The 50,768-nt window shown below is 40.4% G+C and overlaps 1 protein-coding gene, 1 long non-coding RNA gene and 1 other non-coding gene across 3 annotated transcripts; all 3 read left to right on the forward strand.

Moving 5' to 3' along the window:
• The first annotated feature begins 2,572 nt into the window (after positions 1 to 2,572).
• Positions 2,573 to 2,645, forward strand: trnar-ucg (transfer RNA arginine (anticodon UCG)). The gene has a single exon. It is a non-coding gene; the product is annotated as a tRNA-Arg (tRNA).
• A 15,656-nt stretch (positions 2,646 to 18,301) lies between these two features.
• On the forward strand, positions 18,302 to 21,603 carry LOC146490178 (uncharacterized). The gene is made up of 2 exons (XR_014872982.1): positions 18,302 to 20,806; positions 20,843 to 21,603. It is a non-coding gene; the product is annotated as an uncharacterized LOC146490178 (long non-coding RNA).
• A 157-nt stretch (positions 21,604 to 21,760) lies between these two features.
• Positions 21,761 to 33,722, forward strand: LOC146490179 (uncharacterized). Its single transcript, XM_085153425.1, has 4 exons — positions 21,761 to 30,562; positions 30,744 to 30,880; positions 30,961 to 31,183; positions 31,274 to 33,722. Exon 1 carries the CDS (start codon positions 21,870 to 21,872, stop codon positions 29,232 to 29,234), a length of 7,365 nt encoding a protein of 2,454 aa, XP_085009551.1. The 5' UTR covers positions 21,761 to 21,869; the 3' UTR covers positions 29,235 to 30,562; positions 30,744 to 30,880; positions 30,961 to 31,183; positions 31,274 to 33,722.
• The last annotated feature ends 17,046 nt before the right edge of the window (positions 33,723 to 50,768 follow it).

Consider the following 50,768-nt stretch of genomic DNA (forward strand, 5'->3'; position numbering starts at 1 on the left):
GTCATTTTAAAATTAGCTAGTAAATAACAATTAGCTAATGTTGTTCATGAGACTAAAGTAATATCACTTTGGTAATGTAAATATAATGTGGCCAATATTATAGTTATTATATTAATCATTATTAGCTATTACAGCAGTGAACATGAACTCTGTGTCAAATACTGAGCTTCAGTACAGATTCAAGTTGGAGTTATTTATGTCTTATCACGTTAAATCGTCACTCAAAGAGAAGTATCTTTGACAGTGTATATATAGGTGTATCATATATAAGAGACAAATGTTGTTCCTTCAGTATGTTTGCATAACTAAATTTGGCTCAATGCTTACATATATGTGTAAAAAGAAAATGTACGAGCTGTGAAAACTGTTTCTGATATATTAAATATTTGTTTATTGGGTAAGAAAATCATACCATGTCATAACTGCTTTAAGTCATACAGAATAAATATCAGAGCCTTAAACTGGCTGACTTCTGCTAAATGGGTCAAACTGGGCAGAAAGTATACAAACACATATCATCCTTATAGAATATTATGTAACACTATAGATCAACTTACCTCAGAATATATAAAGAATATAAACAATTACAGCATTATGATGCAACAAACACAGCAGTACTACTAATCCAAAATACTCAGCTTCATAGAACTGAAACAAACATTTATTTTTAGCTCCATTCTGCTGCTGATACATACTTTAGGTTTCTGAATATTAAACTTGTTGCTGCCTTTCATAGTGTGTAACTTGAAGGCCCTGAGTACTTTCTCCCACACTGAAAACACTGGAATGATAAAACTATTTGAACATTACCTAATAAGACTGATTCAGGACAGACAAATAGTTATGCTAAACTTTTATAGCAGTCCTTCACAAACAGGGAACAGTCTGTCTATTCTCTCCGTCTGTCAGCTGCTGCTGGCTCTTCCTCCTCCTCTTCCTCACACACTGCTGAGTTTGTCCTGGTGGATCATCAGGGGTGCAAAGCCTCACAGATGATGTGCAGCAGTGGGTCCCTCAGTCTGTCCTCACTCTGGACACTTGCAGTTGTCACACATGGAAATCAAATGTGTGATAAGCTGCAGGATTCAAACACAAGTGTAACTTATAAACACATGTTCATACTTTTATTACACAATCAGAGAGAAAGAAACAGAGAGAGAGTGCAGGACAGACAGACAGGTGACAGTCTCAGGTGTTTACACTGCTACAAAACAGCACAAAAGAAGGAGGATTTAGTGTTTGTGTTATTACGAGTGCTAAACAAGAAGAGTTCCCAGATGGTACAGTGGACACATGTGTGACTCCTGTGATTAAAGCATCTTTCTTTCAGCGTAACGAGTGAACCGTCAGCTCGTTCAAACACACATTGAAGTCCGTTTGGCTCGACACCACCGAACAGAGGCAGCAATTTAACATAGCTAACATTAACAGTGCAGTGAATCCTGCTTGTGCCGTGATATTCAGGACTGCAAACCGAGCAGCATCACTGACTTTCAGCTTGTTGTGTTTGTGGATATATGACTGACTTTAATTATCCATAAAATCATCACATTCTTTGTAAGATTAAGGCCGACTATTGAACGGCGTATATTTTGAAGTAAAGGCTTTAAAACCAAGTTAGTACAAACATCGCTAATGTCACATAGCTTTCCCGACATGTGGCCAACAGTAATGTTTTAATGTTCTTCATTATTAAACATTTGCACATAAATAAGTGACATAACATTCATTACTTACTTTTGAAAGTTTACTCTTTGGCCGCTCCATTTTTTTCAGAAAAATTATCTACACCACCGCCGCGCTATGAAGTCTGGGATATGTTGGGCCATAACAGCTACAGCGACCCATCCTTAAAATTCAGGGAAATGAGGGACGCATTTGACGGCCGCATTTCGAGCAGCCTTTGAATTGGGACAGCCTTCTTCGCGTCGCTGTGACGTAATCGGTCTTGAAATGCAGCCTTTAAGGCTGCAGACCCTGGCTGTGTCCTTCAAAAGAGACTCTACACCAGGGGTGTCAAACTCCAGGCCTCGAGGGCCGGTGTCCTGCAGGTTTTAGATCTCACCCTGGGTCAACACACCTGAATCAAGTGATCAGTTCATTACCAGGCCTTTGGAGAACTTCAAGACATGTTGAGGAGGTCATTTAGCCATTTAAATCAGCTGTGTTGGATCAAGGACACATCTAAAACCTGCAGGACACCGGCCCTCGAGGCCCGGAGTCCGACACCTGTGCTCTACGCGTTCTCAAACGAGGCTCAAAAGGCAAGGTTAGGGAAGCCCTGAACTTGGCCTTATCAGTGAGAGATCGGGCCACGTAAGCTTTATGACCTCCATTGGCAGATGATACTCTGGCTTAGTGGGTGGATCCACTGTGCATGTGGAAGGTAGGACTACGTTTTTAAGAGCTTGATACATGGGAGAAATGCTGTGGCATGCACTTATTTCAAGCAACAATCAATTATTTCAAGCAACAATCAAGCAATATCCACCAGCCACGTGACCAACCCAACACCAGCAGTTGGCTCAAACATACTCAAACGAACGTTCATGAAAAGTGGGAACTTCTGCCAAACCACGTGGCCTAACGGACAAGGCGTCTGACTTCGGATCAGAAGATTGAGGGTTCGAGTCCCTTCGTGGTTGGTTGTGAGTCCTTGATGAGCAGGCATGCGTTCCCAGTTTATTCGCAGCAGGCCGACCTCGCATCCTTTATGTCATCCAAAATTGCTACGCTGTTGTCAATTTCATGTCCTTCAACAGAGACTCTACGAGTTCTCAAACGAGGCTCGAAGCCATGAACTTGGCCTTATCAGTGCCAGGCTCGAGTCATCTTGGCTTAGAAGCAACCATAGAAAGTCAATAACATGCCATGACCTCAAGCGACACGGGTGAAAAAATCACGACTTGGAAGCATGCTGTTGGTGGAACTCCACCTGGAAAAGATCCAGTGTGCTCTGTTTCACTCCCCGTTGAAGGCATGTGTTGGACTTTGTTCAAAAGACAGCCATGCCGCTATACTTGAAGCATTTTCATTAGGAAACACAGTGCTTTCGACTGTTTTCATATTTTAGTCTACTAAAGTATGACTTTGTTAGTTTCTCCAGCCACATTGTTCATCAGCTGAACTGCATAGGTGGCTTCTGATCAGTAGGAGCTTCCAAGAGTTGACTTTTATTGGTACAGCTTGAAGTAATTTCTTGTAAACACACATTTCTCTTGTGTTCTTAACAGTTCTTCCACCCTCTTTTTTGGTATATTAGTCAACAAAAGGATCGGTTCACACACATGTTGTAGGCCGGTTAGCTCAGCTGGTCAGAGTGTGGTGCTAATAACGCCAAGGTCATAGGTTCAATCCTACGGTGGCCCCTAGAGACAAAGCACGTGCAAACTCCAAAACACATGCAAACCCGAAAATACATGCAAATTCCAAAACACAACGGAAGTGCTCCAGGACGCTAGGGGCAGTGTTGAGCTTTTGTTACCTAGTAACTACACAAGCCAGGAAGTACCAATGACCGGATTTGGACTTTATCCCAATTCAGTGTCTGCAGCCTAAAAGGCTGCATTTTAAGGCCTATTACGTCACAGCGACATCACGAAGGCTGTCCCAATTCAAAGGCTGCTCGAAATGCGGCCCTCAAATGCGTCCTTCATTTCCCTGAATTTTAAGGATGGGTCGGTGTAGCCTTCATGGCCCAACATATCCCAGATTTCATAGCGCGGTGGTGGTGTGGAAAAAAAACGGCGGAAGCAGAGCCGCCAAAGAGTAAACTTTCAGAAGTAAGTACTGAATATTATGTCACTTATTTATGCGCGAATGTTTTTATAATGAAGAACATTAAAACATTACTGTTGGCCTCATGTCGGGAAAGTTATGTGACATTAGTGATGTTTGTACTAACTTGGTTTTAAAGCCTTTACTTCAAAATATATGCCGTTCAATAGTTGACTTTACTCTTACAGAGAATCTGATGATTTTATGGATAATTAAAGTCAGTCATATATCCACAAACACAACAAGCTGAAATTCAGTGATGCTGCTTGGTTTGCAGTCCTGAATATCATGGCACAAGCAGGATTCACTGCACTGTTAATGTTAGCTATGTTATATTGCTGCCTCTTTTCGGTGGTGTCGAGCCACACGGACTTCAACGTGTGTTTGAACGAGCTGACGGTTCACTCGTTACGCTGAAAGAAAGATGCTTTAATCACAGGAGTCACACATGTGTCCACTGTACCATCTGGGAACTCTTCTTGTTTAGCACTCGTAATAACACAAACACTAAATCCTCCTTCTTTTGTGCTGTTTTGTAGCAGTGAGCAAACTCAGCAGTGTGTGAGGAAGAGGAGGAGGAAGAGCCAGCAGCAGCTGACAGATGGAGAGAATAGACAGACTGTTCCCTGTTTGTGAAGGACTGTTAGAAAAGTTTAACATAACTAATTGTCTGTCCTGAATCAGTCTTATTAGGTAATGTTCAAATAATATTATCATTCCAGTGTTTTCAGTGTGGGAGAAAGTATTCAGGGCCTTCAAGTTACACACTATGAAAGGCAGAAACAAGTTTAATGTTCAGAAACCTAAAGTATGTATCAGCAGCAGAATGGAGCTAAAAATAAATGTTTGTTTCAGTTCTATGAAGCTGAGTATTTTGGATTAGTAGTACTGCTGTGTTTGTTGCATCATAATGCTGTAATTGTTTATATTCTGAGGTAAGTTGATCTATAGTGTTACATCATATTCTATAAGGATGTTTGTATACTTTCTGCCCAGTTTGACCCATTTAGCAGAAGTCAGCCTGTTTAAAGATCTGATATCTATTCTGTATGACTTAAAGCAGTTATGACATGGTCTGATTTTCTTACCCAATAAACAAATATTTAATATATCAGTCTACTCTTCATTTTATCAGAAACAGTTATCCAGCGTGTACATTTTCTTTTTATAAATATATGTAAGCAATGAGCCAAATTTAGTTATGCCAACATACTGAAGGAACAACATTTGTCTCTTATATATGATACACCTATATATGCACTGTCAAAGATACTTGTCTTTGAGTGAAGATTTAAGGTGATAAGACATATAAATAACTGCAACTTGAATCTGTACTGAAGCTCAGTATTTGACACAGAGTTCATGTTCACTGCTGTAATAGCTAATAATGATTAATATAATAACTATAATATTGGCCATATTATATTTACATTACCAAAGTGATATGACTTTAGTCTCATGAACAACATTAGCTAATTGTTATTTACTAACTAATCTTAAATAACTTTTCAGTCCAGAAATGAAGCCCAAAAATCATGTTTTACTGTCCTGTGGTCTCAGCCTCAGATACTTATCAAATTACACAAAGCTCATGTAGAAACAAACAAACAAATGAACAAAATATGTTCTCCTTCATTTCTGTCAAACAAAGTTGTATGACACGTTTCCAGCGGTTAGTATCATGGTTGCTAGGCAACCTGGGAATCGCGACAGAGACTAGACCGTCCCATACAGACAAACTTGCCGTTTATTTTGCAAATTGAGCTCAACACTGTCCCTAGCGTCCTGGAGCACTTCCGTTGTGTTTTGGAATTTGCATGTGTTTTGGGGTTTGCATGTGTTTTGGATTTTGCAAGTGTTTTGGAGTTTGCAAGTGTTTTGGATTTTGCAAGTGTTTTGGATTTTGCAAGTGTTTTGGAGTTTGCAAGTGTTTTGGAGTTTGCAAGTGTTTTGGAATTTGCATGTGTTTTGGATTTTTCAAGTGTTTTGGAGTTTGCAAGTGTTTTGGAGTTTGCAAGTGCTTTAGAGTTTGCATGTGCTTTGGAGTTTGCATATGTTTTGGATTTTGCAGGTGTTTTGGAGTTTGCAAGTGTTTTGGAGTTTGCAAGTGTTTTGGAGTTTGCAAGTGTTTTGGAGTTTGCATGTGTTTCAGAGTTTGCAAGTGTTTTGGAGTTTGTACGTGCTTTGTCTCTAGGGGCCACCGTAGTGTAGGAGATTTCTATGAAGTAAACACATTACGTCTCTGAACACATTTTGTAAATGGGACAAGCGCCTTGAGGCGACATTTGTTGTGATTTGGCGCTATATAAATAAAATTGAATTGAATTGAACTGAATGTGTTTTGGATTTTGCAAGTGTTTTGGAGTTTGCAAGTGTTTTGGAGTTTGCAAGTGTTTTGGATTTTTCAAGTGTTTTGGAGTTTGCAAGTGTTTTGGATTTTGCATGTGCTTTGGAGTTTGCATGTGTTTTGGATTTTGCAAGTGTTTTGGATTTTGCAAGTGTTTTGGAGTTTGCAAGTGTTTTGGAATTTGCATGTGTTTTGGGGTTTGCATGTGTTTTGGATTTTGCAAGTGTTTTGGATTTTGCAAGTGTTTTGGAGTTTGCAAGTGTTTTGGATTTTGCATGTGCTTTGGAGTTTGCATATGTTTTGGATTTTGCAGGTGTTTTGGAGTTTGCAAGTGTTTTGGAGTTTGCAAGTGTTTTGGAGTTTGCAAGTGTTTTGGAGTTTGCATGTGTTTCAGAGTTTGCAAGTGTTTTGGAGTTTGTACGTGCTTTGTCTCTAGGGGCCACCATAGTGTAGGAGATTTCTATGAAGTAAACACATTACGTCTCTGAACACATTTTGTAAATGGGACTGTCACTCACTTGTTGTTTGATGACATACAAAGTTTGTTCCCAGTAAGGTCTCAGTTTTCCAGGTCCTCCCCTCTCACTCATGTTACGGACTAGGACACTGTCTCACCAGGTTGGAGAGTGACTGTGTTCTGTGTGTGATGATCATAGTTCTTCTACCCCTTGCACTAGAGTGCTGGCTGTTCTCAGCTGCAATACGATAAGCCTCTTCCATCCACAAAGCCCACTTTTTAGCATAGCTCTGAGGTGTCCCATCTCTGGCTAACAAGCCAAAAATGAAGTCTACTAGGAGACGGCGGTGTCGACCAAACATGAGTTAGTGGGATGAAAAGCCTGTTGCCTCATGCCTGGTGCAGTTGTATGCATGTACTATCTGAGGCAGATGCTCTTTCCAGCTGCTCTTTGCCTTCTCCTCCAATGTCCTTAGCATTTGAAGAAATATCCAATTAAATCGCTCAGCTGGGTTGCCATTTGGATGGCATGGTGTTGTCCTTGAGTGAGCAGCTCCAGCCAGGTGTTGTAGGTTTGCTGATGTGTTTGACTGGTTTCTTTTGCTTAATGCAGGGGTGTCACGGCCTTTTATGTTCCAAACACCAAAAAAGTCCAAGAAAAGGCCGTGGGTGGCAACGGGAGGTTTGTTTTAGAACGCACTTCTGACTCCATTGTTTAAAAATCATATGTCGTTTATTTCGTGGAAAATTATAAACAAAAATCAACCAAATAACTTCTTAAAACTTAAAATTAAACGAAAGTTAACTCAATTTGCTTTAACAACTTCAAAAGTGGTCAAAAAATCATTTTCTAACCCCCCCGTCTTCCCATCAGACATTTGGCAAACAAAAAACCATCTTTACCACACCCCTCCAGGGTGCTCTTAATCCCCTGATTAATGGGAGGGTCCATAAGCCAATAAACCAATCACTTTCCAAAAACTTTTCCAATAAAATGAATTACAAATTACATAACAAAGCATGTAATTCAGCATATTCTTACAACTTTAAAGAAAAAACAAAAATGAATACAAACTGCATTTTATAAACATTCAACAAAAATGGCCACAACACAGGGGTGTTTTCTGGTCACATACGCCTCAATGTCCCTCTTCATAAAAGCCCAGTAGAAACGGTCCCGTGCCAAGTGAATGACCCTCTCTGCCCTGCGTGACCCAAGTCATCGTGGAGATGTTGAAGCACTAGGAGTTGATATTGTGCTGGCAGCACAAGCTGCCTTCGCTGAGCCGCTGTACGATGTTGCAGCTGATTTTCCATATGAAGCTTTCCCCACTCGTGCATAAGCTTTCTCACGGGGCCACTGGCTCTCCTTCTGCTATCATTAGTTATTACTGATTTTGTTTCTTTCAGTTTAATAAGTTAAATGATAGAGGGATCCTTCCTTTGGGATTTTCCCAGGTCACTGTGACAGGCTGCAATGGTGACATGTTCACAGGTGTCTCTGGCTGGGCATGTTAGGCACAGGGCAGCGATATATGCAGCATCTTGTCTCTTTGCAGACTCACAACCCTCCCATGTAGCCTGAATGGCCTCTCTCGTCAGGTCTTCAGTAAACTTTGTGAGGTAGGTGTCAATGTCAAGTGGAAACTGAGAGAATGAGTCTGCATCGATGTTCACCTTCCCCGGCCAGTATTTGACATCAAACCTGAAATCTGCCAGCTCACCTACCCAGCGGTGACCTACTGCATTCATCTTTGCAGTACTCATCGCATATGTGAGGGGATTATTGTCTGTATAGACCAGGGGTCGCATGTGGCTCTTTCATCCTTATACTGCGGCTCCGCGTGGCTTGGGACAATACACTTCAATTTAATACTTATCATTTATTTTATTTGCGGTAGTTCTTTTTTAAAATTATAGTTCTAAATTGGAAGATTATTGTGATCTTGAAATATTAACATAAAATTATATTTTAGTATTTTTGTTGCTCAAAATAAGCGTCGCATAACGTGGAAGCCGGTGTACCCGCCAAAACGCCGTGCGTTTATGGAGACTTTCAACCCCGGGTCGGCCAAGTATGGAGAAATGTAAGAAAAGAAAAATATCAGAAGAAAATAGAACATTTAATGATGCCTGGGCAGATTCATTTGCATTTACTTCTGATGAGAGTGGCCTACCAGAATGCCTAATTTGTGCAGAAAAACTGGCTAACAAAAAAAGGTTAAATATCGAAATAAAAACACAGCCTTTGCTGAAAAATATCCAGAGGGAGAAGAGAGGAAAAAAGCCTTTTTGGAAGTGATTTGGAAGGCTGATCTGTGGAAAAATCAATTCAAGAAGTGGATGAAGTCTGCATATGCAAGTTTTGTGGCCGCTCAGGAAATGGTCAGGCGTGGGAAGCCGTTGACGGACAGAGAATATATGAAGGAATCATTCATTAAGATTTCAGAACACCTATTCGCTGACTTTGAAAATCAGAGTGCACAATCTCTGTGCAGAAAATCTGAGCGATGCCTCTCTCTGCGAAGACTATCAAAGACAGAACCATCAAAATGGCAGAAAATATCATAAGACAGCAAATTCAAGACATCAGTTCAGCTGCAGCGTACAGGAACACGCACAGCTGCTTAAAGCAGTAGCGCCCAGATTACTTACATCTACTTCCGTGCAACTGATATAAGATGCGGTAATCTGAACACAGCTTCAACCGTCTGTGTGTTGAAAAACAGTAACGCGACGGCACCGCATTTTCTTTGATTTGATTTGATTTGATATACCTTTATTAGTCCCACAAGGGGAAATTTCATAAGGCTGCCAACCTATTACACGCAATGGCGGCGCCATCTTACCCTCCGACCATACATACATTACACAAACATCACATGGGGAAGACAGGTCAGAGAGGTATAACAATGGAAAATGCACCACATGAGGAAAGATAAGGAGAAAAAAATAACTCCTCCCAGACTGAGCTCCAACAGGGAGATTAGTTTGAGAACAGAAAAAAACACCTCTGCACATGAAAAAACTCTTAATACACCAAAGAAACACATGACAAGTAACAGGGGTGGGTAAAGGGTGAGAGACAGCCGAATTAGACAGTACATCCGGGCCTGCAGCCTGTGCGCTGGTCTCCTTGATCCACCGTCAGCATCGGAAGGGAATAAGCGTTGAAGGCGTTTGGAAAGGGAGGGGGGATGAGTGTGTGCCTATCAGTGTATATGTATGTGTGTGCGTGTCCAGAGTTCAGCTGAGACAGTGTCCTTCGCCCTGCTAGGCTAAGTAAACAGTTTTCCAGCCAACCCAGGTGGCCTTGCATGGAATGGGAAGGAACAGACTAAACACAGTCGTTATCAGGGTGTTTTTGTTCGGCTCCAGCCTTGCGACCGCAGCTGGCGCCGAGAGGGTATCCGCATGAAGTGATGGTGGTTTTTACTTTAGTGTGAACAGCTCATATGAATTTCAAAGCAGTTCTACAGTCCAACACTGGTCTCTCAATCTCCCGTTGGAGAGCCGCGAGCTTCGCCATACTTGCGTTCTGTGATGTTGTCATTTCTTGTGCTCAAGGAGCCGATTCTGAGAACTCACGGCAGTGTGCCTCCCCGAGATGTAATCCAGTCTGCACTCAGAGATCTTATTCTGAGTATTCACAGCAGCCGTAGACTTTCCAAGATCTTATCAATCAATCAATCCCAGAGGGCAGCCTTGTGGGGGTTTGAACAGCCGGTTCCGCTTTCTTAATTCTTCGATAAGTCAGGGCCAAGCCAGCTCCGATCAGCCAGAGCCCTTTTACCATGGTTCCGAATAGGTAGATATCTTCAGCACTCAGGCTCACCCAAGCCCAAACTTCTCGTTGAGAAAGGGGTGTCAATTGCATTTAGGGACCAGTTGATCAAATCCAGAATTCCTCTTTTAGGTTTTAGAGAACAGACTGTGAGAGAGTGTTCCAGGGAAAATTAATACAAAAAACACCAGACTAGACAAGGACACAAGAGGCTAAGCAGGGAAGCTAAGGGAGAGGAGGAGGAGGAGAGGAGAAAAGTGCGACCGCCTTCGTCAAGAGCAAGAGCAGGAAGAAGTTCTTGCTAGTAATGGAAATGGCGTTGTAACAATAAAAAATAGTAATTAGTTAGATTACTCGTTACTTGAAAAGCAACACCGTTAGTAACGCTGTTACTTGTAGTGCCGTAATTCCCATCACTGCATATAAGGCATTCAGCTTGATGTCATGAATTCATACAGCTTGATGTCATATAGGTCACACAGTTTGTCATCAAGCCACTCTCATCGGCACTTTCTGGTGATTTCAGCTCTGGCTTGATTGACTGGGATTGATATTTCACATGTGATGGCTGCAACTACAGCCCCACAGTGGTAATACCCACCATGTTTGTAGAGGCTTATAAGTAACATAACATTCACATTTGTCTTTCTTTAAATATAGGCATTAGTTTACAGGATAATAAATAACTGGTTTTTGTTTAAAGTTAATTCACATATCCACATGACACTGTATTCTAAAATAAGTGCGCACATTTTAGTTTACACTGTTATGTATGATTAATCTTTTGTTTTCCGAGTTACCTTAGTTGCAGCTGCTCCAGTCCCTTGATTGAGGAGCCAAGAGGTGGAAAAGGGGCGGAGCGAGTTTTAAAGGAACAATACAAATTGGTTCATGCCATAATTCGGGACCATGGGGGGGAATTGGAGTTTATTGTGTGGATGCTTTAAGGCATCCACACTATTGTTTTCCTGTTTCTCTTTATTGTGTGGATGCTTTAAGGCATCCACACTATTGTTTTCCTGTTTCTCTTTATTCTTTATACTTTATTATTATTCTAGTTGCCACTTTTTGTACTTTTTTGGCACTTAACTACTTCCACAATTTTCAGCCGATTTTCACCGTTCAAATTTTAAACTATTTTGCTATTTCTGCTAATGTGCGCTATGACTTTTGCTATTTTTTACTATTATACTTTTTAAAATATTAAGCTTTTTTCCTTTAATTTGTCCCATTGAAATGAATGGAAAACTTCCAAAATTCTGCTAAAACTTGCTTGTTTTTGAAACTTAACTACTTCCTCATACTTTCACCTAGAAAAACCATTCAAACTTTAAAATGTTCACAAATTATTGGGCTATTCATGTATGATTCAGCTTTTTCATATCTGTTACCATTTTCATCTTATCCCTCTTCAAGTTTTGAGTTTCATCTTTGTGATTTTTCTCAAAATACATGGGTTGTTATGGTTGCTATGCAGTTGGTTCTAAGTGAGCCACTTTAAGTTTCGCAGTCTTCTCTTCATGTCCGAACAACTTCTTGCTACTTGCTCAATTTTCACTCAACCTCCACAAATTATACATCAAAACGTAGGTATTTTTGCTGGCTTTCAGAAAATGTCATTATCATTACTGTGGGATTTATAGAATTTTGGCAAATCTCCTCAGACCAACACAAAGTCTGAAAACTCTCCATAGAAAGTCAATGGAAAGTTTGTTCAAAATCACCGCTTGATTTCTGTAATGAGAGGCATATTCGAATCGTCATATCTCCTTAACGAAGCGACGTTGAGACATGAGGCTTGTCCCGATATATCTTCAGACACTCCTGACGCTCACAATTCAAGAATTTTTGTCTCACCTATTACCATTTGGCCATGAATTACGTTTGTTTGAGGGTAGGAAATTCGTCCTTCGCTCAGATTTCTTCAGCTTTCAAACTCTGGAAATGAACCATTTTTTTCTCTTGTCATATCTTTTTGATAGATTTCCACAAAGACCTAAAAATTTCCATGGTTGTTCACCAAAGCCTGCTGTCTCTTACGGTGAAAGAATGATATCGATACTCCAAATAGATTTAGAGTTACAAAGCGTTGTTTGAGGGGAGTTCAAGGCAGTTTTTGCTTCGCCTCTACTCAGTTATGGTGCATTAGAAGTCAAATATCTTTAATAATTCATATTTTAATGATAAAAGAATAAAAGAAAAGAATGACCGTTCTAGCTCTTACGGTTAGGAAATTATGGCCATTTGTTCCAGGGTAGTCCTCACTATGAGAAATAGACTGCAAAAATCCTCCCTCTCTGCTGCGTGTGTAAAAACGGCTGCACCTGTTTTGGCGGGAAAATGTACACAGCATCTCTGATTGGTGGATTCAAACTTAGCAGCTCCCAGGCTGCTTGACTGATCTAAAAACTTGCTTCTCTCTCTTTCTGTGTGTGTTATAGTATTTCTAAATGATAGTATTTCTGCTTTTATAGTATTTCTGCTAAATGATAGTATTTCTGCTAAATTATAGTATTTCTGCTTTTATAGTATTTCTGCTTAATATAGTATTTCTGCTTTTTATAGTATTTCTGCTTAATATAGTATTTCTGCTTTTAATATGATTTGTGCTTAATATAGTATTTCTATAGTATTTGTGCTTAATATAGTGTTTCTGCTAAATTATAGTATTTCTGCTAAATTATAGCATTTCTGCTTTTTATAGTATTTGTGCTTAATATAGTATTTCTGCTAAATTATAGTATTTCTGCTTTTTATAGTATTTGTGCTTAATATAGTATTTCTGCTTTTTATAGGATTTGTGCTTAATATGGTATTTCTGCTAAATTATAGTATTTTTGCTAAATTATAGTATTTGTGCTTAATATAGTATTTCTGCTAAATTATAGTATTTCTGCTTTTTATAGTATTTCTGCTAAATTATAGTATTTCTGCTTTTTATAGTATTTGTGCTTAATATAGTATTTCTGCTTTTTATAGGATTTGTGCTTAATATGGTATTTCTGCTAAATTATAGTATTTTTGCTAAATTATAGTATTTGTGCTTAATATAGTATTTCTGCTAAATTATAGTATTTCTGCTTTTTATAGTATTTCTGCTAAATTATAGTATTTCTGCTTTTTATAGGATTTGTGCTTAATATAGTATTTCTATAGTATTTCTGCTAAATTATAGTATTTCTGCTTTTTATAGGATTTGTGCTTAATATAGTATTTCTGCCAAATATAGTATTTCTGATTAATTATAGTTTTTCTACCAAATCATAGTACAGTATTTTTGCTTTTTATAGGATTTTTATAGGATATTTATATTGCTTAATATAGTATTTCTGCTTTTTATAGGATTTGTGCTTAATATAGTATTTCTGCTAAATGTAGTATTTATGCTTAATCATAGTATTTCTATATATTTCTGCCAGGTTCCCAAGCAGCCAATCCTCTGTGAGGACTGAGACATTCAAATTTACAAATCAGGGCCTGCACTGCTTCCCAGCCAGCCAATTATATCTGAGGTCTGCCATTTCTTCTCTCGTCATATCTCAGCAACGGTTGTACAAAGAGCAATGAAAATCGCAGTCAAAGTACACCAAAGTCCGCTGATTCACCCAGTACAAGAATTATGCTTCTAGTCCACTTAGTTTTTGAGTTACACAATGTTTTGTAACTCCAAAAAACTGTGTTTTTCGCCTCTCACCGCGATCTAATTCTGACTGCTCATCGCCCTGTTTTCCAGGCCTTTGTTCTCTTTCCCAGTGGCGCAGTTGGTAATGACACGGGTCTCCAACCCAAATGTCGTGGGTTCAATCCCACCTTGGTCCACATGTTTTTTTCCCTACAAATTAATACACTATCACAGACCAGTAATTCATATTCATCATTTATTACAATTCTGCAAACTTTTATCATTTTACCAGCTTTTGCAATATGGACCTCATATTCTTGTTAACACTCTATGGCACAAATACTGTTCCCTTTAGGCTCTGTGTATGTGTGTGTGTATCAATATTTCTCCCATTTTAAAGTATTACTCCTCCATAATTGTATTTCTGTTAAATCAAAGTACTTTTACTACATCTTAGTACTTCTGCTCAATCATAGTATTTCTTCTAAATCATAGTAGTTTTGCTGAAATCATGGTTTTTGTGCCAAATCATAACATTTGTGTTATGTTATAGTATTACTGCTAAGTGGAGGAATTTCTGTCATGTTACAGTATATGTGCTGATTATAGTATTTCTGCTAAATCATATATAATCATATATATTATTTCTACTATATTATATTTTTCTTTCTAAATATAGCATTTCTGCTATATAATTGTATTTCTGCTATGTTATAATATTTGTGCTAAACCAGAGTATTTGTGCTGAAACATAGTATTTCTGCGAAATGATAGTATTTCTGTCAAATTATAGTATTTTTGCTAAAACATAGTATTAACTTAAAATGACAATATTCATAGTTCATCACAGTATTTCTGCTATGTTGTACTATTTTTCTAAATCATAGTGTTTCTGTAATGTTTAAGTATTTTTGGCTAAATATATTCTTTCTGTTATCTTATACTATTTCTCCTAAATTCTTGTATATTTGAGAAGTTATCATGTTTCTGGTAAGTTACAATATTTCTGCCAAGTTCTGCTATGCTATTGTATTTCTGCCAAGTATTATGTTTCCTCTAAGATATTGCAGTTCTTTTAAGTTATTACATTTTAGCAAAGTTCCTTTGCTTCTGCAAAGGTTTTACAATTTCTGCAACTTTTCAGCTTTTTCAGCTATTTTTAGCAGACAGCTTCAGCTTTAAAGCAATTCAGAATTCATATGATTACAACCAATATGTATTAGAATAAAAGAAACAAATGTGCAATGAACATGTCAGGAGTCGCTGTTAAAAAGTCTCATGCCAGTGGGGTTAAGGGACTTCCTGAACCTCTTGAGTCCTGCAGTGGAGTGAGATGAGCCTCTGCAGCTCCTACTGTGAGGATGCTTAGGCGATCACCAACACCAGCTCCTTGGTGTTGGTGTTCAGAATAAGACTGTTCTTATTACTGCAGTCAGTTAAATAAATATATCATAATAAAGTACATTTTAACATAATGACCTTGTGTTTATTTATGTCTTTTAACCATTATTTCAAATTCAAAGAATCCTGTTTGAAACATTAGTAAACTTATAGAATTAAATTTCTGCTAGTTGTTTTTTGTTGCAAAAAAAATCTAGTATAATAATATTTAAATTTACATATATTTTTCACGTTTTCAATGCCAATTTTGTGTAATTGCGGAGTTTCCCACTACCCATGAATGCCTCTTTTTTTACGTCTTCGGCTGACTCCTGAATCTCCGCCCACTCTTCTCGATCCCCGCGGTAAGCCTGCTTCTCTGTCTCTCTTCTCTGAAATGATATGTCTATAAGCTGTTTGAGTGATTTACCCAGTTGTTGTTAGTGACTTATAAAGCCAGTCGAAGTATAACTCATGTTAAAGTAACACAATGACTGCTTTTTTAGTGAAACGTTGTAATTTTAGTATTTAAAAGGAGTGTTTGGTATGCTAGCCCTAACAACCTAAGCGCTAACGCCTAGCTGCTATAGGCCCAGGTGAAATTAATATGGTTCATTTGATTGTTTAATACAGTTATTGTGTTGTATTTGGTTCATTCGGTGTGTTAGTGTTTCTGAGTGTCTTAGGGAAGTGAAGTTACTTTTGCTCTTCACAAGTCAGTCAGTTAAAACGGCCTCATTCTTTAGGTTGTGAGGTAATGAGCCGCCATTTTAGAACCACTGATTAGCTGCTGAAGCAGCAGGGTCGGCAACTTCAAAGGAGCCATTTTACCGCCATTAGCTGTGTCCCAAAACGTCGGCTGCATCCTTCGGAGGACCCGGCCTTCGCGGTCTACGTGGGCCGGGTCCTTCAAAGATCGAGAAGGCCGGAAGTGCGAGGCTGTGAAATGACGGTCTAGCCTTCAGATTTGCGTCACCGCTGTCTCGCTGGAATTTAATAAACTCTGCCGTCTGCTCCTTGCTATTTAAAATATAACAGGACACTGGCGTAAATTCTCGACGATTTAAAATTTATTCAGCTGTGTGAAAATCCCGGAGGAACCCACCCTATGGATTAATAACGTTTTATTTAATCTAATAACTTTGATCTCAGCCAAACCGATTTACTCAGGAACAAATATAAAACACAGAAAAAAGGCAAACAATTACATTTTTTTTAAAAGTTATCCGAGTGACTTATATATCATGTTTAACCTTAGTAGCGAAAGAGCGGGGGTCTGAAAACGATGAAGCCGGGAGTCCGCTGCTCTCGCCGGCTGGGGTGACCATTGAACCCCCCGGCTTGCTATCGAGCTGGTGGGTGACAGACGTCTTCGAAAACATCGGCACACTTTTGAAAATATGCGATGTCTTGATAAACAAAGCAGATATTTGTAATTTACACCGCTACTTTCTCGCCTTAAAATATGTTAAAAGTTTATTTTGTGGGCCAGAAAGATTAATAGGAGTAATTTTAAAACTTAGTAGCAACCGCCATTGCTGGCAGCTGAAAATTGGCTGGGCCACGCTATGAATTCTGGGATCTGAAGGACACACCGACCCATCCTTCAAATTCGGGGGAATGAAGGAGCATTTGTCGGCCGCATTTGAAGGAGTCGACGAATTAGGACAGCCTTCGTTGCCTGGCTGTAACCGGCCTTCAAATGCGGCCTCTGGAGGATGCAGCCAAAGTTTTGGGACACAGCCGGGGAGAAAAAGAGTCACGTGCTTGTGCCGGTGTTTGTGTTGTGGGTTAATTAACAGAAGGGAGAGAGAGGGTGAGGATAAAACACATAATATAAGAATAATAACATCTCTTAACAAGAAGTTTATTTTAATTAATTAATTTTGGTTTTTTAGTTAAATTTTAAGAACTGTTTAACAAACACTTGTTTGTGCAGGTTGGTTTTTTAAATAAACAGAGCTGCAGGTGTAGGTTTTAACTTCTGACTTTGTGAAAAATTAATGAAATATAAAAAAGTCCACCTTCAAATAAATAAAATGCAGCAGTGCACCATTAATATTATAAATATGATATGTAGATATTTGAAAACAACAGCATATTAAATGATACTGTGTGCAGGTGATAATATTTTTAGGAAGCAGAATTTGAATGCAGACCAACTCATTCAAGCCTACAAGCCTACAAATATATCACCCAAGCTTTCATTTATGATTGTTCATGCTTTGAAATTGTGATGTCAGAATTTGATAAAGTGTGCAGTGCTAGGTGTAGCAAATCATTGCTTATTAAATCTACTCTGTTATCTAATAGCATCAAACTAATAGAGCTATCACATAACTGAGAAACGTGTGTGGCTTATTACAAATGGATGAAACCACATTTTACCTTAATGAAGACAGTAATCTTTAATAAGGTGTAGAAAAAAGAGGTGAGTTGTTTGTTGCTGTGGTAAACAAAGAAGTGTACTGAATCTTTTGGACTACACAGAGTGATGCAGTATTGACCGTGATGTTGATTTGAGTTGTCTCATTCTGTGTTTTTGTGCTTTGTCTTTTGTTACAGAGTGAAAGAGATCTTTGGTTTTGCCTTTACTGGTAAGTAAACAGTGATTGTAACTGAAGCAGTATGAACCTGGCATTGCGTAGCACATTTGACGACTTACATACAGTAGTTTGACTTTTTGTGATATGTTTCCATTTACTGATTGGTGAAAACACAGGATTTGTGACCTGTAGCAGCAAAGCCCCCACACAGGGCCTCTGACTGTCCCTGAAAATGTCCCAGAAGTTTAATAGCCCATTTATGTATGATTACATTTTTTTATGGCCTATTGAATCCAAACATAGTTAAATGTCAGATGTCTTTATACAGTTGTTCATTTTCTCCTTATGTTTGTGGATTTAAGTAGCAGACAAAACAATGAAAGTGTTACTAAATAAGTGTTACTTATTTAGTGAATATAATGTGTTTTAAAATTAAATAGAAATGTTGCCAAAAAGGGACACTGCAACATACATAAATATTCCTAGCAGCTGGTACAATGAAAGGAATTTTAAGTGTAATATTTTAAGACATTTCATTTCACAAAACATTCTGCACCTCTTTTATTGTAACATGTCAGTATTTACATGTACTTTAGGATTTGCATATTCATATCAGACTAACCAAAACATGATGCGGTTTTCTGTTGCTTCTGATTTCAAGAATTACTTTGTATTTAATGTTTTTAACCTGAAAGGACATTAAAAGTTTTGGTTTTTCACACTTTATTAGCTCTGACCTGTTGTAGAAAATGTTGGAGCCACAAGGCTTCTGTGTAGGAAATATTTGGTGTATCCTGCACTTGTGCCAACAAATATTGCTGCCTGTTCTTTGCATTTCTGTAGTAATAATGCTTTTATTACACATGCTATAGCCATGTGAGACATTGCAGGTCAATTATCTCCTCTTTAGATTAAAGTAAACTTAAAAAAGCTTAAAGTAATTGAGGATTTTACTAGTTAATTTGTGTCACAGTAAATTGGATTGTGTGAAGAGGCTCAACAGTCTGAATCATCAAACAGTGATCTGATGAATTGTTTCCTTTCTCTAGACTGCTGATCTGATCGTCTCAAGTCTGGTAAGTAAAGGGTTTTCTGAGGTGCAGTGCTGGGAAATGTTTCTCATTATAGGAGATTCAGTGTAGTGCAGTGAGTGAGCACAGCTATTGGTGATCATCAAAAGTCATCAAATTCTAGAAAAGTCTGTGTAAACATTTACAGACCTACAGAGGTCGGTAGGTTATTGTAGCAGCGCATCTTTTTCCACATTAGATTAGCTCATGAACAGCAGTTTAGGTGCAATTAAGTCTTCAAGTAGGGCCTTGTGGATTTCAAAAGCTTCTTTCCCTTCATTAAATTAAGTCACTGTCTGAAAACTGCTCTTTGAATTAGTCTTTTAATTAAAGATTTTGTTGATGACTGGAAAAAATCAAAAGCACAGATACAGCACTCATTTCTGTATTCTATGATTAAATGATCTATAAAGAAATTATCATCATACTAGATTTTTAATTAGACCTTTAAACCGGCCATTATAAGTACGTCCTAGATTTAGTGGAGTGCTTATGGCTGTGTATTAAACATACCCCAAATGTGACTGAAATATGTAGAAACTGCTTTGTAGGAACCATCCATCTCCAAATTTCTCATTTTGCCAAAAGTCATACTGAGTAAAGTATTGTTTACTTTTATGTTAATGGATCTGAAATCCCTGTTTCTGTGTGCCCAGATATTATGACGTACTGTTGTCCCAGGTAAGTACACACAGAAACAGGGATTTGAGAACTTTGGGGATTAAGGAACCTGTGATGTGGCATAAATTAGTAGGTGGCCTGAAACTGTCTGCTCTAACCTCCATGTGTGCGTTTTGTTGGACCATATAATATTTACAGTAAGTTATTGTAGCAGCACATCTTGGTTTAAGTTTATAGACACTGTTTGTTTTTATTGTGTTAATAGAATCTAAAAGTTTCTTTAGAATAGTTCCACCACCATTTTTGAGCATTTTCAATCAGTTCAGTCCAATAATGTACTGTGGAACTCTTCAATATGCAAAGCCCTGTGTGTACTGTATTTTTCGGATTATAAGGCGTATGCAGCTAACCAAATATTCAGATAACTCAAACTATTCAACTCATTCACAATAACTCTCAACATTTTTCAGTGGTAACACATAACAATACACTTTTTATACATATAAAAGGTGTATTGTGTACAATACACAATACACAAGTACACTTACAATAAAAGATTGTACACTTACAATCTTTTTCTGTTCAGTCCTCTTCCACAAATCTATCAAATTCTTCATTGATTGATCGGCTTGAAATCTGCTTCGTACGCATGTCTGTAAACAGATGCCAGGTCCTCATACACACACCATAATATTATGTTTAAGCACAATACGAATTACTCGGCGAGGCTCCTGACTACTGTAGCTGTAATGCTCCAACAATCCATCAAACAGTGCAGCTTTGTAGCTTTCCAAAGTCATACTAAAACATTTTGACAGATGTTGGAGTGCCGTGCAGCACATAAAATTAGGTTGAGGTCAGTAAGCACAGCCAGAATTAATACATAAGGTAAACTGTTGATTTTTGAGAAAACTAAAGGATTTTAAGTGTGACTTATAGTCCGAAAAATACTGGAAAGCCATGTTTATTGGAAATATGCCTAATTCCAGTCCCTTTTTGTCTTACAGGTGACCTGCTGCAGAAAACCCTCTCCCTCTATCGTTGACAAGCAATTCAGTCTTTCCTATCACTCTCCCTCTCCCTGCTCCATCTTTGTTGACAAGCCATTCTATCTTCTATCATTCTCCGCCATGAGCTCTATCTAATTTTGACAAGCTTGAACCTGAGTTGACAAATAATCTAAGTTTGACAAGAAATCTAAGGTTGACAAGAAATCGAAGGTTGACAAGAAATCGAAGGTTGACAAGAAACCAAGTTTTTGGAAATTGAAGTTACCACAACTTCGTCGATCTGTTTTCAGAAATCTGAGAGATCTCTGCTCTCACTGCTCCTTCTTTCCTGTTGTTAAACTCTCTCATATCCACCCATTTTGCTGGAAATTACAAGTAAAAAGTTGAATATACAGTACAGTAGAACTCACAGTAGAAACTACTTACAGAGCCCTACATTTGTCATTTTAATTTTACATTACACTTTGAAATAAACAGTGATAGTTTGGCTTACAAGTGCAATTACTTGGATAAATTATATAAAATATACACCTTTGTTGAGATTTATTTGTAGTAAGATAATCTGGTTATTTTGTAATACATACATTCAGACTGCTGTATTCAGATAAATATTAAATTTGATTCATATACATTTTTCAAGTCTGTTTCATTGACTATAACATTTGACTACAAGTTTATACTATTATTATTTAAGGACAAACCCATTTTTGTCACTCAGTGTAAGTATTCAGTTACAATTGTCATCTAGAGGCTGACCTGAGATCCCAGACTTCCTGTTTCCTGACTGCTGCAGAACATCCAGCTGAAGAATCGTCATCGCCTGTCATCTGATCACCGCACCATCACAGCTCCTTATATTTGCTTTAAATTTTAAATATCTGAAAGATTTACACAAAGTCTACTTAAAAGCTTAAAAGTTTTATTATAGCCTGTTGATTAATTGTTGAGATTTATTCTGCATATTACATTACAGAAGTATAGACCTATTTGTTATCCATTCTGGTTTAAAAAAATATAAGAAGTAATAATATACAGTTTTTGAAAAAGCTACAATAAAACAGACCAAAGTGTTTTCAGAGAACTTTAAATAACTTTTATATTGAGTTTGTATTTAAATCAGCCTTTTACAATAATTCTGATAAATCTCTGATTTAATAGAAACTTGAGGTGTCATTAGTTTTTCAGTGTTTACAGGTTGAGTTTTGTTTACATTTGTGTATAAATACATATAAGGGCCAGTTTGTACTTGCACAAAATGCCAAGGAAAGGTCAAAGGTCACAGTCCCAGAAGCTTAGATGGCAAAAGGAGAAGGAACAGGTAAATGTTTCTCAGACCGTTGAGCAGGTAAAGGTGTCTGTTACAAGTATTCCCAGTCCGGAAGTGCAGCTCAGCGTTCAGAAAGCCGCAGTGTCTTATGCAGATGTGGTAAAGAGAGGTGTTTGCTCATCTGTGCCAAATGCTAAGGTACAGCAGGTAATCCAGACTGGACCCCAGGTAACTCTGGAAACGCAGCATGATGGAGAAGCTCCAGGACCGTCTCAGGTACAGGTTACAAACAGTGAAAGTCGTCCACGAGTGAGTAGCATCTGTGCATCCCGAAGCCAGGCCTCTGCTAAGTATGGAAAGTACCGGAATCAGCAATGCATGGCTAACAGTTTGGTTTTCCTGTCATTCTTACACGAGGATGAATTCATTACCAGAGCAGATCTTAACCGTGTGTTGGACAAAGGCCATGCCGTGTATTCAGATGCCAGAAAGAGGTTTGTGAACAGCGTGTTTCTAGCCTGTGATGAGCTTCCCACAGTGGTCACCAGCCGCAGACACGAGTATCAAGTGGATATGTCTCAGTTTGCTCGTTATGGCACATTTGACGGTACAGATCATCTTCCGAGCCTTGAACAGGGACTACAGTGTTTGGCTTCAGAGTTTCGCTATGCTTTGCTAGTCATGGGAGGAACAGTCATCACTGTTTGCAGGCTGACTTCAGGTGAATACGCATACTTTGACCCTCACCCACGTAAGTCTACAGGAATGCCATTGTCGCTAGGTGTAAGTGGTGGAACTGCAGTTATGTTAAAATTCACACGTCTTAACGACATGATTGACAGGATCAAACATTTGTACCGAATGTTTAGCATTGCACCAACCTGCACTTATGAGCTACAGCCTGTTGAGTTCCACAGTGAAAATGTTGCTGACCAAAGAGATGCTAATGAAAACAGACAAACAGCTACAACTGTTCCAGCACCAGCTTTAAATGAACCTGAATTCGAAAGAGTGGATTATTCAAATGAGCCAGCTGCTGAGCTGAACAATCGTCCTTCTGATTATTTGGAAATAGAAACCTCTGCATCTTCTGTAAGAGACACTCAGGTAACAAAAGATTCTGTTCCTCAGAATGATTTAAACACTGCCTCCTGTTTAACTAAGACAACAGAGGAACTCTCACATAAACTGTTGAAGCATACTAAACAGCAAAGGAGAAAGATTAGGAGACGACTATTGGTCCAAGAAAAACTACCACAGAGAAAGGAAAATGAGAAAAAGAAAGAAAGACAGATGTACACTTTTGATGAAAGCTTTAAGGCAAAGAAAAAAGATTCTAGTAGAAAGTCTCATGATTCTGATCACAGTAAGAAAAAGAGTGTGTACAAAAATAATCTGTATAAACTCAATGCTACATATAGAGAGAAACAGAGAGAACATTCTAGAAAAATCTATAGAGATAGTGCTAAAATTAGAGAGAGAAAAAGAGAACGTGTCATAAGGATGTATAAAGAAGATTCTTCATTCAGAGAAAAGCAGAAGGAACGTATAACAAGAACATATAGAGAATCTCCCATTTTCCGAGAAAAGCAGAAGGAACATATAACAAGAACATATAGAGAATCTCCCATTTTTCGAGAAAAGCAGAAGGAACGTATGAGAAAAACATATAAAGAATCTTATAGACAATCTCCTATGTTCAAAGAACAGCAGAAGGAACGTTTAAGAAGAAATTACAGAACTTGTGCTGGATTCAGAGAGAAACATAAAGCTTACATGAGGTCATATGTATATAATGTATATAAAGAAAGTGTAGAATTTAGACAGAAAAAACAACGTTACATCACTAAACGTTATGGAGAAGAGAGACAATTTAAGCAGCAACACAAGGACAATATGAGAGAACGAATGAGAGTAAAATATTGGAACAGTTTTTCTTTTAGACAGATGCATAATATCAGATGTGCAATGAACATAAAAAGAAAATATCGCCAGATGCATCAACAAGCTGAAAGTTTACAGTGTCATCCAGATAACAGTATAATGAATGAGGCCATATCTCGTTTCAGATCGAACATTAAATCAGCACCATCTTATGTTTGTACTGTTTGTCTAAAAGCTTCTTTTCCTAATCAGGTGAAAATCTGCAAAAGAGAAAATTACTCAAAACACCAAACTGTAGCTCAACAGTGTCTAACTGGTAAATTTGTTCATATGTGTGATGAAGCATGTAATGATCACTGCAGCTTTCCTGTTGAGAGAAAAAAGGAGTATATCTGTCACACATGTCACAGTTCCCTCAAAAGTGGACGCATGCCAAGGCTTGCTGCTGTTAACGGTTTAGAACTGCAGGATATTCCAGCTGAACTGTGTGATCTCAACATTCTGGAGAGACATCTGATTGCCAAATGCATACCTTTTGCTAAGATTATTCCACTTCCAAAGGGCAGACAAAGACTCATACGTGGTAATGTGGTGTGTGTACCATCTGAAGTCCAACAAACAGTTGACTGTTTACCCAGACTCAGAAGCCAATCACAGATAATGAGGATCAAGCTGAAAAGACGACTGTGCTACAAAGGCCATCAGCTGTTCCAGACTGTCACCTGGTCTAAACTCATTGAAGCCCTGCGTAAACTCAAACAGATTCACCCACAGTACACAGATGTTGTTATCAGAGATGATGCATTGCTTTGTGATCCAACGTTACCTGATGATGACAGCAGTGATGAAGCCAGCATGGGAAGCGATGATTATGATGAAGCAGATTTAATGGAAATTGACAACTATGAAAAAGATGCCCTTTTGTGCGAAAGTGAGTCTGAAAGTGAACAAGCTATTAATATGCAATCCTGTGATGAACAACCAGAGGAACAAAATCCAGATGAACCAGAAAGTGATTTGAACAATGGAGGTTTTGCTCTAGAAAGTTGTCTGCAGCCTGTAGACATTTCAGAAGAGATTCTCTGTTTCACTGATAACACATATTGTGTGGCTCCTGCAGAAAGAAACAATCCTGTTAGCTTCTTCAGAACTCCTCATTTGGAAGCCATGGCATTTCCTGTGCAGTTTCCTACTGGTCAGAATACACTGGATGAAAAGAGACTTCTTAAACTCACACCAAGTGCTTACTTCAAGTCAAGGCTTTTCAACATTGACGCAAGATTTGCTAAAGACACAAATTACCTGTTTTTCTCACAGTTTGTCACTGAAATACACTTGGCTAATTCCAGCATGACAATACAGCTAAGGAAAGGTAAAACTATGACCAAAGATGGACACAAAATCACATCAGCAATGTTACAAAGTAAGACAGAAGTAGAGAAGCTGGTAAGAAATAAAGATGCAATCAGATTTATGCAGCCACTCAGAGGAACTCCAGCTTACTGGCAGAAAACTACCAAAGATCTATTCAGTATGGTTCGTCAAATAGGAACACCTCAGTTCTTTGTCACTTTCTCTGCTGCTGAGATGAGATGGCCTGAAGTGATTCAAGCAATAAAGAGACAGCAAGGTGAAGAGGTTGATTTTGAAGCTCTGGACTGGTCAGAAAAGTGTGAAATTCTAAGATCAAATCCAGTAACCACCATGCGAATGTTTGATAAGCGTGTTGAGGCTTTGTTCAGAGATTTGCTTTTTTCTCCTGCACAGCCCCTTGGTGAAATCATTGATTACTTTTACAGAGTTGAGTTCCAGCACAGAGGTAGTCCGCATATACACATGTTGCTGTGGATTCGAGAAAAGGTAGAAGTAGATGTGGACGATGACCAAACGGTCTGTGATTTTGTGGACAGATACATCTCAGCTCAACTCCCTGATCCAGAAAAACAACCTGAACTGCACAAAAAAGTCACTGAACTACAAAAGCACAGCAAAAACCACACAAAAACATGCTTTAAGAGTGTGAACTCTGGTTGTAGATTTGGGTTTCCAAAACCACCAGCCACAAGAACAATGATTGTGAGACAGGATGAGGATTCAGACACTGAAGCTGCAAAAGCCAAACTCAGACCTTTGATGAACCTGCTGAAGGAACCTGAAGCTGCTTCCCTCACCATAGAGCAGATTCTGTCACGATGCAACTTGACAATGAATGAGTATGAACAATGCCTCCAAGACATAAACAAGAAAACAGCTCTTATTCTGAAACGTGACCCAAAGGACTGTTGGATCAACAATTACAACCCTCACCTGCTTGAAGCCTGGAACGCAAATATAGATGTCTCATTAATTTTGAATGCCTATTCATGTATAGAATACCTCTGTAAATATATAACGAAGAAAGAATCTGGCCTCTCTGAATACCTGAAGACAGTTATTGATAACTCTGCAAAGAACACGGTCAATGAATGTGATGAAATGAGAGCTGTGATGCAGGCTTACTCAAAAAAGAGAGAAATCAGCGCACAGGAGTGTGTGACTCGAGTCTGTGGCCTAAAAATGAAAAAATGTTCCCGCAGTGTTGTATTTGTACCAACAGATGATAACCCAGTAAAAATGAGTCGCCCCATGAGCTATCTGGAAACCACAACACATGACAGTTGTAATATTTGGATGACAAGTTTGAGTGATAAATACAAATGCAGACCTGAGACACCAGAATATGAGGAAATGTCGCTGGCTGATTTTGCTGCCCTGTGCAGGTTGGTGAGTGGTACAAATGAAGGAAAAGATGTGCTTCCTCTTCTAAACCAGCTTGGATTTGTACAAAGGCGAAAGAATGATAAACCAGCTATAATCAGATATTACCACTGCTCACAGGAAAAAGACCCTGAGCAATATTATGGACGACTGTTGAGACTTTACCTTCCACACAGATCAGAGCAAGAACTGAAACCACAATGTTTCCAAACCTATCAGTCCTTCTACAACTCGGGTTTTGTGCGACTTCCATGTTCAGACCACAGTGAGTCTGTTAAACGGATTGTGAAAAGAAATAAAGACAAGTATGAGAAGAACTCTGAGGATATTGAGAGTGCACTGGAAGAGTTTGAACAAAATAGGGATGTTGTGATCGATGAATGGTGTAATCTGGCTCCTGAATCTGAAGTTGTGAGGCTGCAATGTGATGAGAATCTTCCTGAGAGACATGATGATGATGAGAACGAACAGGAGAATGTCCCTGACTACAGTCGTCAGTCTGATGCTGTAACAGAGATCAGAGCCGTCAGAGAACAACCTGCAGTAGATCCAGCTGTGGTACGTGTCATGTATCAGAATCTGAACCAGAAGCAGGCCTGCGTGTTCTATGCTATAAGAGACTGGTGTATTCAGCGCGTTTGTGGTTTGAACCCAGATCCATTTTTCTTCTATATCAACGGTGGTGCAGGAACTGGAAAGTCACATCTGATTAAATGTATTCACTCTGAAGCATCAAAGATCCTGAGCAGACTGCCTGCTAATGCAGAAGAAGCTGACATATCAAATCCAACTGTTTTACTGACTTCATTTACTGGGACAGCAGCTTTTTCTATCAATGGCTCTACATTACATTCTCTACTGAAACTACCCAGGAGTCTGAAACCACCCATTCAAGGACTTGGTAACCAACTGGATGAAGTCAGATCTGAGCTGATGAATGCTGAAATTATTGTTATTGATGAGATTTCGATGGTTTCAAAACCCCTTTTTGCTTATGTGGATGCAAGACTGAAACAAATCAAAGGCACTCAGAGACCTTTTGGTGGAATGTCAGTTTTAGCTGTTGGAGATTTTTACCAGCTGCCACCAGTGCGACAGTCTAAACCTCTCTGTGTTTATGATCCAGAACAGATTGACCTATGGCAGGAACATTTTCAGATGATCACTCTAACCGAGATCATGCGTCAGAAAGATGATGTGGCCTTTGCAGAGATGCTGAACAGGATTAGAGTGAAAGAAAAGACAGATGAGCTTTCTCAGTGCGACAAAGATTTGTTGTCACAGGCTGTGACTGCACCAGAAGAATGTCCAACTGAGGTCTTACACATTTATGCCACCAACAAGAATGTGGAATCCCATAACACAGATACCCTGAAGAAGCTTCATTCAAACATCATAATCATCACTGCAGACGATTTCCAGAAGGATAAACGTACAGGCAGAATGGCACGAAGAGGCAAACCATTTACAGGTGGGCGAAATGATTTACCCGACACCCTGAATGTTGCTGAAGGAGCTCGAATCATGCTGACCAGAAACTTGGACACACTAAACGGTTTGGTCAACGGTGCTTTTGGTATACTGATAAAGGTGGTGAGATCTGAAAATGATGGACAAATAATTAAACTGGGGCTCAGAATGGACAACCGGCAGCCTATGAGACACAACCGCAGTTCTAATGCAGCATCTGATGATCTGGTTTACATTGAGAGATCAGAGGAGAGTCTGAAGTTTAAAGGAGCGGTACGCAGACAGTTTCCTGTAAAGCTAGCATTCGCCTGCACAATTCACAAAACTCAGGGTCTTACAACACAGACAGCTGTAGTTTCAATGAAGAACATTTTTGAACCAGGTATGGCTTATGTTGCTCTCAGCAGGGTGACGTCTCTCAGTGGACTCTATTTGCAGGACTTGGATGAGAAAAAGATTTATGCCAATCCCGAGGTAACTGCAGCACTCCAAACCATGAGACAAGCCAGTGTTGAGGAAATGATGCCTCTTCTTCAGGTCAGAGAAACAGCCAGCAGACCTGACACTCTTACACTGATCCATCACAATACAGAGGGTTTGCCATCTCACATCAGTGACATCAAGAGTCATCATGAAATGTGTTTAGCAGATGTTTTGTGTCTCACAGAGTCTCACCTCCAAGGCTCCTTTGTTGCAGATAGTCTTCATTTGGACGGCTACACAATGTTCAAACGCAACAGACATGTGTCCTACACAAACTTTCCTCACATGGCCAGCAGAAGTGGTGGTGGGGTTGTTGTGTATTTGAGGAATCATTTTCAGGTTCAGGTAAAACAGTATCTGCATAATGTCACTGATCTTGAGTTTTTAGTGTTGAAGGTTCAGGCTCCATTCCCTGCGCTCATTGCGGTTGTGTACAGACCCCCTGACTACAGTTTGACACCGTTCATGCAAAACCTGGTAAGTCTTTTAGATTCACTTGAAATAATGGACTGTCACCCAATAATTGTGTGTGGAGATTTTAATGAAAACCAGTTGCAGAGTGGAAGAAAACAGATTCTGGAGCAGTTTCAGTCTAGAGGGTATTCACAGCTGATCACTTCTGCCACTACAGACAAGAACACCCTGCTTGACCTGATTTTTATTTCTCAGCCACAGCAAAGTCTACATTCTGGTGTTCTGAGAACGTATTACAGTTACCACAACCCTGTCTTTTGTGTCCTGTCCTCGAGCCAATCATGAAGTCGTGTGGTGAGTTTTGAAACAATTACAGATCATGTTTGTTACAGAGTTTACTGATTGTAGAGTATGAAAAAGATTTTTCATTAAAAAACTTGTCTTCCCTACTCTGTCTGTAAGAAGACCCTTTCTTATTGCAATGTTATTAATCATTTCACCAAATCATGGCTGTACTTCATGCAGAGCCGGGAGATCTGCTTTCTGTTATCATGCACCTCAGATCTGAAATATGCTGCAAAAAGTATTAAACGGACATAATTTATTTTTTATTCTCATGTTTTAAATGATTAAATCTACTAATGCATTTTTTCATGGATGTTAATTGTCATCTCCTTTTTTGATACTTTTTTTTACTCTGACGTATGTAGCTCAACAAACAAGATCTTCCCCTCCAAGGGCTTTCAAATATGAAATAGTAAATAAATAAATTCCAGATAAATGCAAGTATTTATTATGGGTCACATGAATAAATACGGACAATTATATTTTCTTGATTATAGTAAATTTTGTAGAATCAAATGTTTTTGGGATGAATGAGGTTTTGCTTATCGTGTTTTACAGGTAAAAATTTTTAAAAGTTTTAAACTATCTTTAGGCTACCAGAGATGTCTATAATTATACATTATGTAGAGAAAAACATTTTTACAGCTTACAGAATATGTATAAAAACTGATTTAGAAGTACATGGAAAGTTTCTGCATCCATTTTCTGACTTGGCCTTTATCCGGGTGGGTTTGGGTTTGGGTGGATAAAGGCCAAGTCAGAATTCTCTGAGCAGCTGGAAAAAGCTGCTAATAAACAAAGACATCAGAAAGCGGGGGCTTTAGGTGTAGCCCCCGCTTTCTGACGCACTAATTAGATTTAGTAACTGACACCCCATACCAGCATTACATAGACACTTGGGGGCTGAGATGGGTGGGTGGGGAGGGTGGGTGGTGTTAAAAGCACTTTATGTTTTGTAGATGTATTTTTTTCAGACAGGGCACACACAGTCCTGTTTCCTTTGTGGGAAAACCTTCAAACTTCACCATCCTCAGCTGAAACAACAACATCTTAACACCATCTTCATGAACTGCTGAGCCAAACCTGATCCATCAGTGCTGGACTGCACAGATAACTACATGCCACACAGAGACTGCTGTTTTATGAACTGCCATACCAGTGTGTCTTCAATGGAGAAGATGACACACCCATCACCTGACCTCCTGCCTGATCTGGAGACCATCATCATGCTGCCACACTACACACCTCTGAGACCATCAATGATGACTCATACTGAGGAAACTGTATTTCCTGTCAGAGATGCTCAGTGATCCTCAGAGCAGAGAGAGGTATGATTCTTTATCTTTAATAAAAAATGTCAGTGTTTTTAATTCAATTAATTAATTTAAATCCTGTTTATTGCACAAATAATTTCACATTCAAATGATTATACTTGTTGACACTTTTTGAGTTTTAATTCACATTATGGATTACAAATCTATGCTTTTTCTACTCTGTCTCTCTGTGCAGGTACTGCTGTCTTCTGAGTTCTTCAGTGTCCCAACTGAGACATTCAAACCTCACTGCAGAGCTCATGTCTTTCCTCACCATCATGTGAGTGTGAGATTGCTCTGGATTCTGGTTATGTGGCCTGCAGCACCTATAAGGTATTTCAACATTGTTCATTGTATAACTTTAATTATAAGCCTTAACACAAATAAAATGTTCCTTTTTCTGTATTTTTTAGAACAAGCTCGTACAGTGTGCCTGCATTCCAGCTTCTTAGACTCTACGCAAGTGGACAGAGTATCAGTGTTTGGCCACTCTTACAGACACCGACTTCTGTCAACTCACTGCTACTGATCAGGCACCTCACTCCAGGAAGACAGAGGGCTGCAAGCCTGTCATCGTTTCCAGTGTGGCTTTGTATTCTTGGGGTAGCATCAGATTTTTCCCACAAATATTCAAAGGTAACACTTATTTTAAGCTTAGTTACTAAATCAAAAGTCTTCCCTTTTGTTAATTTTATTGTTTAAAAAAAAAAAATTGTTTTCTTTTAGATTTATATGCAGTGATCGGATGTGGTGGAGCTTTGTTAACTGTGTGAAAAACATCTGTTTGTGATGATATTTACAATGAGGCTTTAAGGTGACAGTTTCCATTTAATTTCAATCCTTTTACTAAGCAAAAACATGTTTGCAATTAACATTTTTTTTCAGTTTTGTCTTTTGGATTTATGGTTAACATTCCTCTATGACAGCAAATACTAAACTGGTCCAAGTAACCAGCATATCATTGGTCAAAGGCAAAAAGGACCACATGTCACGCTAGCAATGAATTTTTGACTGTGTTTGTGTCACCAGATTTAACAAACAATATCAGACATATGAAACTGAACTCTGGATTAATGTGCAGATGTTTTTTGTGTGTTTTTTTTTTATTGTTGAATAATTATTTTGTAGGACAAACCCAATCTATTTACCCAAACAATGTAACTTGTTTGGGTAAATAGTGGATTAATATATCTAAGTCTATAAGTATAGCAAGCTGAATTCATACAAACACACAGCTCTAAATCTTGAATTGTAGGATGTACAAAAATGATCATGTGATTATTATGGACATTTAAATAACTATATCTATTGAACCATTACACGTATTCTTTACAGAGATTACACGATCTCAAAATGTGAAAAAAGAAAGTGTTTAAGAGAATAAATAATGTGTGTTTGTATGAATCCTGCCTTAGTATGGGGTGTCAGTAACTACATTAGTATAGAGTAGGTCTAACAGTGGTTTTCCACATCTGCTCTAATATGTATAGATAATGGGTCAGGCATATAAAGTCATTTTGAAAAGTTCATAAAGGTCATTTATATGTGTTCCTCTTTATCATTTTATATCAGGTCACACAGCTGACTTGAGTTTTGATCAGAGTAGAACCATAACATTCATGCTAATGGTTCTACTGTTTACAGTTACTTTATGATGGATTTCACCCTGGTCACAGCACTATGTGAAAAGCTGTTAGAGGTAAAGTTAACCCAATTAATACCTCATCATAAGTCACTCTCTAACGCAAAGAAGTGATTATTTTTCAGTGTAATTTATTGCACAACAATGTTCTTTATTTGATTCCTGTTTCTTTAAATATGCACATCGATTGTTCAGCTGTGTGACTCTCCACACCTCAAATATATCACAATGTGGACTTCATTTCGGTACAGATTTATCATCAAATCAGGAAACTGTAAACTAATTGAAAAAATGAAGCTTATGAAAGTTTTAATGTGGCATTGGAACATGTTGTTTATCCTTGCCAAATGGTATTTACACAAAACTCCAGCAAATCAGAGGATGTATTTTTGTCCTTCACTTGCTGTTTATATATGTGTATATTTTTGCAGTTAATAGCCTATCATGTGTCTGCGCATCTTAGGGCCATAAACATAAACATGGCAAACAAGGATATGTTCACTATTCCAACAGATGTTTCAATTGTTTGTATAGATGTTAGATTCATTTGATTTGCATTTTCTATTAATATTATTCTGTTTGTCCCAAATGGGATTTTTATTTCTGTATGCCATTATTGTAATCATTGCAAACAACTGAGTAAATATTTTGTATCATATGTTTCTAAAAATATTTGAATGTTCTACTTTTCTACTACTGGTTTTCTACTTTCTAAACTTTCTGCCACTCTTTGGCATTTCAATAACATTATTTTTGGGTGTTTTTTTATCTCTGACCGCAGCATCTTGTGCATCTTGTATTACCTAAATGTTGTTTGTGTGGGTTTTGTTTTTGTTTTTGTTTTTTTTTTGCCATTTTTAGATTTCACCAGCTGTGTAAACTCTGCAATTTTACCTTGGTTTTGTTCCACATCAGTTTATCTGCTGGGTGATTTTCTTCCTTTTCTAATGTTTCTGGTAATTTTTCACAGTTAAACAAGTAACTTTGAGGTTACTTCAGCCTTTTCGGTTGTTATCTGTTGACAGTTTTGCCTAATTATTACATTTCTGCAAAATTATAGCAGTTCTGATAAGTTGTAATATTTCTGCCAAGTTTTTAATTTTCTACTAAATTATATTATTTCTGCTAGGTTACACTACTTTTGTTTGTTATGTTATGTTATGTTAAGTTATGTTATTCTAAATTATTACATTTCTGCTAAGTTGTGGCTTCTGGTAAACTACAACATTTCTGCTGAATTGTTATGTTTATTAGTTATTGCATTTCTGCTAAGTTATTACATTTTTGTTAACTTGATGTTGTCCTGCAAATTTATTAAAATTTCAACAACTTTTTAAACACTGACTTTGATTTCTTCAGCTTCTTCAGCTATTTTCAACTATTTTCAGCAGACAGCTTCAGCTATACAGCATCCACACTGCATTTTCGCAGGAAATGCAAATTTTTCTAGTTATGTTTGGTTTAGTTAGGTTTGGTGTATTTTACCCCTTTTTCTGTTTTTGTGGGCTGATCAGCCACTATTTAAGTTTCCCCTTTGTCTTGTTAAGTTAGGTCAGTTTGTTTGAGTTATCAGTACTTTGAGTAGAGTTTTGTTATTTTGACCTCTTTTATGGGCCCAAGATTTTGATTCTTTTGTCATGATTTAACTAATTATGTTTTTTTTTTGGGTTAAATAAAAAATCATTTTTTTGGACGTTGACCTGTGCCTAATTTTTCCTTCACTGCTCGGTCCCTCACATCACATCACAGAAGAAAGACGAGTCCTGTATCGATATTTGACATCAAATATCAATACAGGACTCGTCTTTCTTCTGTGATTTCAAATATCAATGCCAGAATGTGTGCCGATGTATGTGCATTAATGTGTGCATGTATAGAGTCCTGAGGTTGGCTGGTAGGGTGGACCGCTACGCATAATCACAAGTGTGTGCAAACATTACCATGTTTGGATTTCTTGGAATTTGGTTTCTTTGGGGGATTTCTTCAAGTTTTTGTAATGCGACAGGTTAAAAAATTAACATTCAGCTTACCCTCTGAAATGTCAGTGTGCATCTCAGATGTGTTGTTGTCATCAGGGATGATGTGACGTACCAGCCAATCCATCACCGCACCCAGCTGCAAAACTCTGACGCAATCTGCTGTGGTGGCATTAAAGTCCTGCCAGTTTACAGCGGCTGATTTGGTCCCTAAAATCCAGAGAGTAATTATTCATGGTAAGGAATTCATGTGGACTCTAAGCGTGTGGGCAGGCAAGGACATTTAAACAGTGAGGCTGATGACCTACCATTTCTTCGTGTGACTGCTTCTGGTCTAAAAGGGACTCCAATACCAAAATCGATGAATTTGACACATAGAAATGCTGGATGATCAGGCGATGTGTCAAACACAATGTTGTCTGGCTTAATGTCTCGATGGTAGACACCCTTGGATTGCATTTCAGTGGCTGCATGTACCAGCTGTCTCATTATGACCAGACAGACAAATGAAAAATACGTTCAAATAATCAGATTTACATTATCCATTAAAGTTTGCCATATATGTTATCTTGCCACTCGCTGACCTTAACCTCCCTCTCGTGCACAAAGGTTCTTCTGTTTGCCAGGTAGGCTTCCAAGTCTATGTTTTTTTGGCCTTTCAAAGACCATAATGAGTTCGTCTTCCAAGTCATAAAAGTCGTTTTAAGCGGGCGTCACATTGCTGCTCGTAGCCTCTGGTCCTGCCCACCACTTTTATTAGCAATGCCACCTTCTTGGGAATCTCGGTCATTTTACCATTAAGAAGCTTGAGAAAGAGAACATCAAGGTCAGTGTTCAAATATTAGGCTGTTTGAGGTACACGTAGGGGGAAAAAAACAGAAAAAGACAAACATTTCTTACCACTGGTAGGTAGCTGACTAAAAACTGAGCAACATGCTTAATCACCACCTGCATTACAGAGAAAATGTGTTTTAGAAAAAGAGAACAGGAGGAACTAGAAGAATTGTAAAGTGCACACATAAGAAGCCATACTGGGAAATTGTCTTCTCTGCGTTTTCCAAAGAAGACAGTCCCAAAGCCTCCTTCACCCAGCTTATCCTGCTCTTCGTATTTTTCTTCAAAGTCCTCTACAGAGAGACAAAACAAATTGAATTTAACAGGTAAAGGACTTTACTCACCTAGATATTTACGCACACCCACAGCACGTGGTGTGGTAAAGGTCGGCCAAGATTTTGACCACATGTCAGAAACTGGATCAAAATTGGACTAAACTCACTTGAACTCTGACTTTGTCTGCACTTAGAACTATCACAAGACATTAAAACAAAACATCGGGCATTGATGACATCACAGGAATCTAACATTCTAATCTATGCAAACTGTCTCCATGGCTACATAATATCAAATTAAATCATAGCAAAGGAGTAAAAAGCAGGATCAGTCTTAGGGTGTATGTTACATGTTTGCCAGTTTGGATGAGTGAGTGCAATACTTCATCGGCCTGTGTTGTAGCAACCTGTTGAACCTGCTGAGAAACTTTTCTTTGTCCACTCTGCCCCAAACTTCACATGCTCCATAAAAGTCGAGGCCTAGAGACCTCTGCATAGTTATTAGCATTAGGTTATCAGTATCATCTGATATATATGACATTTACAGTACATTACTCACACATGACATAGGAGGAATAAATATGAACTTTTTGACATAAATTTGATCATATGAAATTGGATTTTTTTTAAATATGAAACTTTTTCCTTCCGTCATACTTCAGAAATATAATATATTAAGTTTTGAACATTTTAAAACATTTAAGTTTGCTCGTTGTATTTATAAGATCCTACATGGACGTGCTCCACAATCATTGGTCAGTCATGTTAAAATCCATTATCAGTGGAAAACAAACCTGATCCTCTACTAGAGGCGATTGTGCAATACCTTTTAGACATAACACTCAGCAAACAGTTATTATCAGTTAAAGTCAGTGAGATTTGGAGTGATACATGGCACATGACGGAATAAGCAAAACATGTAAACTAGAGGAGGAGACGGGAGAAAAAGACATTACTAAAATACATGAAGGGCCAGGGCTGGGGCAGCCAACCAGTCACAGACAAACAGCCACATTTTTTACTGTGTCACCGCAAAGAGCCACATCATACACCTGGGCACACATGAACATCACCCATCCCTTCCTCTGTCCTGCGTTCAGTTTGGGGTATCAAACTCAGGACCCTAACCCCATCAGGCCGGGGTCTTTGTGTGGAGTCTGCATGTTCTCTCCAGCTTCCTCCCACAGTCTAAAGACATGCAGTCAGTGGGGGTCTTCTCGCCCCGTTCACATTCACACAGAGATGCATTGAAGATCACCTTGTGGTTAGTGCCTTCTATTCGATGTACAGACTGAATAATAACACCTTCTAATTAGTTCTGTCTCCTATTGGTGCTCTTCTACGAGTAATCAGTGATTGATGGCTTACTAAGCTTAACTTTTTTCACAACATTGATAACAAACACACACAAAACAACAACAACATATATTATCTAAAAGAAACTTGATTGGACCACAGTTTGGATGTTCATCCTACATGTTTATTGAGATTGTCTAATGTCTGCGACGTTATCTTCTCCCACGTCTGCGGACACCCGAGGCCTTGTGGGCTCTCCTGCGTCTGCGAACGGGGCGAGAAGACCTCGCACGTTTGCGTCTATACCTGCGTTGTGGCATCGTCCAAAACGGCGGTACCTGCTCCACGTCACGGGTTCTATTTATGGACTCACTTGGCAACTTTAGTGATGTCACTGCTGATGTTGTGCCTCTACATAAACAGCATAATAATTTTATATTTTGTCAGCACTTCCTAGCAGTATGTAACTACACAATAAATGTCAGGGTTTGCGTGTTGAGATATGAATGGAGGACCCAAGATGCAGGCACTGCTGATGTGAGTGAGCTTTATTTATGGAGAGTGACATACAAACAAAGGCGAGGGAGGCGAGAAACAAAACTAGGAAAACCTAAACTGGGAAAGCTGAGAACCAGATAAGAAACCTGGACACGAGGGAATGGAGTTAAAACACGAAGGATGACAAGCAGGAAAAACAGCATGGAGGAACACAGACGGACCAGTAACGCACACAAGAGGACGAATGCTATAAATTAGTGATGGCCCGCTTGAAGCTGACGTTCCGGCGCGTGTGTCAAAAACACCAACACACCGCTTCAGAAGCACTCTGCCGATGCTCGATTTGTTTGGCCACAGTCACGTGATCAGTGACGTCCAATTGTGAATTGTGAATTCCACTCGGCAGAGTGGGCAATCATAATGAAGCAGTTCAGTTTTTTTGTAGATTCAAGCTGCTCTTCATATTTTTGACCACCAGATGTCACCACAGAGGACTGTGTTAAAAAGCTTCCAGTAATGAATCGTTTTTCAACACAAGCTTCAGAAAGCTTTGTTTGGCCATCACTACTATAAATACACACAGAGGGAAACGAGGAAACTGCACACAGGAGAGGGACACAGCTGAGCCTAATGAATCTGACGAGATGGGTCATTCATGTACTGTACATGATGCGGGTAGATGCTGTACGTTTATGGGCTGCAGGAGAGACACAGATTTGTGCAGCTGAGGTTGTTTGGGGTGCCTGCGTGTTCGCCTGCTGGGCCTGAGCGAGCCTCTCCACATCTGTGGCCCGGCGGTCTCTTCTCTTGCTGAGGATCTTAACGTAGTTTGCTGGGACGAGCCGGTGGTCTCACCGTCCACGCTGGCCAGGAGCCAGCCACGCACACGGGGCTGTAGCTCTAAACACGAGGGAGATAGTTGTAAACATGGGGCACGCTCACACAAAAGAAGAGCCCTCATCTGTTATTTCTAAGATAAGGACAACAAAAATAGAAGGTTTTGGGTCAAAGCACTCAGAATCAAATGTCCCGCAGCCAGTAAAAAGCTCATCACCTTTAGGAGCGAGGTTGAGCATCTCTCCAGCTTGCATAGAAAGCTCCTCCTGAGAAGCAGCTGTAAAGTCATATTCTCCTCTGGCCACCACGTGGTTGTCCTCCTCGCTCGCCCAGTTAGTGTCTAAACCAAGCAAGGAAACTGAATGAAAGACATTCATCATTTTAACTGGTCTTAACCAAAAACAAGTCCTTCTGCTTTTCCTTACACTTGTAAAGTAACTAATGGCATATGGAGCTATGGTACCCAATTTATTTGCCACTGAGTTACACAAAGGCACATATGATGTCATACAAGCAGACTCATCTTTACACGTGTACTGCAGCCCTGAACATTACCAGCTTCAGATTCTATTAACAAACTTTGCAACAGCAGCCTTAATTACTTTTAACTCAAAACAATTAGCACCTGCAGCCACTGTCCTGTGTTGAGTACACCTCTCAAAACAACTAAATGTACTCATATGAATATGTGAGTGCTTGCTGTTCCATCTCTTCAGCCTGCTGCACAAACCTGCTGGGGGGACGTCCTCAAGGTGAGGTGTGTGTCTGTATCCTCCCAGGCTGTAGCCGCCACCGTAGCTGTAGCTGTAAGGCCTGTAGCCACCACAGATGGAGCTCCCATAGGGGCTGTAAGAGGGGAGAAGGAGCTGTTGGATGGACAGTAGGACTGCTGGACCTTATGAGGGGGCACAAGGGGCGCCATCCTGGGCAGGACAGAAGGGCTAGCAGGGGTAGAGGAGCCTGTAGCTAATCCTAAATCTGTAGATCTGTTTGGTGACAACATAAAGATAGAATATCAGTAAAATCCACCCATAATTCATTGCAACATTAATTGAGCAAAGCATTAGTTCAGAAACGTCATGGAGTCAAGCTAAACCACAAACTGAATGAACAGCTCATAGAGTGGCTCTCTTCCACAGCGTGTCCTTTGTCCTTTCTCCCTCCCCTCAACCCCAACCAGTCCTCAGAGGCTGCCCCTCCCTATACCTGCTTCTACTGGAAGTTTCTTCCAGTTAAAATGGTGTTTTTCCTTCCCACAGTCACCAAGTGCTCGCTCAAAAGGGCTTGTTTTGATCATTTTGTTTTCTCTGTATTACAATAGGGCCTCCACCTTGCAGTATAAAGTGTCTTGAGGTGACTGTTGTTGTGATTAACGCTATATAAATAAACTGAAATTGAATTGAGTCAACTCTTCCTCCTGCCTCATCTCCAGCTCTGCTACTCTTCATCTGTACAGACTGTGGAAACACACAATAAATTCACCATCAACCAGCAGCTAGCGGCAACTTTTAGCATGGGATGTTTTCTCACATGAGCTGACGTTATGAACCAGTCAACACACCTTAAATATCCTTAAATATCATTATCACAGCTCTGATTGTTCAGCTTCTCCAATCTGATGACCATATTCTCTTAACCTTAAAAAGATATGTTGATATGTCCAAAAAAGATAAAGATGTGTCAGATTTAATTCCATTTCCTCACTTAAAGTGGAAAAAAGTGTCAGGGTGGGGGGACTGATTGAACTGTGATTGTGGAATTTGCCTCACACAGGTGCGTTCACTGTTGCTTGTTTGAGAATACTGCTGTATATATACAAATGCTGACTGCATAAACAAACTGTTGTACATATATTTTTAGAATTATCTGAATATATTAAGAAAAAGACAATAAAAAACAATGACTTGCAGCATCAAGCGGAGGACTTTAATCTTCTCTTGTTTACGAGTTTGGGGACAGGTGAGCAGAGGACTGACAGATGAAAAACACGAGCTTTCTCTAAGGGTGTTGCCTCTCCCTTAAAGACAGGCTGAGGAGTTCAGTTACTCAAAAGGGGCTCAGAGTAGAGCTGCTATTCCTACACGTTGAAGAGAGGCTGATGAGAAAAGGAGAAAGAGGCCCAGGGCAGACCTAGGACACTCTGGAGAGGCTATATCTCTCAGCTGGCCTGAGGATGTCTTGGTGTTATCCCAGAAGAAGTGGAGGAGGTGGCTGGGGAGAGGGAGATGTGGGCTTCTCTGCTTAGGCTGCTGCCCGGGTAAACCAGTCCTTGATAAGCAGAAGAAAATGGATGGATAACAATAATAAGCAGAAGAAGCTAAAAGACACAAATTTAAAATAAAACATTGTTAGTTATGAATTGAAATATATAATTATTCAGCTATATAATAACTCAGCTTATAAATATATATGTAGGCATTTTTTTGAAGTAAATTATCGGGCAAAAGAACTGAGTTTGTTGGCAAACAGCAGCTACATTTTCTTCTGAACTGACAGTTAGCAAGTACAGAACAAACAGAAATGCAATGAAAATATTTCTGCGGCTTTTATTAATTTCACTTATTAACCAGAACTGCACAAAACAAACAAAAAGGCTCAATTAACAGAAGAGAAAGAAATCTAGCAAGACACACTGACTAGGACACGGCCTCAGAGGACCAAACTAGCAGTCAGCCACTTGTACGGCTGTGCAGATAAATAATTAGTTGCTTTTTTATTCCTGGGACTTCTGATCCTCTCCAAATACACAGGGAAGTACCTGATGCAGCTAGTTTTGGGTACTACCATCACCAAGCATTTAAAAAATCTATTAGAGGATAATAAAGTGTTTTCACCAACCAGAAGAAAAACATATTTTAGCGTATAAAATAGCAGTCTCTTCCAAACAAGTCCTTTAGCATGCTGATGTTAAAAAAGATCATGTAGAGTAAGACAGGCATAGAGAACAGCACTGACTGGGAGAGGCTTTGAACAGATGACATACTCAGATCAATTCAACATATAAGACTTTAACAATGCACAAGCATCTATCAAAAACCTATTTAATCTATCATCTGTGATATTATTATATACAATTATAATGTATTGTTCATCTCCCTTAAATAAACAGGCAGCCTTAAGGTATGAAATATTCATTTGTCTACTGTTTCAGTGGCTGATAGTGCCTCACAGGCCTCAATGTGAGTTTGAAGCCATTATAATGTTCAAGTTGTTTAACGATAAACAGATTTTGAATGAAAGCCACGGAACTTCGGTAGCACAAAAAAGTCTATATTCTTTGTGTCCATATGGATCAGTCATATTACCATTATTTCCCCCTAAGGTTGCCAAAAGCACCAAGTTAATACTTGAAAAAACTGCAGCAATACACCAAAATAGAATCAATATTCTGTTTACTTGGTGACAACGCTGCTTTTAGCCTTCAATCAGAAAGCTTGAGTTGGCTAGTTAAGCATCGGGCTAACGTTTAAAGCTTTCACTTTGGGGAAGTAACTCGCATTACTGCTACTGCTGTGTAATCTTGGTTAAATTCACAGCATATTCCAGAAATTACCCTGCAATAACTAACTGTTAGAATAGCGGCACCGTATTGCATCACACTGAGGGCATTTCAATCATTTATCCCGCGAGTTTGCTAGCTAGCAAAATAATAAAAACGATTTTAAAAAATTAGCATGTGTAACGTACACACTGGAGAAAATGATTTACTAGGACTTACGCAAACTCCTCCACAGTGAAAACGTACAAATCCTTCTTGCAGACTCCTTCTTGTATTTTTCGTTTTCCAGCAAACACTCATTAAAACGGCCTCCAGGCACGTTAGTGCGCTCACCCCCGACTGTTCGGGGAGGGGGGGGTCACACATTGAAACAGACTGACGTGCAGAGGTACAAGGCAGCACAGGCAGAGAAATGTTGCTTTTAGACTTTGCCATTTTATTTCTCTATCTGATAAGAAAACTATTCAATCAGATAGTTATTTGTGGTGAATGAAATACAGTTTCAAGACGTTTTAAGCACAAAATCCGAAATAGAAGCACTACAATATATCCAAGATTTTCTCGTAATTGTCAGTTTCGTAATTTCAAAATTCTCCAAAACTAACATTTTCTTTGATTGGCTCATATTAAATTGCCTACGGTCAAATTTGGTGTGAACAATATTACACAAACAAACATGTGTGTGTGCACCTGCGCATACATTAGAATCACTTTGATCCCTTGTGACGCGGTAGCTTTGCTTCGATCCCAAAACCCATAATACGAGCGCTCACCCATTATACTTTATGGCATAACGGACGTTGACCTGACACCAACCCAAACCCTTTCCAGATGTTTTCAGAGCATTTTACAAAAGAAACCAAAACAAGTTCAGTTTTGTTTCTAACCAATTCACAGAGCAAACAGACAGATCGTGGCTATTAAAGTCAACAAGAGCGACCCTGAAATTCTGCAACAGGCAAAACTGACCAAAGAACAATTTCAATACGAGACAGATTATCAATCCAAGGAAACTGGATATATAAAACCTAAGCGTTTCAATGACCTCGAACAACTACTGAAGGTTAGGCGAGCACCTGAAAATGGTCAACCATTATTTGTTAGTCTAATCAAACAGATGTTGGCCATGTTTCTGAGGTCGGTTTTCTCCTTTTTTATGTTGTTCTTTCAGTTTTTCTCCTGAGATGAGGTTTGAAGTGTCTGTGGTGCAGCTGATCTGGTCTGTCTCGAGACAGTCCAGGCTGCACTCACCTGCAACAGGTGGAGACTCACCAGAACATTCAGACCTCACAAATTTTGTCTTTCTCAACTCTTCTATAAAGGATTTCTCTCAGGAGGGGAAGGCAGTGAGGCCTGGAGGAGGTCCACCCCATCACGAGGGCTGGCTAGGCTTTCGCAGCCTCTGTGAGTGTATGTGTCTGCACGACCGTGTTTATTGTTTTATATATTTCAAAAAGACGCATGTCCTCACATCTGCAGTTTCTTTGGTGGATCTGGTCTCGTCTGTCTTGAGACAGTCCAGGTTGCATCTTTCTGTAACAGGTGGAGACTCACCAGGACATTATTAACTCTGAATGTGTGTGCAGTGTGCGCAAAAGTTTCCATGTTCGGATTTCTTTGGGGGAGTTTATCTCTGGATGTGTGTAAATGTATGTGCATTCATATGTGCCTGCATCTGATCTGAGGTTGGTTGGTAGGGTGGACCTCTGTGCATAATCACAAGTGTGTGAAAACATTTCCATATTTGGATTCTTTGGAATTTGGTTTCTTTGGGGGAGTTTTTCTCTGAATGTGTGCAGATGTATGTGCATTTATGTGTGCATGCGTGGAGTTCTGACGTTGGCTGCTAGGATGGACCTCTGTGCATAATCACATGTGTGTGCAAGCATTTCCATCTTTGGATTTCTTTGGGGCTGTCCATTAATGTAAAGAGCAGTGAGGCGGCCCGCTCCCGGTTTTTCCTGCTTTCTTTCCCGCACCTGGAGGGCGTCGCAACCTCCTCATGAGGGCTGGCTAGTTTTTGGGAGTGTGTGTATGTGTCTGTACAACTGTGCTTATTGTTTTGTGTATTCCAAACTAACAGGATTATGACATCACATATATTTAGACTCTTACCACCAATTTGATCCTTTGATCCTTGAATCCATAAATAGGGGTGAGAAGCGATGACTTTTAGTCCATTAATCACAGCATTTATGTTTGCAGAATTGAAACGTTCGCCAGAGAAGTATTTTGAAACATCTGGATCCTTTTCAGAGTAACTGTTTACAGATTCCAACATGTCTCAGAGAAAACAACCCTACAGATTTTTAAGGTAAGTTTTCTTTCTTTTTTCTGTTGATCACTAAAAGAAAAAGGACTCACACAGGCTCACCTCTACACAGCTGCCGTCTCCTCTAACCCTGCATGTTTCTAAGGCAAGTTTTCTCCTTGTTTATGTTGTTCTTTTAGTTTTTGTCCTGAGATGAGGTTTGAAGTGTCTGTGGTGCACCTGGTCTGGTCTGTCTTGAGACAGTCCAGGCAGCACCCACCTGTAACAGGTGGAGACTCACCAGGACATTCAGATCTCACAAGTTTTGTGTTTCTCAACTCTTCTGTTGAGGGTTTCTCTGAGAAGAGGAGTGCAGTGAGGCCTGGTGGAGGTCCACCGATATAAAGGGTGGCCATGTGTGTGTATCTGTTAATGTCTGGATGTGTGCAGACTTATGTGCCTTAGTTTGTGTATGCGTGGAGATCTGAGGTTGGCTGGTAGGGTGGACCTCTGCACATAGTGACAACTGTGTGCAAACATTTCCATGTTTGGATTTCTAGGAATTTGGTTTCTTTGGGGGACTTTATCAGCTGCTCAGTGCGTGTCAGAGTATGACAACTGCTTTATGCGTTTGAGAGTATGACAGCTGCTCAGTGCGTGTGAGAGTATGACAGCTGCTCACTGCGTTTGAGAGTATGACAACTGCTTAGTGCGTGTGAGAGTATGACAACTGCTCAGTGCGTGTCAGAGTATGTCAACTGCTCAGTGCGTGTCAGAGTATGTCAACTGCTCAGTGCGTGTCAGAGTACATTGTGGCCATTTTTGTTGAATGTTTATAAAACAGCCCAGAATTTTAGTGAGAAGTTGCATGCACATGAGTCCACAGACAGCTTATTTTGAGGCAAAAAAGCAGCTTTAGTGGAATTTTGGTAACAGAGCAAAGATAACAGCTGCATTTATAGACAAGGCTCTTAACTGGTCAGTTTTAAAGTCTGATGATGCTTCAGCATTACGAGCTTACACATTCTTTCTAAGAAGCTGCTTCAACACAATGGATGAAGCTGGGTTTCTTGATGAGCTGGAAAATTCAACCAATATGAGGATTCTTGTTTCAAAGTTGCCTTTTAGACTTCGCTATAAATGGCGAATAATAGTTGTTGATATAACAGAAAAGTGCAATCGCAGAGCAAGATTTAAAGATCTTCTTGATTTTCTTGAAAAGCAAACTGAAAAGAGCTCATTCAAACTAAAAGCCAACAAAGAAAAGGTGACATTCCTTAAGAGTAAAGGTTTATGCTTTGGTTGCTTACAGAGAGGCCACATGAGTAAAGCTTGTCCACATTGTTTGACGTGCCACACCTGTAATAAAAATCACCCTACTGTTCTCCACATACACTCAAAAGAACGGCAGTGGCAAGCAGCTAAAGCTGTCTGTAAAGAATCATCAGTCTCAAATGCTCTTGTTTCTTTAAACTTTGGTAGCCATACTGGGGCCGGGTCTAATGAATGTACCTTGTCAGTTATTCCAGTAAAAGTGAAGTTGGAAAATGGGACGAAGGTTGTTGAGACATATGCCTTTCTTGATCCCGGCAGCTCTGCAACTTTTTGCACCGAGGCATTGATGATGCAGTTAAATGCTAGGGGTGGGGGGACAAATCGATACTGTGTAGTATCGTGATATTTTGTTTGCTAATAATGTATCGATACAGGGACAGCAGAAATCGATATTTTGTTACAAAAAAAGGTTTTCTGAGCAAGAATCCTGACATTCCTTCACTGACTATGTGTCGCGCTGACCTAGTAGGTGTGGCTGTTGCTCTTCTCTTCCTCCTCCTGCCCACTACCTGCTCTGTGCTGCTGCTTGTGCATGGCTGCTGATTTAGACCTTGTGCAATCTACAGCCTGGTGTGCGCCGCTCCGCCAGGTGAGCTGAATTAGGGAAATCAAGGGCTGGCGTGCCTAGTAGGCCTTAAAATGCATGCAGCAGTCATTTGACCCGAGTGCGACATACTGAGAGGACAGCAAACAAGCAATCCACTTTCCACTGTGAGGAAGACTTTGAACTAGATGGGCTATCGGTTTTTCACCTACCTACCTACCTACCTATCAGATATCAAAATAAAGTTGAGTGAAATTCAAAGTCTGGTCTTTTTCAAGTGTGGGCACCTCACAGACAGAGAACACTTGACAGTGAAAAACCGCCCTGGCCAGTAAAGAAACCGGCCTTGACCAGTGAAGACTCCACAAAAGCTCACCACGAAGACGGAGAAGACTCCACCTGGGGGCCTGGAGGAAATCGCAACTTGCCGTTTGCCTGTCCAATCAATAACCAAGAAAGCAGCATGGCTGAGTCCAAGTCACTCGAAGAGCTGAAAACGGAGCGAACCACTGCAAAGAGACTGTTTTCCAGACTCACCAACCACATAATAAGGACCCACATGGATATGTCTGTAGAGGAGCTGCAGGATTCCTTCAAGAGACTCACAGCAGAGGGCTCCAAAGTGATTGACGTGAATGAGGAGCTTGAGGCCGCCTACATCACGCAGTGTGAAGCAGAGGGCACACCGGAGCTGATGGGCCAACAGAGAGCAGACATCAAGAAAACGGAGAAAGAATGTGAGCAGAAGTTGAAGGAGGTGAAGCACCTGATCAGAGAGACACTGTGGACATCATATGGTGAAAAAGAACTGACCCTTGCTCTAAAATCAGCAGAAATGGTGTGTGAGAACGTCACATCCACTCAGCCTGATACACCCCTGGAGGCATATGATTTTATGCTCCACCATCTGGAAGAACTGGTGAAGAAAGCTAAGCAGGCACACCAGACATGGAACCGCTGGGCTCCACCTGCTGAGGGGCGAGATTGTGATCGTCGACTAATGGAGCTCGAAACCTGCCTTCCACAGCTGGTGTCAGGGAAGGCAGCCCTGATCAAAGCAGAGAGAATTAAAAGAGATGCTGACCAAGCAATTGTCACAGTCCGCAACGCGGCCCCGGTCGCAGCCATAAAACTGAAAGCCACAGCTTTACCAAAGTTCACCGGCAGCCAGCGTGAGTTCTACAGATGGCGGAAGGAATGGGAGGCTCTGCAAAAGCAAGGTGAACCAACCAGGTCCATGGAAGTAAAGAAATTCCAACTTCTCGATAGCCTCGACGATAAAGTGGCCAAAGATCTGCGCCTGTCCACATACACCTCGGCCGATGAGATCTTCAGAGTCCTTGAGAACCGCTATGGAAATCAAGCCACCATCGCCATTGAAATCATTGAGGAGCTTCAAGCTATCCCTCCTGTCCGTAGCAACCAGCCTAGAAGAATTATAGAGCTTATCCACGCAATTGAAAAGGCCCTCTATGATTTGAATGAGCTGGATCAAGCAAGCGCCATAAAGAACCTATTAGTAATAAAGTCTATTGAGAGCAAGCTGCCTGAGTCCCTAAAGAAAGACTGGCTTACCCACGCTGCTGATCCAAAGAATGCTGTGACTCATCAGAACCGGTTTGACAAGCTGCTTGCGTACCTCCGATCTCAAGAGTCCATCTACGAGCAGTTAGACCAGCTGAGAGACATCGACCCTGCCAAGGAGAGAACAAAGTTCCCAATAAAGTACGCCCGTACCAAGTCAGTTAAATCCAGTACTGATCCAGCAGGCTGCATCATCTGTGGGGACCCGAAACACAAGAGAAAGCTCTACATCTGCAGACGGTTTAGAACCAACACAAAGTTACAAGAGAAAAAGATGCAGTGCAGCAACTTGAGCCTGCAAGAGGTGCCTCGAGATCCCACGACGAACCCTGCAGAAAGACGACTTACCTGTGTGGAAATCCAGAATGCAAAGACCAGCATCATTACCTTCTTTGTCCCCTGCCACGACCCTTATCACAAAGGCCCAAGTCTGGTCCGGCGAGAGCTGAGGGGAGGAGGTACACAGAGGTTCAAGAAGAGTTCATCTCTAAACTATCGCCAGAGCTAGCGCAGCGGTGTCGGGAAGCTTTCTGCAACGTCTCATCACGAGCCTTCAACTCCATGGCAGCAGAGAGAGGTCTACTGGAGGAGACTGGTCTAAAAGAGTACCCTGTGATCCTGATGCTCCTTGACGTCATCGCCAATGATGGGCAGAGAGTTGGGACACTGATTGATCTAGCATCTGACACAAACTACATAACCCATAAAGCTGCAAGTAAGCTCAACCTTCGCAGTGAAGACGTCATGCTTGTCATCCAGGGTGTCGGAGGTATGAAGGTGTCTGTGGCAACCAAGCGCTACCTTCTCAAGATCCGTGTCAACACCTCAAGAGGAACTTTAAAGGCTCACCAGTTAGTTTGCTATGGTCTTGACAAGATTGCTGAAGTGAAAAGACATGTTCCACATCAGAAGCTACAGAAGATCTTCCCTGACATCCCTCTCCAAGACCTCATCAGACCCAGAGAGATCCAGCTTCTAATCAGCCATAAAGAAGGCCAGCTGGTGCCCCAAAAGATCCGCTCCATCGGTGACCTGGTTCTCTGGGATGGTCCACTTGGCAAGACAATTGGGGGCACGCATCCAGATCTCTTTGAGGAAGTCACCTTGACGGCCCACACCTCCAAGACTCACTTCGCAAGATCAATGAGAGCTGCTGCATTCAAGTACCAAGAGTTCACTAAAGACCTAGCTTCCTGTCAGCATCCTGATCACCCTGAGACTCTATCCATCACAGCTACCAGCAGCAGAGACTTTCTGAAGTGGTGGAGGTGGGAAAGCATCGGAGCCGCTTGCCAGCCGAGATGTGGAGGGTGTCGTTGTGGGAGCTGCCAGCCAGGGGGTAAAGAAATGACGCTCGCAGAAGAGAGGGAGATGGAGATCGTGAGGAATGGCCTGACTTATTCCACTGGAGATGACCACAGCAGTGAACCACATTGGCATGCCAAATACCCATGGGTGGAAGATCCAGCAACCTTGCCAAATAACAGGAAAGCGGTAGAAGCAACATTCATCAGAACTGAGATGAAGCTATCTAAAGAACCTGAATGGAAGACGGCCTATGCTGCACAAGTTCATGAGATGGTAAACCGCAGAGCTGCAGTGAAGCTGTCCAAAGAAGTCCTGCAGAGTTGGACTGGGCCAGTATGGTATATAAGCCACCTCATCGCGCCAAACCCACACTCGGTCTCCACCCCAGTGAGGCTGGTGTGGAACAGCAGCCAGAAGTACAGGGGCCTCAGCCTGAATGACATCCTCATTAAAGGTCCTGATGTCCTGAACCCGATAAGAGCTGTCCTGTTGAGGTTCCGAGCTGGTGTCTACGCTGCCCTTGGTGACATCCGCAAGATGTACAACTCCGTCTGGCTGGAAGATCGAGAGGTCCACTTGCACAGATTCTTGTGGCGTGACACAGAAGATGCAGGCATAGAAGACTATGCCATAACAAGAGTCAACATTGGAGACAAACCTGCTGGTTGCGTAGCCCAAGTCGCCATGAGAGAAACTGCAAACCTACCTTCATTCAGTCACTTCAAAGAAGAGAAACGTGTGCTGGAAGAAGATGCTTACGTCGATGACATCCTGACATCACACAATGACCTTGACCATCTGAGACGCCTAACAGCCAACATCGAGCACATCCTGAGAGCTGGAGGATTCTACATGAAGCCTTGGGTCTACTCCAGTCAAAGTGGGAGGGAGGAGTCAAAGAAAGAGTTTGCCTCGATCAGAGCCAAAGACTATGATCCTGCCGAACCAGCTGACTGAAGATGACAACAAAGCCCTTGGCCTTGGCTACACCATCAATGATGACAAGCTTCATGTCATGGTTGCAGTGAACTTCTCAAAGAAAAGGCGGAAAATGCGCCTTGGTCAAGACCTGCTCAGAGAAGAAGTCAGAGAGCAAACACCTTATCCACTCACCAGGCGAGAACTGCTAAGCCAAGTCTCCGGCCTATATGACCCACTCGGTCTTGTGACTCCCGTCAAACAAAAGGGTGCCATCCTGGTAAGGAGAGCTTTCCAAGAAGCAAAAGTAAAGCACTGCCTCGAAGACACATGGGACGCAGCCTTGTCTGAGGTCTCCGAGAAGATGCCCATAAAGCTTCTGGAAGAGTATGCTGACTTGAAGAAACTGCATTTCACTAGAGCCCTGACTCCACCAGATCCCTGTGCAGAGCCCAGCGCCATCACGTTCTCTGATGGCAGTGAACATGCATATGGCGCAGTGATGTACCTTCGCTGGAGCTGCAGCCATAGTGTCATCGTGAGACTAGTAGAGTCCAAAGCCAAACTGACGCCTCTCAACCACAAAGGCGATCCTATTAAAGCAGAGATGTGTGGCGCCGTCTTTGCTGCCCGTCTGAAGACCTACTTCCAGAGACACTGCAGAATCCAGGTCAATAAATGGTACCACCTCGTCGACAGCCAAACAGTCTTGGGTGCAATCCAGCGTGAGAGCTACGGTTTCCAGACCTTCTTCGCAAACCGCGTTGGTGAAATCCAGAGTAGCACTGATGTCCAAGATTGGTGGTGGATTCCCGGGTCAGCAAACATCGCAGACATTCTCACCAGAGGGGCCAGTCCAAATGTCCTAACCGAGGACTCCGAGTGGCAGTCGGGTCCAAAGTTTCTCCAACTTCCTGAAGATGAGTGGCTGAAGAAATCCGCTGGAGAAGTTGCTGCCCAAGCTCGAGAAAAGGTCACAGCTACAGAAAAAGACTTTTGTTGCAGTCCTTACCAGACTCCACATCAAGGCAGCTCAGGACTCAGCACACGTAGAGTCGAGAAGACCACTGGCAGGAGTAGCAACCCAACAGCTAATCGACGAAAGGCGATTCAGCAACCTGAGAAGGCTGATTGGGATGGTGGCGTGGGTCTGGAGGGTTGCAAAAAAGTTCATGAGATCCAAGACCAGAGACCAAGAAAAGTGGGAGGTAGTACCATCTTCAGGTGTCCTCACAGTCAGCGAGAGACGAGATGCTTTTCGAGACCTTTGCCTAGCAGCACAAGAGGGCGTCAACTTCCCAAGCACCACAACAAACAGACTAGTCGTTTACAGAGACCAAACAAGTGGACTTCTAGTTTGTGTGGCAGAATCCAGACCTTCAAAAAAAGACCGCAGAGCCGTTCCCCTTCTACCATTCCAAGCC

Source organism: Neolamprologus multifasciatus, unplaced genomic scaffold, assembly GCF_963576455.1.
Source record: "Neolamprologus multifasciatus unplaced genomic scaffold, fNeoMul1.2 chr19_1, whole genome shotgun sequence".
In the NCBI taxonomy this organism is placed as follows: Eukaryota; Metazoa; Chordata; class Actinopteri; order Cichliformes; family Cichlidae; genus Neolamprologus; species Neolamprologus multifasciatus.

Coding starts and splice junctions, on each gene's coding strand:
- LOC146490179 (XM_085153425.1), top strand. CDS start 21,870: ATGCCAAGGAAAGGTCAAAGGTCACAGTCCCAGAAGCTTAGATGGCAA.